Source organism: Tasmannia lanceolata, unplaced genomic scaffold, assembly GCF_043159265.1.
Source record: "Tasmannia lanceolata isolate RefF3 unplaced genomic scaffold, GAP_Taslan_0.1 ptg000019l, whole genome shotgun sequence".
Lineage (NCBI taxonomy): Eukaryota > Viridiplantae > Streptophyta > Magnoliopsida > Canellales > Winteraceae > Tasmannia > Tasmannia lanceolata.
In genome coordinates this window covers 2,293,048-2,363,135 of record NW_027518696.1, presented here as the reverse complement: position 1 = coordinate 2,363,135, position 70,088 = coordinate 2,293,048, and the positions used below count along the sequence as shown (strand labels likewise).

General features: G+C 37.8%; 6 protein-coding genes across 11 annotated transcripts in view; 5 read left to right on the top strand and 1 right to left on the bottom strand.

The window, feature by feature from the left end:
• The window catches only part of LOC143853104 (Galactose oxidase/kelch repeat superfamily protein), a 14,018-nt gene extending 5,639 nt beyond the window's left edge, over window positions 1-8,379 (top strand). Inside the window, exons 9-17 of the mRNA XM_077362829.1 lie at window positions 161-300; window positions 513-639; window positions 792-906; window positions 2,100-2,188; window positions 2,690-2,773; window positions 2,909-3,292; window positions 6,913-7,416; window positions 7,523-7,582; window positions 7,968-8,379. Of these exons, the coding sequence (XP_077218944.1) occupies window positions 161-300; window positions 513-639; window positions 792-906; window positions 2,100-2,188; window positions 2,690-2,773; window positions 2,909-3,292; window positions 6,913-7,416; window positions 7,523-7,582; window positions 7,968-8,048 (1,584 nt within the window). The 3' untranslated portion in view covers window positions 8,049-8,379. The remainder of the gene's footprint in view (window positions 1-160; window positions 301-512; window positions 640-791; window positions 907-2,099; window positions 2,189-2,689; window positions 2,774-2,908; window positions 3,293-6,912; window positions 7,417-7,522; window positions 7,583-7,967) is intronic.
• A 1,960-nt stretch (window positions 8,380-10,339) lies between these two features.
• On the top strand, window positions 10,340-15,746 carry LOC143853039 (H/ACA ribonucleoprotein complex subunit 3-like protein). 2 transcript variants are annotated; one of them, XM_077362741.1, is made up of 4 exons: window positions 10,340-10,422; window positions 11,655-11,724; window positions 13,030-13,072; window positions 15,344-15,746. In XM_077362741.1, exons 2-4 carry the CDS (start codon window positions 11,671-11,673, stop codon window positions 15,439-15,441), a joined length of 195 nt encoding a protein of 64 aa, XP_077218856.1. In that variant the 5' UTR covers window positions 10,340-10,422; window positions 11,655-11,670; the 3' UTR covers window positions 15,442-15,746. The 2 variants fall into 2 exon arrangements, with proteins under 2 accessions (XP_077218856.1, XP_077218857.1); XM_077362742.1 differs by having other exon boundaries at window positions 10,356-10,422; window positions 11,660-11,724.
• A 1,485-nt stretch (window positions 15,747-17,231) lies between these two features.
• Window positions 17,232-21,646, top strand: LOC143852786 (RING/U-box superfamily protein). Its single transcript, XM_077362387.1, has 5 exons — window positions 17,232-17,665; window positions 18,007-18,168; window positions 19,674-19,731; window positions 20,535-20,788; window positions 21,192-21,646. Exons 1-5 carry the CDS (start codon window positions 17,304-17,306, stop codon window positions 21,259-21,261), a joined length of 906 nt encoding a protein of 301 aa, XP_077218502.1. The 5' UTR covers window positions 17,232-17,303; the 3' UTR covers window positions 21,262-21,646.
• Window positions 21,647-28,367: 6,721 nt separating this feature from the next.
• REV3 (recovery protein 3) lies at window positions 28,368-57,593 on the top strand. Of its 3 annotated transcripts, none has more exons than XM_077361572.1 (23): window positions 28,368-28,530; window positions 28,658-28,740; window positions 30,309-30,366; window positions 31,648-31,697; window positions 31,800-31,912; window positions 33,655-33,697; window positions 35,492-35,560; window positions 37,751-37,879; window positions 38,007-38,181; window positions 38,274-38,365; window positions 38,464-38,898; window positions 39,807-41,214; window positions 43,322-43,582; window positions 43,664-44,145; window positions 44,364-44,509; window positions 46,277-46,871; window positions 48,515-48,661; window positions 51,916-52,191; window positions 53,638-53,745; window positions 55,484-55,689; window positions 55,782-56,085; window positions 56,219-56,884; window positions 57,253-57,593. In XM_077361572.1, the coding sequence occupies exons 1-23, from the start codon at window positions 28,416-28,418 to the stop codon at window positions 57,424-57,426; spliced, it is 6,135 nt and encodes a 2,044-aa protein (XP_077217687.1). In that variant the 5' UTR covers window positions 28,368-28,415; the 3' UTR covers window positions 57,427-57,593. The 3 variants fall into 3 exon arrangements, with proteins under 3 accessions (XP_077217687.1, XP_077217686.1, XP_077217688.1); XM_077361571.1 differs by having other exon boundaries at window positions 37,751-37,889; window positions 38,011-38,181; XM_077361573.1 differs by lacking the exons at window positions 28,368-28,530; window positions 28,658-28,740; window positions 30,309-30,366; ... (1 more) ...; window positions 31,800-31,912; window positions 33,655-33,697 and having other exon boundaries at window positions 37,751-37,889.
• Window positions 57,594-59,335: 1,742 nt separating this feature from the next.
• LOC143853109 (zinc metalloproteinase aureolysin) lies at window positions 59,336-60,454 on the top strand. The gene is made up of 2 exons (XM_077362834.1): window positions 59,336-59,491; window positions 60,075-60,454. Exons 1-2 carry the CDS (start codon window positions 59,433-59,435, stop codon window positions 60,262-60,264), a joined length of 249 nt encoding a protein of 82 aa, XP_077218949.1. The 5' UTR covers window positions 59,336-59,432; the 3' UTR covers window positions 60,265-60,454.
• A 422-nt stretch (window positions 60,455-60,876) lies between these two features.
• LOC143853071 (putative serine/threonine-protein kinase At1g01540) lies at window positions 60,877-67,005 on the bottom strand. Of its 3 annotated transcripts, none has more exons than XM_077362792.1 (8): window positions 66,223-67,001; window positions 65,831-66,020; window positions 65,495-65,697; window positions 62,838-62,964; window positions 62,595-62,666; window positions 62,281-62,467; window positions 62,002-62,134; window positions 60,877-61,463 (listed from the first exon to the last, which is right to left on the bottom strand). In XM_077362792.1, the coding sequence occupies exons 1-8, from the start codon at window positions 66,283-66,285 to the stop codon at window positions 61,212-61,214; spliced, it is 1,227 nt and encodes a 408-aa protein (XP_077218907.1). In that variant the 5' UTR covers window positions 66,286-67,001; the 3' UTR covers window positions 60,877-61,211. The 3 variants fall into 3 exon arrangements, with proteins under 3 accessions (XP_077218907.1, XP_077218908.1, XP_077218909.1); XM_077362793.1 differs by having other exon boundaries at window positions 65,831-65,956; window positions 66,223-67,000; XM_077362794.1 differs by having other exon boundaries at window positions 61,255-61,463; window positions 62,006-62,134; window positions 66,223-67,005.
• Window positions 67,006-70,088: the final 3,083 nt, after the last annotated feature.

Here is a 70,088-nt window from a genome sequence, read left to right as displayed (position 1 = left end):
TCTCAGATTTTAACTTGCAATTGCTTGTTTTTTTTTTCTTTTGTTTTGCTTATCTTTATTTCCTTTTCTTTTTTCTGAAAATCAATAGAACTGTGCACCAAGGGAATGAATCTACAGTATGTCAGTGGAAATATAATCGATTTGAATCATTTGTATTCAGGTTGCACGCAGTGGTCACACTGTGACCAGAGCAGGTCCTGCATTGATTCTTTTTGGAGGTGAAGATTATAAAGGGAGGAAGCTAAATGATCTTCATATGTTCGATCTGAAATCTCTAACATGGCTTCCTCTGCATTGCACGTGAGTAAAGTCTTGGGATGCATAATTTACTATATAAAATTTATCCGAACACTATAACATGTATCTGAAGAACTTCTATTTACTTAATTCTAGAGCTTAGGGTTATGGGCATGATTTGAATTCTAGAATTAGGGTTCACTTACGCAATCGTGGAACTTTGATTTTTCTAATTTGATAAACTGCATTCTGGTTCTGTCGATATGCATGGACAGTGGAACAGGGCCATCTCCAAGATCCAATCATGTATCTACTTTATATGATGATAGAATTCTTCTCGTTTTTGGAGGGGCGTCAAAGTCTAGGATTCTGAATGATCTATATTCACTTGACTTTGAAACAGTATGTGTTATTTAAGGCCTTCCAGGTTTTTATGTTTTTATTTCATGAAGTTGTTCTCACACATTTCCATTTGTTTGACTTGAATGAAACAAAGTTATAAACTAGCATCTTGGCTAGCTACAGATATCTGATACGTGGATTTTTCTTGTCAGATGGTATGGTCAAGGATTAAGATCCGAGGGTTTCATCCTACACCTAGAGCAGGTTGCTGTGGAGTTTTATGTGGATCTAAATGGTATATTACAGGGGGTGGAAGCAGGAAAAAACGTATGTACAAATCCTTGCACAGCATAAGCTCTGCAAATTCATCAGCGGCTTTTCTTACCATCATTATAATTCTTAGGAGATTGCCTTCATTATTTTATTGCAAAATGAAGGGTTTGCATTTCTGGCATGAGGAATATTGAGCGTTTTTGGTATGCTAGTTTATTCAGTAGTTTGATAACTATTATAGGTCTTGGGCTCTTCAATAATCTTTTAACCTATTCCTTAGAAGCTAAGCTAGATATTGCTTCTTTTACCTTGCTAATTATTCATGTAAGATTTCCCTGACTCTTATTGTCATCCTTGTTACTTAACCAACTAGACCAGAATGAATCATTATATTGTGCCTTGCTGAATTTCTAAGAGCATAGTTCCAAAACTCACCCACGTCATCGTAGACTCTCCCAAGTCGACTCCCTTTTGCCTTGGCCGTGTTTTGCCCTGGCCGCGTTCCGCGTTTTGCCTTACGAAGTCAATAAAAACTCCTTTGACTCTCCCAAGGTATGACCACGTCAACCGAGTACTCAGCCGCGTCGTGCCGAGTTGACTAGGATTTTCTCCGGCCGCGTTTTGAAATACTCAGACTATAATTAATCATGCAATTAGAAGACTGAAACTGAGTATATGATGACCTTTGATGGAAATATTGATTTTAAAACTGAGTTGTTGGTGTTGTCCCATGATTTTCAGTGTATTTTCTTTTCAATTGAATAGATTTCTGTGCAAGATCATTTGGGTTGAGGGAGATGACGGATAATGTTATTAGACGGGCCAATAGAGCTTTTGGCGTGGATCTATTTGCGGATATCTTTTATGTTCCTGAGTTAGTGTTAAATGTGAAACCTAGCCTTACTGGGGATAACTTCAATTCAACTCAACCCAACTAAGCCTTTGTCCCAAACTAGTTGCGGCCGGCATTGAGGATAACTTGACTACTGAAATTTGTTCATAGTAGGATTCTGGTGATGGATTTCTATTGCTTGATTGCATTCTTGTTGTGCATTCCAGCGCTTGATTTTAATGCATTTTCTTCTCAACTGATATAAAATGTGTGCTATATATGGCTCCTGGAACAAATGTGATTTATACCGTTTTGTGAGAGCTAGCTAAATGATTGAACTACATATAGCACCTTCGAATGCCTGAGCATTCTTGTTTCACCATTTATCTTTCTGAGACTAGTCTTATATTTTCAGGCCATGGAGAAACCTTGGTCTTTGATGTTCTAAAAGTTGAGTGGACTGTAGCTGTGACGGCACGCCCTTCTTCTATTACTACCAACAAGGTAAGCTACGCCAATTTTTCTTTTCATCCCAGTCACCATGTCTATAAAATAAGCAACTTTACTTGCATTTTCTTGGGTTATTTGTGAAGCATGATGTTCATGGAAATGATCATGGGGCTACACCTTTTCTAAATCTGCACTTTTTGCTACATGCTAATTCTTTTAGAAGTGACTGTTAATTTTTCTTTTCATCTCAGTCACCATGGCTATAAATTAAGCAACTTTACTTGCATTTTCTTGGCTTATTTGTGAAGCATGATGTTCACGGAAATGATCATGGGGCTACGCCTTTTCTAAATTTACACATTTTTGACATGCGAATTCTTTTAGAAGTCACCTTTCCCACACTTGTGAAATTCACGAATAAATTTAAATTCAGTTCCAAATCATGGGGTGAGTTTTGCATGGTAATTGGGCGGCATTTCATTATGTGATAAGTATGTAGTAAATTCGTGTTTATTTCTTGAGAGCGTTATTACCAAAGAAATTGTTGTTATACAGGGCTTTAGCCTAGTGCTCATGCAACACAAAGACAGGGTTTTTCTTGTTGCATTTGGAGGAAGTAAGAAAGAGCCCTCAAATCAGGTTGAACAAAAACATGTTTCTTGTTTCTTCTTATAGAATCTTGTTATCCTTGTACACAAGTTTTTTACCATTATTTTAATAGTTTTTTTTAATAGTTATTATTTTAATAGGTTTTATTTAGATGGTTTGTTTCAGGTTGAAGTATTGGTCATGGCAAACAATCAGCAATCTATGGGCCGTCAAATTGTACCTGATAAAGATCCATTGATATTCAAAAATAAATCCACAAGTGCCCGGGAACTTGCTTCTCATCTTAATAATGGTGTTTTCCCATTTCCCATTGATTCCGGTGCCAGACATAATATAGCATCTGCAGTGGAGCGCCATGGCTCGGGTAGAAAATCTCTTTCAGAGTCCTCTTCTGTCAACCCAAATTCTGTCTCTGGTAATGTGTCTCTCCGCAAGCAGTTTCACCATGAGGAAGGATGCAATTCAGCACATAAAATGCAAAAAATTCTTGAAGATGACAAGTATAAGGAGGCTGATGATTTCTCTGTAGCAAATAATGCTTCCTCACAGGTAAATCATGGGAACATTGTCACATTAACATTGAAAACTAATTTTGAGTGTTCATGCCCTTTATTTGGATGTCTGTGAACCATTATAGCCTCTTTCTGGTAGCCAACTCATGCTTTCCTTACAACTATAAGGGCCCGCTTGGATGCAGAGAAGATTTTGATTTGGATTTCTCACATTTGCAGCCCATTTTGCGTTGTGATTTGGATCCGGATAAAATCCTTGGATTTCCAAATCAGCGACTGACAGTGAAAAAAGTCAGATTTCCAAATTTGCTGTGGAAATAAGTAATTGGAAATCCACAGATCTGGCAGTTTCCTTCACCCTCTTTGCTTCTCAACCTCTCCCCTTTAGTAGGAACCCAAATTGTGCTTCATTTTCCAAGCATAAAAGTTATCAATCATTTATGAGGATAAAATTCAATCATCTATTGCATATTCAAGGACTAGTCTAGAAATCTAGATCACAATACATGACAAGCCAATAATTCACAAAACAAGTGTGATACTCTTAATTAATGGTGTAGTTCCATAATGAGCCAAGCAAATAGAGCTCAACAAATCTAGGATCATATCATCGCAAGTTCAAAGTCACAAGTCACTGAACAAAGAAAAAGGATAATAAAGTCTTAGGTCTCTCAAGAATCTAGGTCTTCGTCATCAATCTCCTCATCCCAGTCCTCCTCGTCCGGGTATTGAATAAGTTCATCGTCGTTTCCATCTCCACCAATGCGTTCATCATACTCCTCTACTATGGTGAGTAACATGTATTGCATCCATAGTTTTACCTGCACAGTGTGCAGATTTAAATTAGAAGGTAAGATCTTATGTTAAGAAATTCATAACTTAAGATTAGAAATTTAAAAATGTATTCACATTAGGAGCACCATCATGTCTCTTCTTAGGCTATGAAGCAAAACCAAAAGTGCTACCAATTAACAGTAGCCACTGTGACATTTTGCTGATTAGTAAGCTGAACTGAGAATAGACGATGGCAGTACGTCGTGAACTATATCTTCATCATCAGGCCACAAGGATTTATTTAGAAGGGAGAAGAATATCTTCTCTCTCCAGTCAACGCATCATTAGAAATGATATAATCCTCCCTCCCAGATCAGATATCTGTTTTGCCTTCTCCCCATACTTCTTTAATATTAAATTTTTTTCCCATGACGCAGACTAGAGCATTTTAACTTTTTTTGCGTTAGCTGGTTCTACTTCTTTGTATGCACCTTTCATTAACACAAATAGTAAACTCATAAATATTATTAAAAATATTATACTCCTAAGTCTTCACTCTTCATTTTGAAAATATAAAATTACAGTGCAACAACAAAATTAAAATATGTCCGCATCAAGTTTACCCAAGTTCCTCCTTTTGAAGTGCTATATGTAATCATAGGAGCTATATCACGAAGTTGTCAACTTCATTATGAGTCTCAAAGTGGTCACTAATAAGTTATAACTTATAGCAAGTATTCATATTGCATATTATCTCTAAATTTCAATTGTTATACCAAATAAAATACAATTAAGTAGTTTGGAACCATGAAGATACCAAATTATGCAATAACTAAATACTTGAAGAGAACTCCCTCATCTCAATTGCCATTTGATTGCAAAAACTCCTTTGCTTATCAAAGAGATAACATCAACAAGCTAGAATACTGGACAGCAAACATTGGGTCTCCTGTTGAATCGAACGTTAAACTTCTATTAGATCAAGTTTCTCTTCTCCTGATCCTCTCACATCCCTAAGGATATCAGGCATCACCCAAGTGATTTAGAGTTTAGAATCTATGGCTGGCATGCTTAATCACGATGTTCTTTTATATTTTCATTCTCCTGCTTTGATCATTGGCGTATTCTGATGCAAATTGGGTTGGTGTTCAAAAGATCGACACTCTAATACTGTGTGTATTGCATCTTTTCTCGGAGCTAATTGATTTGTTGCAGCACGAAGAAAAGCAACCTCTGTTGCAGCACTAAAGCCAAAGGTTGTTCTATGGCCTTTGCAGCCATTAAGATTATATGTGGTCAACCATTCTTTAACATGATCCTGGAATTTATCTTCGTCAGCCGCCTGTTTTAGACATGATAATGGTAGTCAAGGAAGCACGGGTACTCTCCCCGAGCTCCCGCACCCGCACCCGACACGTATGGGGTGCGGGTACGTCCGGGTACGCCCCGGGTACGTCCGGGGTACGTACCCCCATTTTTTGTAAAAAAAAAACCTAGTTTTAAGGGTCGGGTGCGTGTCGGGTGCGCACCACGCGTACCCGACACGTCCTGCTTCTTCCTGCTGCTTGTCTTTCCTCTCCTGTACTTCTCTTTACTCTGTATTTACATGTAAACCATTTAAGTAAATGTCTTTTACTATTTTATTGTCCATTTACTTAAGATTTACATGGAAATAACGGAATACCCCCATTTTGGATTTATTAAAAATAGTTTCAACACCCAAATCTAAAAGGAAAAAAAGTCAACTCTCCAGTTCTAGTACAAAATTCAAAGAAAAAGGGTCGGGTCAAAATTTTAACTTTCTTAACTTCCAAACGGTGGGGTATTTTTCAAATTTTAAAAATTCATAAAATCTATTTTGTCCAAACATTATTAAATCCCAAAAGTCCGGTAAAAAAAATCTCATAATTTGTTCTCTAAAAATTATTCATCTTGTCAGGCACTGGTCAACACACTGGTCAACACACTGGTGACAGACTTTTTTTCTAATGAATGATGTATTGATGCCTCTTATGAAATGAAGAGTAATATTAGAATTTTCCATTTTGGTGATGTTATTGTTATTTGATTCCTCTACAATTATTATTTTTTAATTTTTATAAATATATACTAAAATATTAAAATATATTATTATATTCGGCGTACCCGAACGTACCCGCACCCGGTTTTTTTGGCAAATCACGTACCCACGTACCCGTGTCGTGTCGTACCCGTACCCGTGCTTCATAGATGGTAGTGAAGACATCAATCCCTGCTAATCCTGTTGTCCATGGTTGCCTCGAAAAATATTGAGGCTGCTTACCACTTTATTCAGGACAAAATTACCGTTGTGGCAATTAAACTTTCCCATGAGCATTGTAAACATCATTTTGCAAATGGTTTTAATAAAGCCCTCTAAAAGAGGTTTATTAATGGTTTGGTAGAGCAAGTTAGGAGTTTGTGACCTATAATTCCTACTTGAGGAGTAGTATTTAAGGGATGAAAAAATAGTTTTTTATACTTTTTTTCTTTATTATTCATTATTGCTGTCCACTTCTCCTTGTTATAAGTGATTCTTTTGCATAAGGTATTTTTGTAATTTGATTTTATAAAATGTTATATGGTACCCATAGAATCTCAACCCTCACACAGTCATTAGTATTAGGCTCTTTTCAAACTTAAATTTAAAAAAAAAAAGAGGCTCCCTTCAAACATTGCATCAAATCCCTATATCATGCATGCACAATCCTGCTACCCTCACTTCTAACTACTATCAAATATCAATCTTCCTTGTGGTTTTTATGAGGACATATAAGGCTTTAATTTACTATTATTTAACAGAATGGCTTCTTTGGGTTCTTATATATTCTTCCTTCTCACTCATTAATTCATTCAATGGAACAGAGAAGCAAATCACTAGATGCTGGAGTTCAAACTGAGATTCCTGCTCTTTGGGGTAATTCAGAAGAGACCCCATTCGTATTTGACTCAGAAAACTCCAGAAACAGCCAACGTCAAGTGAGTGGAAGCCTTCTTTCTGACACTGATGATATTATAATTCCTGAAACCGATGGTAAATTAGTTCCTTCAAACATATATCAATCGTACGAAACCAAAATATCGGCCTTGCTAAGAAAGAACAGTATGCTAGAAGGACAACTATCAGCCGCATTGGCTAGTAGAGAAAGTGCGGAGAAGAGTTTATCTTCTGCCGTTAAGAGTCGACAAGACATGGATAGAAAGCTTGCTGATACAGTGAAGGAGATGGAACTTCTGAAAGAGAAGCTGGCAGCTGCAGAGATTGCACAAGAGGAGGCAAATAGTCTGTCAAATATTGTACACTCTGACAATGTAAGACTTGAGCATGACGTGGCATTCCTCAAAGCAGTTCTAGATGACACTCAGAAGGTGTAGTATAGGATAAAAATTTTATGTAGCATTTTGCAGTTCTGATTTCATGTCAGTTGAACTTCTCTTACTAAATAGCTTAATTATGCGGCGATTTGTAATTTAGGAATTGCATTCGACCAGAGGAGTGCTTGCTGGAGAAAGGGCAAGAGCATTCCAGCTCCAGGTATGGCTGTTGGTTTTAGTTCCAAGTGCTTAATATAGTGATTAGCGTTCATATTGTTTAGGGGAAATGATATTCTTAACCCCCCCCCTGCTCTCCTCTTTAAACGGATAAAATCCCCCCCTTTAACGGTTTCTGTGAGAATTGTTCACTGCTTGAGGATAAATTCACACCCTTTAACTTTTTTCTTTGCCTTTAAAACTTAACGGATACCGTTAGAGAGAGAGAGAGAGAGAGAGAGAGAGAGAGAGAGAGAGAGGAGAGGAGAGGGGGGTATCATTCCCCTTGTTTAGTGCTTTTTTTTAAATGCATGTCTATGGAGCCAAACATGCTTGTTTCCATGTAATTATTGCATTTTTTTACTAATTGGACGCACATTAAGTTGCAGGTGGAAGTCTTTCATCTCAAACAAAGATTGCAGTCCCTGGAGAACAGGGCTCCAACCCCAAGGAAACCATTCCATGTGTGATTCTAGAGTTGATCGTTTTGTTAACCAGAAAACCAATCAACTTGCAGAAATGGTCATTTTGTTTATAGTATCACAATATGCTGAGCTGGATGCACTTCTAGTTGGTGTGTTTGAGGTCATTGAAGGAATAATCAAATGAAAAAGATGTCTTTTTGCTGCCAGATGAATGTCCTGTATATATATATATATATATACACGGTATGGCTGACATGCGGTTTACTCAGTTGTAGCAATGTTTGCATTTTTGTCAACTAAATTGGTGTACCAATTCCATGTGCTCAACACTTGCTCATGAAAGTATAATAAGCATTTTGAAATTGAAATTTAGATCCTTGAAAATTCCGCAAGATACATTTAGTAATTGTCATTAATCATTTTGATATTCACTATTCACATATGCATGGCATGTGTGATGTTTTTGATGTGCAGGCTCCCACATGTATTGAGTATAACAGAACATTAATCAGTTACATGGATCTAATATTTCATTTCAAGACTTACTTACAGCCTTATATTGATATACTATTTAATTTTGAGCTTTTGATAACAGCTATCGAATCATTTTTCCAAGGCATATGTAAATGAAGAATAGGTTGTTTGTTTTTCTATTGATGTATGTGCATGTTCATGTGGGTTGTGGAGCCTTTTGGGCACGGTCCAAACTTGCCTATGAAGTTCAAGAGTCGAAAAAAGACTCTTGAATTTTACAAAGTATCTCATAACACTAGTGCAGTGCAGGGCCATGTTTGGACAACAAGTTGAGAGGCAATAAGATAGGAGTTGTAGGATGGTGGGATGAATCCCTGAATCCATGTGCAGTTGGGTTTGGGGAATGAATGAACTTTGGCTCTGTAGTTGTCTGAAAGGTGAGTGGGGAACAGTGTTGAAGAAGGGTTCTCATCTCCTTCCAACACTCGGGGCTGTTTGGATACGTGGATTTTTGAACCCAGGTTTTAGTTTGAAAGCAGTGTAAAATTCTGGATTTTACAATAGATGTAGGTTGCAGATGTGGGGGAAGTTGGTTGCAGATGAAGGGTTTAAGTAAGAAATCCAGGTTTCAGAAATCTCTCCCCCGTCCCAAGATTTCTATAACCTGGAAACACGGGAGGATCTCCTACTCTCTCGCTCAATGGAAAGAAGGGCAAGAAATCAGAAAACGAAGGATGGTCTCCTCTCATCTCCCATCTAGGATTTTGAGGAAATCCAAGATTCTAAAATCCGTGTACCCAAACGGCCCCTCATTCTTTGGTCTTCAAAGTCATCTTGTAAGCCCCTATTTCAGCTTCATTTCAGCTTCATCTGTATGGATCAGGTACCTCAGTGGCAGATTTACTCCAACCAATGCCTGCCTTGGGAAGCTAAGACATGTACACGAGTATGTAGTCACCCTCTCAACATTGCTATCTTCTAATTCATCTCTTTCAGCTGGCTTCCTAGCATCAATATGAAGATTCATGGATGGTGGCCATTTTCGGTCTTCCTTGTGTAAGAAATTGGACCTCATTAACTCTATTAAACAGTGATCATCAAATTCATCGAACCATTAAACAAAACTTTTTTGAGTTTTGAAGCCAATCTTTACAAAATATGTTTTTTATGACGTAGGGTATCCCCACGCCAATATTTAGGGCAAGACTATTCCCTATAGACTCGTGTCAATGGGAGCATACTCATGACTTTAAGCCAGAGAGCCACACCCGTACGGGTTATCCCTAAAATATTGCCAGCTAGGATCATCCTATGAAAATTATTTTTTGGGCACAACCTATTTACGTTGTGGCCTGTCAAAAGGATGGTTTGGATCATCCTATGGTGTGGGGCGTGCAGCACTTTTTAAAAAATACTGGACTATATACGGCCAGACACCATATAAATTCTCAATTAAGTTTCATATGGTGTATCCGCGGTATTGTTCAGTATTTTTCAAAAAAAAAATTGCATGGCCCCACTCCATTGAATGATCTAAACTGTTTATTTGTTGAGCCACAACGTAAACAAGTTGTACCCCAATAATCACATATGATCCTTATATAGATCGGTGGGTTAGGATCAAACTATGGAAATGATTTGGGGGGCACAACCTATTTAAGTTGTGGCCCAGCAAATGAACGGCTTGGATCATCCTATTGAGTGGGCCGGCTTGAAAAATACCGGTCTATGCCGCCACACGCCATATAGAAACTCTGATTTATATTTGAGAACAATTTTATCTTCTAAAAACGGGGATAAGTTGAATTCCGTTTTTTGTTTGCATTCGCGCTATCCTCGTTATTCGAAGATAAGGCACGTCTATATAATCTTCACACCTCTGTTTTTTATCTCAAGTGCATAGTTCTCATACTTTCATTCTCCCTTGAAACCCTCGTTTCGAACTGTAATTTCTTTTCCTTTTTTCCTCTCCCGATTTTGTGATTAATTTTAGTTTTTAGGGTTTGCTGAACCTTCGGTGTTATTTATATATTCCTGTGAGCTTTTACTGATTATTTTTTATGGGAATTAATTTCTTTGTCTTTGTGGATCCAGGGTTTTGATTTAGGGTTGTTTATTGATTTTGTTTCTGATACTAAACCAACAGCTTATTCCTGTTTCTACTTTTTCTCTTGATGCTCGTCTTTTAAGCATTCAATCTATGTAATGTGTACTGGATTTTAGGGTTTTGGTTTAGGGTTGTTTATTGATTTTGTTTCTGATACTAAACCAAGGCCTTATTCCTGTTTCTACTTTTTCTCTTGATAGTCATCTTTTAAGCATTCAATCTATGTAATGTGGACCAGATTTTCTTGTATAGTCTGTTTAGGAGTATTCAATGCAATTTGATAGTCTTGAGTTTGGGTTATTTTTCTAGTTCTTTTTTTTTGCATATGAAATCAACACTGTGACCGTGATTTTATTGCTGTTGTTGCTATTCTTCTGATTTGAGGAGTTTTGTCAGGTTGGATATTTGCTCTATAAGATCAGGGAATTCCAGAATGGATGATTTCTTTCTTTAGTTAGCTGTAGTGTAGTGATAAGGGCTACATAATCATGACTGATGTCTTGTGCTTCCCAATTTATATCTGTGTCATTTTTTCGTATGTTTTGCCAAGTGTGTTTGCTCAATTTATTGTGAATTTTGTAGTCTATGAAATTTCATTGGAAATTATGTCCTTTCCTAATTCGAACAAGACTGGATTGCAGTATCGAAGAATGTTTAATCAAGTTGTTGTGAAAGCGTGGTTGACTTTATTTTATATATCTATTAGTTTACAAAACAAGAACCCTGCTTAATTTATTATATTTTCTAAGCTTTGTGTCCTAATTGTTGTATAACTAAGATGTGTTTGGGCTCTAGTTTTATGGACATGTATGTAGAATACCCGCGAGTCAAGAAATGAACAATCCTTGTACAAAATAAGAACCCTCATATTTTTCTTAACCTTCATTTCACAATTTTAGTATACCTGAGCATGCATTTAGGCTCTAGTTGTATAGACATGATTATGGAAGACACATGAGTGAAGAAATGAATAATAAACATTTCTTTTTTTGTATTATCGTTGTGGCAATTACTTTTTCTTATTCCATCACTGTGCTTGACGTTGCTTTTATCATAATTGATTTTGACAGAACAGTTCGCTTGACAATGTATCTTCAGTTTTACATTAATGAAAATGGTGACAAAGTTTACACGACCAAGGTACATTTCATTTTCTAAGAAATTCTACGTGATGTTATTTTTTTACTTTATCTTAAATCCTACTTTGTTATGCAAAGCTGGGGAGTTGTACCCCTTCTTGGCTGTTGAGCTTGGTCCCTCCTTTGGCTTTAATTAGCATGTCCGAACTTAATGTGAAATGCATATTCCGTGAAGATATGATCCTGTGGCATGTGCCATTACCACTAAAAAAAAATGTGACATGTACCATTGCAATTTTGCAGTGATCCTTAGCTCGTACTCTTGTAGTCTTGTTTACCTATTAATAAGGTTATCCGTTTAAAAAAATTGCAGTGATTTGTCAGTAGCTTTATTGAAAACATGATCATGTGACTTTTTGAATCCCAGCTTACCTATGGAAATATTTGATTGTTGGAATGGTATAGACTGAAGAAACTCAAAAATATTGGCAGGTTTACTTATTTAATGTTTTCTTTATTTATGATTCAACTTAGATTGAAAAGTTGGGGAGTTGCACCCTGCTTGACTGTTGAGGTTGGTTCCTCCATTGGCTTTATTTAGCATGTGTTGGGATCGGTATCTCAACTTTAAATGTGTGTTCCATGAAGATATGATTATGTAGCATATGCCATTCCAATTTTACAGTAATTAATTATGGGGGGAGCATCCTTCACGAAAATAAGAAAAATATGAATCATGAAAGAAATATGTGAGAGAAATGCATTTAATATGTTATTATTTTTATTTTAGTTGTTTTATCTTATTATTCTTGTAAGTTGTATTTATATAAGTTCTGTGTACTTTTTTGTGAGTTTTTAAATTTGGAATTTCTTAATTTCAAATTTCTATGAACTTGTATCATTCAAAATGAAAAAAAAAAAATCTATGAGCTTGTATACGTAAGTATATGCATTTATAATTTTTCATAATTTTTATTTAAATTAGAGGCATGCATAGATGATTTATATGTGTTCTTTAAATACTTTATTTTTTTAGCAGAGTTTCTTACTTACTTTTATTTTTATTACTATATTTTTTTTCTTCAAATGTGTCATCAAAATATCCATCATTTTGGTGTTAATCAATGCATTAATTCAATTGAAGTTTTTATGGATAGAAAAATGCTCATCTATGGGTATAATCTAATTGGAGTTATTTTACAATCTGTTCATTGATTAGCATACTGGTAAATAATTTTTGAGTAAGTATTTCTTCTTACATAAAGTTTAGTGTTGATTCAATCTTATGCTTAATCCATAATGCTTTTTTCCAATAATTATCTATATTATATAGTCCCCAACCAATGATTGATTTTCCTGCTTGCAGAAAGAATCACCTCTCGGGGCAGCAACACAATCTGCTCACCCAGGTAACTTGAACACAAGTCCAAGTTCATTTCTGTTTACAGTATTTTATGGTTTACTGATCATTGTTACTGTTGGTTATTATCTCCTTGAATTTTCATTGAACACTAAATGATCACCACGGCCTCTGGTGACAAGAAGCATCATCATTGGTGCTATATAGTGGCGGCCTGGATGATGCCATCATTGCCCTGCATGGAGCCAATGGTTCACCAAAGGGTTCTGACGATATCACTCCCCAGGCAACCCAATTGATTTTTTCTCAATCACGGGTTGTTTATGTTCATCTCTTTACCATTGTATTATGAAATCTGCAAGACAAATTGAGCCAAAATATCTTATGCTTAGAACATTTGCTCCACGACAAAACTTTTCTGTATGCTTTTATTAAAGAGAAAAAGCATTTAAATTGCTTGGACATTTATTAGTATCTGCATTTACACGCGGTATCCTCACCCGCTATCATTATTTTAAAGTAATTTTTCATGTGTACCAGATCACGTGGTATTATCACCCCCTATCATTATTTATTTTTTGGGTTTCTAATAGACCTTCACTTCCTTCTCCTCTAGTTGGTTACATCTATTTTCTTTCTCTCAAGCTTTAATTAGATGCCTTTTACTGTTTTCACACCATTTTATGTTATGCCATATTGCCATGTCCAAGAATTGCAAATAAAATAACAAGACTTGTCACACTTTGGGCATGACTCTTGGCTCCATGTCTATGCAACACTGCCTTTGGGTTCAACTTTTCTTTCTCAGTGAATCGTTTTTTATCACAGTAAATCCTCCTTGACTGGAATCATTTTTTGCAGAGTTGTCTTGACTCGGCCAGTTGACTCTGCTGATCGAGTTGACTTAATTGGTTTTCTGTTCAGTCAAATTGCAGTCAAGGAGTTGTGAACAGTAGTAAGGGGTCTAGAGGTGCTCAAGATGTAGATATGTCAACTTCACCTGCAAATTACAATGCAGAGAATGCAACCAGTTTTGGACCAAAAACATCCAACAATAGCGTACATAAAATAGGGCTAGAGAAGTAGTTTGGTTTTTAGGGATGATACGGGCAGGGACGGCAGGCCGATGGATGACCATCAAACTAATCTGAAAAAAGATTGCAAATGGATTATAGAAGATTCCTCTTACAGAGATTGTTGAGGGGGCGGAGTCTAGGGATGACGAACAAGTGGTTTTTGGAGGGTTATAAGTGGTCAGGTTGATTCCTTCACTAAAGGAATAACATTTAGAGTGGGGGTGAGCAAAATATCAGGTTCTGGGAAGACCACTGATGTAATCAGATGCCTCTTAGGGTTTCCCATTATGGGTTGTTCCGAGTGGCCAGAGATAGACGTGTGACAGTGGTTGATTCACATGTTGGGGGAGGGGGAATTACCTGCACGCCATCTTTTGATCTGAGCTTGGATCACATGATTAGACTTTTAGCGAGCCTGATGCCACTGCTAGAAAGCACTTGCTTTAGGAGGGGGGAGGGGTTGGCAGGAGGGTTTGGAAGCAGTGTTCAAACCGGTTTTCTTTGGGCATCCCTTTCTATTTCAGGTTGGTTTACTATTGTGAGATCATTGCACCCACGTACAGGTTACGATTGTTTCCAGGTGCTTTCAGAGTCATTATGTTCTGTTGGACTGCTGGCCTTGACAAAATCTTTGAACTGGGAACTGGATCACCGATGGGGATCACTCACATGAAGAAACGAAGGCTACGAGGTTTCTCTTCAATACATTCTCAAATGGGGCCCACGACCACATGAAGGCACGAGAAAGGGTCGGCTTTGTCATTTGGACCTGTTTGGCCCTGGTGAAACAGTGGTAGCTGACAAAAGACCTTTTTTGGGGTTTTCCAGTCACATGGGGTGAATTGAGTAGTTTGGTCTAGTTTCTATATTGGTTAAGGCCCCGTTCTCTTTCTAGCTTTTCTTTTCTTTTCTTGTTTTCTTTTTCCATGACCAGGTCGTCCTTTTGATTTTCTTTCACAAGGTTTTTAATAAAAGTAATTGCTATGGTTCAACATAAAAAAAATAGAGAGGAAAAAACAATGAACATACAGAAAACATTTTTTCCACATCGGGAGGATATGCATTTTTTGGTTGGTGGAGTGATTTGACCAACGTAGCAAATATCACATGGATCCACTCTCATTTTTTAATTGGTCTAATGCACCAATTGGGAGCTGCTGAGTTCCCTAAATTGCTATTCTGTTTTGACAAGAATTTATAATCAGATGCTCACTCTTTATTATCCTCTTTTTTTCTTGCCACAGCACGCTTCTCCCCCGACGACAAGTTCTCAAGGCACAGAGTTCTTCTGAAGAAACGGTTTGGTTTACTGCCAACACAGAAACCACCTCCCAAGTACTGAGGAACTGTTATGCTTCAAGCTGCTTTTCCTTGTGTACTTGAAACTGTTCTGCCTCTCTATGAAAACATGAGCCAGAATCACTCTATCACTAAAGCGGCGGTTTGTTTAATGATGGATTGTTAGAATTTTAATATTAGCATATATGGATCATTTAATGTCTTAGTTTGATTATTGAAGTTTCAGTCTAATATATGGAATATGGATAGAAATGGAATGTATTAGCAGTAACATAAATGTTCCACATTCAAATGGCCACATCATAGGGACTGAACGGAATGCAGATTTTTTGGTGATTTGGGCGCTTACATATGTGCAAGCCCTTGCGCGTCTGAGGTTTTGTGTGATTGACAATATCATTGTCTTTTATGTTATCAGATCAATGATATGGTACCAAATTTGGGTAGATTTTTTCAAAATTCAGAAACCAAGTATTGAGGAACAGGACAGTGTTGTAAAACAAATAGACTAATTATCAGAACATGGGAAAAGATATACGTTATTTGGTTCATCAGATAAATCTCTTCTGATTTGAGGTCCCAAACTTTCTTAGAAACCTGCTTCTTTAGATGAGACCAAGTTCATTGCCCCGAAATCAGCCTTTCACTTCATCTGAAGGAGACAAGAGAAGTAAAATTTAGGCCGTATTCGTTTTGGATTTTGAGAATTGATTTTAATTCCAATTGATTATTGTACTCACAATTGCATGTAATTTTGAGCTGAATATTGAGTTTGGCTTAAAATCAATTCTCAAAATCCAAATCAAGCATGGCCTTATCTTGCGTCTGCTGCATGAATTCAAGGAGTTTTTATTTTTGAGTAATTTTCCCCTAATTTTTTTAGGTTAGGTTACATTTTCCAAATCAAAATGTTATAATCATCTTATATTGTCATCAGGCCGCATTACTAATCAGCCCTAAATAAACAACAAGTGGGCAGTACTTTTTTTTTTTTTTTTTTGGTGACGTAGGGTGTCCCCACCCCCTTTGGAAGTAGGACTATTCCCTACGGATGAGCGCAATAGCCCGTAAACCACGCGCATCGGGTAAGCCCGGGTGAGCGCAATAGCCCCGTAAACCACGCACATCGGGTAAGCCCGGGTGGGATTCGATCACACGTCTCCAGAGAGCAAACATGAGACTTATGCCGAAGAGCCACACCCGTCCGGGCTCAGTGGTCAGTACTTGCCCCTTACTAATAGGGCCCTCTCATTAGCCTTATCAGTAAAAAGGTGCTATAAAGGGTAATTTTACACCGGTTTTGAGTAACAGGTATAATTTCATGTCCGTAAATTTTTCAAAATAACCCAAAATAGGTGTAAAATTACCTTTTTATAGCACCTTAATTAGGGCACTCGTTAGCAAAACCCATTAGTAAATGATGCTCGCTGGGAGTTAAGGTCAAGGGAGGGAGCTTCAGAGCATGGTTTTAAATTTCGACTGAAATTTCGGATTTCGGTGGGGACCGAAACCGAAATTTTCCAAAATTTCATTTTTCACCATTTACCAAATTTCGGTCAAAAATTCCGATTAAATGCCATTATTTATTAAAAAAAAGTGTCAAAATTTCGGTCCGAAATTTCAGTTTTCGGTGGGCTGCGAAACGGTTACCGAAACCGAAATTTTAAACCATGCTTCAGAGACCTGTCTGTGTTTTTATAAACGGTCAGCTTATGGACCAATCAGACCGGATAGGATCATCTGATCATCATAAATTTTAGCCCTGGCCCACTTGAATTAGTAGGGGCCCACGGTTTATAGTTCCACCCAAAAGTCCACTATAGTATAGTCCACAAAAATATAGACTGCGACAAAGCACAGCGTTCTCTCATTTTCTAGGTTTTGCGTTTTTTTACGAGAAGAAATATGGCATTCTCGCCTTCTAAATCTAGGGTTTCTTCCTCTTTAACGCCAAAAAAGCCTAATTCGATGCGAATCAAAGCAGCGATTCGACATAAATCATGCCCGATCTGCCTCGGACCCATTGAAGAGAGCAAAGCGGCAGTGATCAGAATCTGTTTGCATACATACTGCATCGATTGCATCCGAAAATGGAGCGAATTGAAGAGAAATTGCCCTCTTTGCAATGCAAAGTTCAACAGCTGGTTCTGTAATATTAGGGTTTCGACTGGTAAGTACGATGAAGAGCGATTACCGTCCCCAAAAGAGATGAAGAATGTTGGATTTGTTCACGCAAGAAGAGAACGTGGTCGTTTGGCACCTCAAAGGTGAGTTTTTTAGGGTTTCTTTTCGAACTTATTAAGGGTTAAAACTTAAAATCCCAGATGAGAAGATGAAAAATGAAAAAAATGTATATTGTCTAGTTTAAAGGTAAGCTTTTTTTTTATTGAGACTTGGATCAGCATTTTTTTCGTGCCATAATCGATTCTTTATAAAAAGGTGTTTTCTGAAAGGATTACCTGTCTATCATATTCATTGAGAGTCCATGTTAAAAAGTCCAGACATAAAAATCTTGCTCATTACAGATAATGAATAGCACCTGAACTTTCAATTTGAAATGGAATGTTCTTATTTTTATGACATCAAGTAGCTTATGTACTTTGGTTAGGTTGCTGAGCAGGTCTAGGGACCAAGTGTGTACTTTTATTCAACATTCTAGGCCGTTGCCGTGGCGCCGCTCATTTGGTCCCTCAAGATTTTCGCCTTCTCCTGAAGGTCTGAGTCATCATGCTCAAGTTATTGCTGAAAGAGTTCTTCAATGGCGTGCTAGGTATCACACTCACTGTTCATCTCCATAACCGCATCCTTAATGATATTCTTGTCAGAAGTCATCCTGTTTAACTCTGATGTTATCCTGTTTAACTCTGATGTTATACAACTTTCCATTATTAGTTTATTACTTATTGCTTCTTTTTTGCCTAAGACTGAATGTATCTATTTCAATCAGTAGGCCTCCAGAGTTGAACTCTCATTGCTAGTGGTTAGTCCAACAATACCATTTGTAGGTTTCTTTTGTTTCGAGTGTTGTCATAATCTCTCCATACATTAAAGTGGATTTGATCTCAAAAGACTTGTTGGAATATGATTTTATTTATTAAGCTTTATACGTTATTCATTTGTGCTCCTTTGTGTTCTTGAGTCATCTCCATTTTCAATAGAAATGCTACAATCGAAAATCGATCTGACTATATGTTTCCAGCTAAATGACCATGTCTTTAGTGGCGGAGGAGCTATCCTAAGTGCCATCTAGGAATTCACTGGCTTGGGTATTTATTGGGATAAGTTCAATATTTGATGTTCTTCTGGGATGTTATCATGGAACATCATTAATTAAATTTTCGAAAAGCATTTTAATTTTCGAAATCCATTTTACGTTGAAAGAAAAGGAACCTTCAGTAATAGATATTTTCTAACCACTAGTGAAGACCTTGGTAAAAATGACAAATATCATGTTAATACGTGGATCTGATATCTGTACCCTTACAGGACGAAGATCCCTTTTAATGACTTGTCAAGTGATCTCTAGCAACTGACAGAACTGACTAACTTGTTTATTATTAAGTACTTGCTTAATTTGTAAGTTATATGGGTTAATGAAATATTGACAGGGTCAACATTGGTTCACGCCAGTTGACTCCATATCCTTGAGTACGAGTGTTGGAATCCAACACGGCAACACGGATACCAAGTTTCAGATTTGGAAGCTCTGAAGGAAAAGGGATATGTGGATTCAATAGTATATTTTAATCAATTTTAAAAGTTAAAATTATAAATAATAATAGGGTTATAATATCCAAGGACTCAATTCCACTTGAACATGATCTGTCTAATTATGTGTTTTGACCTCATCAGTTATTGAGGAACAATCTCCATTCATTAGTCGGGGCCAATCTAATTATGTGTTTAGACAGTCCCCTCTGCAAGTGCAGGGTCTGACATATGAAGACAAGGTCTCCAAGTCCTTTGACAAAGCTCATGCTTTTGCCTTATTTGAGTCTTTGATTCCCATAGGTCTAAAAAATGCCACATTTTCCATATGTGTTTGCGCGCGCTTGAATATTTTACATTATAAATGATTTGTTCATCAATACTTATTTTCTGGGAATATCCTTCGAAAAGTTTAAAAAGAAAATAAAAGACGAACTGTCAAAATCTTCTATTGCTTCTTTTTTTAAAGTGTGACTATCAAATTTGTATGGTTTTCATTTGCTGGCACTTTTGATCCATTGGATGAGCAGTTTCATCATTTTGACATTTATTTCGCTGTTTTTGCAGCATATATAAACAACGCTTACAAGCTGTCCCTCTTCCTTTTAGGGATGGTCCACATCTGGTACGTGGAGTTTTTTCTTGTTAATGTACAGTGTCTTATAAATAACGCCGTTCCCTTTCAGCTTTCTAGCTGTGGAATTTTGAAAAGCATGGGTTCAATAAATGAGGGAAAGGATATCGCCAAATTTCACTGTTGTATACAGAAATTTGAGAACACCATCAATTTGCAACTATAATACTAACTTGATTTTGAAAAGTGGCCTAGCGGTTGTTCAATTTCTTGTTTCTAAACGATTGTCAACATTTCACCATCCCAGTGCCCCACCTGCCCAAATATATTTAATGAATTTCAGGCATTGGACTTGATGTAGTCTCAACTGGTGAATTTTGACATAAAGAACATTCTCGACGTAGTTTTGAGTAGTGAATATTGACAAAAAGAATATTCTGCTATTTTTGGTGAGAGGACTATTTTCAAAGTCCCGATATACAATCTGCATCATTTTCTAAAAGTATGTATTCTGGTTGGGTATCAAATGACCGTGGGCAAAGTTTTTCAACACATCTAATGGATAAAATGATAATTGATAAGGTAAAAACAAAGTTATGTGAGCATTTTCAGAAACAAAAAAACAAAAAACAAAATTATGAGTCATTTATAGCTGATGATGGATGCTTGGTCTTTCGTTGTACTACTATACCTTTTGAGTTTTCCCTGGTGATATTGCTTCTGGTCCTTCTTGGGCTCTACTTAAATACTTTTGTTACTATCGTATGCTAAATTGCATTATTAAGTTATCAACTATTAATATCTCCAAAAGTTGGATCAATAATGAGTTGTATGTCCATTTTGTTTCCACTCAGAATGTATTAGGAAATAATGACGTAAAGCAAAGCATACTGAGGCGTATAGAACCGTGGATACGGAGGGAGTTACAAGCTGTTCTTGCGGACTCAGATCCATCAGTTATTGTGCATCTAGCCTCATCTCTCTGGATCTTATGCCTTGAAGAAAAGCTTAAACTCCCACCGAAGAGTTTTTGTGGGCATGATAAATATTTCCGACAGTTAAGACCTTTCCTGCATGACCAGGCAGATATGTTTTGGCATGAGCTCAGGTACTTTCTGCTTTAATACGTGGCACTCCTTTTTCAAATTTTATTTGATATAGTAATTCAGCTTGTTTGATTCTCGATGCATTTATGTTCTTGACAATCTCTTCCAGAATAGCTGTGCTCCTGTAAAGGGTGGGATTTTCTCACTCTATATAAAATGCTACCCATTTTGAGATATCCTTGCAAAGCTAAGTACAACTGATTGCAGATCTGGTTTGGGATTTTCTCACTCTAAACAAAATTTGCAAATGATATCTCAGAATAGGTGGCATTTGCTTATTTGGGTCTGAACCTAACTTTTTAGGGTGCTTTGCCCTTGCTGGCGTGTTGTCTGGTTCTGAACTGTAAAATAGCTGTTTTATCGCATTCTTTTTACATTGTTGTTATTAAAAAATATCATTTTCAGGTGTTTTGCGGCGTGCTCCTTTACTATGGAAACTTATGACATGTTGGTTGAATATAAACCAATTGGATGAGTGTTGGATTGGAGGGACTCAAAATTGGATACGCTCATTACCATCACTTCAAGTTAACCGGGTAAGTGTTGGATTGAAGGAGACTCTATAATTGTGATGGGTTGGCTTAACAAGATGTCTCCTACAACATGGAGATTCAAGTCTCTAAGAGGTTCTTTGTATTGCCTTCATCAAGGCTCTGTCCCTTTCGACTTGAAATGGGCATAAAACAAATTTAATGCTCATTTTTAAGGGGAAAAATGGGTGTAAAATTTGTATCATGCCCATTTTCAACTTGATAGGTTTGTAAATTTGTGGTGAATGATTTTTTTAGAGAATACGATGTAGGGGCAATTTGTATCATGCCCATTTTCAACCAGGTCTGCCATGGATATCATCATGGGTTTGTTCTCCACATGGATAGAATGTTAGAGAAATGGAGGGTACTGTTGTTGATAGAAAACAGAAACTTGTCTCCCCTCACCCTCGGTGACCTACCTGGAGAGCTAACTGCCAAGAAGCAACAACTACTTTTTTCCTTCTTCACCGCTAACTATTCGTTCAGAGTCGGCAAGAGCAATCAGAGTTTATGAAAGCATTCCCATAGGATAGGAGCATTCGTTAGCTAATTCATCTTAGCTCTTTTGATTCTTTTTGAAGGGAATGAGATTTTCAGTCCCTTCTCAAACAAGGATGCTCCAATAACGAGGCGGGATATGAAGCCCTGATAATGGGATTGACAATGGCTATTGATATGGTCTTTTCACTTTCCTTAAGACAAGATTCGCCCCCACTAGTAGTGTGCAAAGGGGATCCGCGAATTGTCTCCAAGATACAATGAAGCCTAGTAGGGAAGCCCTACTAACATTTGATGACGTCTCGCACTAGTGGAATCAAACCCGAAATGCCCTTCCGAAAATTCAAGCCGTAGAGAATTTTCCAGATACTGTTTCTGCAGAAGAACAGTATCTAGAATAATAAAACAAAAGAAAACAGTATGTAGAAATACTTGGGGAATTTGTAAGAATGTAGAAGATAGTTTAAATCTGTCAGAATAGCAGAAGAAAATTGGTAATTCGATTCTCTGATGAAATTACCAAATTCTGCACATCTGGAAGGACACATTTCCAGAATGATTGAAATTTGACCGTTAAATCGCACCAATTTGATATTGAACGGTCCTGATCGATCTTAGAGGTGACTGTTGGTTTGAGTAAAATCTCTCTCCGACCCCGTCATCGTTAGATCAATTATTTATGGTGCGGATCGCACCCCCTTGGCTCTTGACCCTTAGGGAAAGGGACACAACCTATTTGATCACACTCCTTGACAGTTGGAGTTCTGGACCTGTTGGGCCGACCGTTAGCCCCGAACCGAAGCCCAACCAAAGTGCGCCTAATAAAGCCCCACTATGCGCCCTATAGCTCATTGCCCACGCCGCCCGCGCGCGTGTGCGAACGGTGTGTTGAACCGTCCTGTGGGTCCAACCATGGGTTCAACCCAATGTGCAACCAAACAAGTAGCGGAAAAGCGTAGTGCTTTATAAGCTCTTCTCTTTCCATTCTCTCATTCGGTACGGGACAATCTTTTCAACTACACTTCTACATCCATTTGTAAAAGCAAATTTTTTCAAGAAAATATTTTCTTTTTCCCAAACGTTTTTGATAAAATATTTTTCAGAACACTAAAACATGCAAAATACATGATTTTGAAAATCCAAAATCACTAACATAGAAATCCTTCAATAAGCTATTCCTAGGATTGGCTACGCCCCTTGGGTATGTTTTACCGAACGGAGCTGCTTCCCAGTGATAAAATAAACCCAACTCACTATGCCCACGAAGATAAAATGAATCCAGCTTACTATCCCCATGAAGATAAAATGAATCCAGCTTACTATCCCCCATGAAGATAAAATGAATCAAAATAAGGGGACTTCATAGTCTTAGTTTGGAGTAGGATATCGATACCTCGATGGTCTCGTGGGGGCCGGATATCAATCGGCCCCTAGTCACCAATAAAGAAAAGAACGAAAAAAAAATACAATTTTGAGAAGGAAAATGGTAAATTTGCCCTCCTTTTCTTCCCCGAGCCACCCCTTGCAGTGTAAAAAGAGTGTAATACTCTCTTTCAACATACTTGTACACATCAGAGAAAATACCGCTCCTGGACACGTTAGAGAAATTATGATTGTATTGAGAATTCTTGTGTAACACCCAAACTTTATTCGCTACCACTTTTAATTTACAATTGTTCCAAAACATTATCCAACACAAATAGAAAACACTTTTTAAAACTGGATATCATTAACATACAAATATTCCAGACCAAAATAGTTATCTTTCCAATTGCCAACTATGGAAATGAAAACCAATTATTATTCCATGTTGTAAATAGTTATCTTTCCAATTGCCAACTATGGAAATGACAATTATATTCTCCATAACTTAAGAACCAATTATTATTCGATGTTGTAAATGACATTATCTGTTTTTACTTTCGACAGCATACTCCACTGTAAAAATGGGTGAATGTATCACTCCCTATAAAACTAAAATTGATTCTTGTTTGCAATTACGACTAATTTTTAGTTAATCTTATCTGAAAAATGCACTAAAAGCATGGATTTTTTATAATCTTAGTACTCCAAAAAAAGTAAAAGGCTAATTTCTTGGCGTCAAGTGACACAGGAGGTGAAACTAATTCCTAAATTTTATATGCAAGCATACTATATGCATATAAATTAGAAGGGGTATCAAAAGAGCCTCTTGCCTTAATGTTAATGTACGACCCACACCATAGGATGATCCAAGCCATCCATTTGATCGGCCACACCGTAAATAGATTGTGCCCCAAAATCATTTCCAAAAGATAATTGCGACCCTCGATCTATAGAGGTTTCCATAATATGCAATTTCTCTTCAGATCGGTGGGCTAGGATCATCCTATGGAAAATGATATTTTGGGGCGCAACTTATTTACTGTTGTGGCCCATCAAATGGACAGTTTGGATCACCCGATGGTGGGCAGTACAATTCATTTTGAAAAATATGGGTGGGGCCTACCTTGATCAGAGGAATGCTAGCATCAGATAGAGCAGGGCCGAAAGAACCCAAGCCTGGAACACCAACTTTTTTTTTTCAGTTACCTTTGGCAAGGAGGAGACAGGAAAGTAGGGGTGCAACTTGGGTTGGGCTCAACCCAAACCCAACGGGTTCAACCCCATTTTGGCTCGGGTTGGGTTGGGTTAGGGTTGGGAAAAGCCAACCCGATTTAAATTCGGGTGAGTTAGGGTTGAGGCCTTGGCAACCCGGCCCGACCCAAACCCAACCTCCGTCCTCTAAGTTTGTCACTGTTTTCTCAGGATTATGTTTTTCTTTCTTGTATTTTTCTGTTTGGCCGTAGATGAACCTGATCCCAACTTGACTCAACCAGAACCCAACCCGACCCGATTTGAAGGCGGGTTGGGTTAGGGTTGCCCATCCTCAACCCGAGCTCGGGTTGGGTAGGGTTAGGGTTGAGGGAATGCTAGCTCAGGTTGGGTTAGGGTTGCCTCAACCCCGACCCAACTTGACCCAAGTTGCACCCCTACAGGAAAGCACGTGCGATGCGTTCTTTTACTTCGTGGGGACTATACGTGGTTGGATATATTTAGGAGTGAAGGAAACCGTAAGGGCGGCCAAATGTTGAGAAACACCATGATCGGATGATCTGAGCCCTCAATCTGTCTAGCTTGGTTTAGGGTGTCACCAAGAAAAGATAAAGGGTATTGATGTTCACAGCCATGTTTTGTTAGTCACACTAACTCATCTTGTCTTTTATTGTCTAAACAACCCCTTGGATGTTATTATTGTTCCCCAAAAACTCCCACGCATCCTCAAGTCCCTCTTCGTTTGGTTGCACAAAAGCTCGGCAGCCGTCGGAATTTGGTTTGGATTTAGCATGCTATTCCACGTTTGGTTGCAAAAATGCATTGGACTCCCATTGATTCCCTTGGATTTCTCTCATGTAATGATTGCTCGTCTCTTTCTTGTCCCCTTATTCCAAAGCAAATAATTATGGTTGAACTTTCTAAGGAATGATGCTCTCTCTATCTCTCTCTTGCCTCTCTCTCCTCTCCATATATTAGTAATGACACCCCCTACTTTTTCTCCTACTCTCCCATTACTTGCCGCGCAACCAAACACTACAACCAATTTTCTGAGGTAATTCTAGGCAAATCAAAATTCTTGTCTCTTCCCTTTGACTTCCTATTCCACTACTCTCCGAGCCAGTCCAAGCAACCAAATGTGAGGAAATCAGGAGTGTCATTCACGCGAGAGAGCAGGCTTATTCATTTATAGACTCCATATATTCAAGGAATCTTTTTATGTTCTGATCTAGATGATCTTAGATGAAACAGAGTAACTGGACTCCATGTATTATGAATGGGCTACTAAAGGGGCTTCATTGATATTCCCTAATTTGGAAGATATCCATTTTAGATGAGTAAAGCCAATAGGATGAATCAAAAGAGTTCTGCACCGTGAACTTTGTACCTCGCACATCACTTAGCTGGCCCCCGGAAAGTCACATAGGAGGGAAATGGGAATCAAATCATTGAATTTTTGTTAGATCAAAAGTTTCTTATTCATACCTTACTGGATTCCAGTGGATTAGGTTAACATATTGTTGACACTCTATTTTGCTATGCTTAGCTCATGTAAGCCCGGGATGGTAAACCCGATGATGAATCCCCTTGGCAGTAGGAGTAAGACTTTTATACACTTGGAGGACGATACCGATTTTCAGATATATTCTGGTGACCAAATTTATGAGTTATTTTTCGTATTAAAACCACACCACAATTTAAATAATATATTGTCTATTTATCAGACAATATATCGGTATTTTAAAATTCCAAACTTTGCCATTGCCATTGCCCACGTCTCACAAAGTAGCCCAGCCTTTGGCTCGACCCAACATCGTATTACCACAAGTGGAACCGAGAGTATGACTTGACAAATCCCCACATGCCATGTCATGGCATGTGAGGGGTAGTTGCCATTTTCATTTAGGCTCTGTTCACTTGTTTTCCCGAGAAATGAAAAGAAAATGTTTCACGAGAGTCTGACGTGGCATTAGGAAAAGAAATCCAGGGAATCTGTGCAGGAAAAGGTTTCCCTTGACTGTTTCTGGACTGTTCACTTGCGCAGGAAAAGGTTTTCAGGGAAACTGCTTGCCCTTCTTTTTGCACTAGTTTTCCAGGGAAACGAAATCCGTGTGTTTTTGGTGGGAAATGAAATCCCTAATTGCTTGTTTGGTTGCTTGTTTTGGGGGATTGTAGGAGTTTCAAATGCATGAGATCTCCTAGAGATCTCCCTAAAGCATGTTTGGTTGTCATTTACACCTTTGACCACTAGACAACTTCTAGACATCATTATTGGTTTTTATCCTAGGTGGTGCCTACGTGGTGGAGATGTCCCCCCCCCCCCCCCCCATAATCTTCTCCCCTTTTTTCACCAAAATTGAGAAATTTGTTGGGGGAATTAGTAAAAATTCTTGTCTTATTCTTTCTCTCTCTTTTTCTCTCTTACTTTTCTCTCTCTTCCACTTATATTTTGATAATGACATCCTACATCTTCCGCTAATTTCTCGACTAGCCAAACACTACTTGCAAATCTCCCTCCTAATATTCTCCCCATGTTTCATTCTCTTCCATTCTTGTCTAATTCTCTTTGACTTATTTTTCTCCTATTCTCCCAGAGGGGAGGAAAATGGGCTTTTCCATGCCATTTTTGGACTTATTGCAGAAATTCCACATGTGTAAGTCTATTTTCACTGGAAAGCAAGTGAACACCAGAATTCTATCTTGTCAAGGAAAAAATGGGCTGTTTTCCAGGGATTTGCTCTCCAGGGAATGCAAGTGAACAGAGCCTTAAGGCTCCGTTCACTTATTTTCCCGCTGCAGGAGAGGAAAAGAAAGGAAAGGTATTTGACGTGACAAAATGGAAAAGAAAGGAAAAAAAACGGTGATTTTCCCTTGCTTTCTCGCTGTTCACTTGCCCAGAAAGTGAGGGAAAATATGCAGGAAAGAAGAATTACCCCATTTTTGCAAAAAAACATAAGATCTAACCCATTTAAGCAGTAGATCTAACCCGTTATTTAGGTACTCTATTTTTTAGAAATGAATATTTTGAGAAAAAGGATGGATCTGTTTGAAACTCACAGAGCCCAACAAACCTCATTTTTGCTGGATTTTGTGATTTTCAAAACGCTCAATTTTTTGAAGAAAAAAAAAACCCAAAACAAACACAGCCCCATTTCTGCCATATTGGGTTCGACCCTTCCAACAGATCCAACCCATTTTCGAGTTTCAAAAAAATGGAGTTTCAAAAAATGGGTTCGATCCTTCCAACAGATCCAACCAATTTTCGACGGAAAAAATGGAGTTTCAAAACACCATTGTTTGCCGAGAGAGAGAGAGAGAGAGAGAGAGAGAGAGAGAGAGAGAGAGAGAGAGAGAGAGAGAGAGAGAGAGAGAGAGAGAGAGAGGGTTTAAAACAAATAACGAAAATAGAAGACAGAGAGGGAGAGAGGGAGGGAGGGAGGGAGGGGGAGACGAGATCTTACCTGGAATCGTTCGCCGGAGGGAAGATTTAACGGCCGGATTTGGATGGGATGAGAGGCACTCGTGCAGAAAAAGGAGGAAATGAAAAACCCTTGCCCGGCTAATTTTCTCGCTCGAGAAAGGAAAATGATTTTCCTATGGTTTATGCGAGAAAGTTTCGAGAATCTGCGAGAAAATTCCTTTTCCACGTATTAAAAAGTTATTTCCACATCTGTAAATAAACTTTCCCGAGAAAACTACTAAACAGTGAGAAAACCAAATTCCCGAGAAAATTTCTCTTATTCTCTTTTTTTTTTTTCATTTCTCAGGGAGGCAAGTGAACAGAGCCTAAAGAAGCCAAAATAAGGGAAAGATTTCTAATGTGTTAAAAGAAGCTATTTGCTCGGTTCCACTCTTTGTCTTCAAATCCGTTACCACATCAATTATTTTTTAAAGAAAACTTACCGTACTGGAGAAGCTTCATTGGCACGTGACTTCCCCATCCCCAGCTCTCTCTATATATACAGATGTAACCCCATATAGGCGCGAAATATAGAACTGGAAAGACTCAAATTGCTATATCGGAATGGCCTCACACTCACAATCCGATTCAAACGTCTTCGATGTCCGAATCGTTTCTATCGATTACTACATGTCGCCTCCAATTCCTGACCTAGATATCTGTTACAGCACATTCCATGGTACATTTTTTTTTTGTTAGGGTAACACAGTCAGTGAATTTTAGCCTTTAGGGTTCTGTATTTATCTGTCTTGCTTGAAATCTTTCTCATAATTCTCTTCCTATTTCTGAATTGGGAATTTTTGAAGGTCGGGAGGTTGTGGAAGTTCCGGTTATTAGGGTTTACGGTTCTACTTTAGGTGGTCAGAAAACCTGCTTGCACGTTCATAGGGTATGTTTTCTGCCCTTTTTTTTTTTTTTTTTTCTTTTCAAGTGTTTTGATGATGACTTGTTTAGCATGGAAACGTATTTCTATACTTAATATCTCTGCAGAATTTGAATAGTTTACTGTATTTTATTAGAGGTGAAATATCTCCATTTCTGATTGCATTAGAAAAATAGAGGAATTAGATGACATTCTACCCTATTTTTCCAAAGAAATAGTACAGGTCGGGACTACTTTTGAGTAATCCATACTATTCATTTACTGGTATCCCACCGTAGACAAGCCATACCCCAAAATTCTTCTCAATTGGGCAATCCTAACCATTTCAATTTCTATACAATTTCACAAAAGTACTTGGTTTAGAGTAGGATGTGGGAGGGGAATGAGATTCTAGTTGGATCATTGGTCCCTAAAGCCGTATTCATCTAGCAAGATATTTTAACAAATCATCACGAGATGAAGGCCCTCTTTGTTTTTGGATTTTGAGATCTGATTGTGAGTCCAAAACTGATTATTAGACTCAAAATTAAGGCTTTTTTTTACTCCAAAACTGATTATTAGACTCAAAATTACACTCTCATCTGAATTGCTGGTGACAGAAATGTGTATGCCAGTGATTGCTTTACTAGGCTAAATGATAAGGTGGATTGGAATTCGCAGGAGCTTTTTTGATAGAGAGATCGGAACTTTTTTGATAGAGATCGACAGAGTAGCACTGACTAGGCTTACATTAAGAAAAACAAAAAATGACAAAAAGACTGGATTTCTAAGTCGGCAGCTCCTTGTTCCGCCTAGTTCTTGTTCTTACCTCTCCCTCTAGGATCGCTTGGGATTACCATGCACCACACAAGGTTATTGCATTTGGGTAGACCTTTTGCATAGCCAAAATCATGACCGTGGACCACCTTCTTCGTCGACACTGCCTTATCCTCAATCACTGCACTTTATATATAGCAGATTTAGAATTGGCGAACCATAACTTCATTCATTGCCGTGTTGCTTGAGAGGCTTAAAGTACTGAACATCTTTGTTATTGACTGGATGAAAAGATTATAGTTTTGAGGACATTTCAAAGATGGTGTTGGTGGTTTTGGTTCAACAATATATCATTCACTAATGATGTGAGTTTTCCAAGCTTGCTTCCTGATATGATCATAATTCACCAATGATATGAGTTTTTCAGGCTCCTGATTCTTCTTAGAGCCAAGAGTGGTGCTGATTGATCTCCTTGCTTGATGACATGATCTTCGTTCTTTAGGAATGAGAACAACTGATCTTCCTCTTCGGTAGAAAGCACTTGCTTGTTACTTCTATTCTTGTTATCTTTGTAGTCTATTATAATGGTAATTTTTATGTCTTTTATCTTGCAAATTACTATCTACCTTTTCATTGCAGACACAGTCATTTGCTACAGTCAACCTATATTCTACAAAAATCCCGGTTTCCTGCCATAGCTATTCTCTGTTGCTTGCGTTACATGGAATGTTATACGAGAACATTGTATTTACATATCATGGAGGTGTTGTCAACTCCTGAAGATTGCTGGCCTAACTTCTCCCTATTGGATCTTGTAGGCTTTACCCTACTTATATGTTCCATGTCACGATGTCTCTCTTCAAACTCCCCAAGAAGGTATTGTACTAGCTTATAGTAGACTGCATACAGTTTTTTCCCTTAATTTTTGAATCATTCTAAATAGGCGTTCTATTTTAAATTTCAGTGCTTTCCTTGAATGCCGTATATATGTTTTTTTTTTGCTTTTTTGTGTGATTATTCTAATCTATCTCTAAGTTTGTAATAAATGTTTCTAATTTGTTGAATGAAAGAGATTTCTATTATTTTCTTTGAATGTCGTATGATCTATTTAAAGAACATGTAGCTATATAAAAATGACCGAGTTGGTCCTAAGAATAGGAAAACAAAGTAGGGTTGCTTATAATGATGGAACATCCACAATTGGAAACTCTATACTAGATACTAGTAACTAAAGCAGGTCTAGCAATGTTCTCAAAGATAAGGTGTCAACCTAGACATTACCAAGGTTTTAAATCTCGGTTTCGGTTTCGGTTTCGGTCATCACCGAAACCGAAACGTTTCGGTTTCGGAACGAAATTTCGGACGAAATCTTGTAAAAATTTCACCGAAATTTCGGTGAAATTTTGGAAATTTCCGAAACGTTTCACCGAAATTTCCGAAATTTCACCGAAATTTTGTACTTCACTGAAATGTTTCACCGAAATTTCCGAAACGTTTCACCGAAATTTCCGAAACTTCACCGAAATTTCCGAAATTTCACCGAAATTTTACCGAAACGAAACGTTTCGGCCGAAATTTCCGAAACGTTTCGGCGAAATTTGGTACTTTTCCGACTCACAGTGAATTTCGTTTCGGTTTCCACCGAAACCGAAATATTTCGGCCGAAATTTAAAACCATGGACATTACCCTCATTCACGGTAAGATCTCTTCCATTAAGAGAATCACATTAAGAATACTTTACCTTGGAATACATCTATTGAATCGCATTAAGGGAATCCCCTTCTAAGATCAGAAGACCCAGAAAAGCTTATGCCAGCAATTTGATACCGCACTTAAAGGCTCGATAGAATCTATAATTCCCACTAGTTCCAGGTAGGCAAGTCTCATTGCCCCATAAATACCCCTTAACGCTTAACAGTCAACAATCGCTATCTAGGATTTTCAAGACTACGACCATGCTGTTCCTTTTTTATTCGGATACCCTAGGTTGTGTGGTATCTGCTGTTGCTGATAAAAGTTATTTTCGTCCTTTTTGACTTGATATACGGCTAGTGTTAGGAAAATCTTTTTGGGGTTGGCCCCAGGTCTCAATCCAGTTTCTGTTTTGATGGAGGTTTTTTTTTCTGTGAAAATTAAATTTGTTTTCTTTAATGTAGGTCATGCATACTCACAACTTATATTTCACGCTTTGGAGAATGCTTTGAAGGTATGCTTATCTGTTCAGGTTCTGACGCGTGGTGATGTTTGCTGGTATTTGAAGCCTTTTCCATTATACATCACAGACATACCATTTCTTTAACTTTTACAGCTTAAAAGTTATGCTGGATCGAAAAGGCAGCATGTCCATGGTTGCAGCCTTGTTCGAGCGAGGAAATTTTATGGCTATCATTCTTCGGAGGAGCTATTTGTCAAGATTTACTTGTATCCTCCTCGATCAATCACTTAAATTCTTAGCGACAATTTTGCATTGTACATTTGTGCTATTGCCAAATTTTATTTTTCTTTTGCTTAAATAGATATTTATAACTCAGAAAGTGCCTGCAACTAATTGGATCATATATATATATATATAGTAGAAGAGAAAAGAAGAGAATTTTTTGAAAATTCTATGAGAATTACACATCACTTTTTTTGACTTTTTTTGACAAATGCACCCATTCAACCCACATATTTTCAATCCTAGCCCCTCCTTTATGCTTTTTAACAAAGGCACCCATTAAAGCTACATAATTTCAATCTTACCCCCCTCCTTTATGGTTTTTTAATAAAAAAATCTATAGGGTGATCTTAACCATCCGATTTAAGAGGAATTATGGAAACCTCTATAGATTGGAGGGCTAGGATCAGCCTATGGAAATGATTTTTGGGGCACAACCTATTTATGTTGTGTTCCATCACATGGACGGTTTGGATCAACCTATGACGTGGTCCGTATAGTTCTTTGTCGGCCCGTGCATCGCACGGGGATTTTTACTAGTATATATATATATATATATATATATATATGAGGAAATTTTTTCTAGTCGGCCGACTAGAGAACCTTCTCTAGTCCGCCGACCAAAACACAGTGGGCCCATGTTGTTTTGATGATCCAAAGCATTCATTTGATGGGCCCTGACATAGATAGGATGTGCCTAAAAAATCATCTCCATAGGATCATCCTAACCCTTCGATTTATGGAGGTTAAAATGGACGCTTATAAACTCTCACAAATCTGTCCATTTTTAACCTCCACAAATCAAAGGGTTAGGATGATCCTATGCAGCTGATTTTTTGGGCACACCCTATCTATGCTAGGGCCTATCAAATGAATGTTTTGGATTATCCAAATAATGTGGGACCACTGTGTTTTTTGGTCGGGGGACTAGAGAAGGTTCTCTAGTCGGCTGACTAGAAAAACTTTCCTCATATATATATATATATGAGGAAACTGTTGGTGAGCTCACCAAACTTATGGTGAGCTAGCTTGCCCAATCACATGGGGGCCCACTTTGTTAGGATGATCCAAACCATTCATTTGAAAGTCTCTTACATAGATGGGGGGTGTACCAAAAATCAGCTCCATAGGATCATCCTAACCCCTCCATTTGTGGAGGACAAAAATGGACAGACACAGCTGATTTTTGGTACACACCCTATCTATGATAAGGCCTTGCAAATGAATGGTTTGGATCACTCCCCAAAATGTGAGACCCATGTGATTGGGCAAGCTAGCTCACCATAAGTTTGGTGAGCTTAAGCTCACCAACAGTTTCCTCTATATATATATATATATATATATATATATATATATATATATGAGGAAAGTGTTTCTAGTCCGGCCGACTAGAGATCATTCTCTAGTCCGCCACCCAAAAACACATGGGTCCCACATATTTGGTGGTGATCTAAAGCATTCATTTGATAGGCCTCATCATATATATATATATATATATTGATAGTCATGTGCATCAACTATTATGATTCAGTAATATTTTAAGAATCAATGAGTATATTCACAACTTTCCCTTTGTTTGCTAGAATGGGCCTTGTTCATTTAACATCGGCATTTAGACTTGTTTAAGGATAGTATATTAGCAGCTTGTTTCTGTTTCTTCATTTTATCTTTTGCTTTTCATGTTACCCTAGAAGCAAAGGTTGAAATTCCTTGATGGAAATAAAAGATATTATCCTCATGAAGTTGCTCGTGCTGCTACTCTTCTTCTGGTAACATAAAATCTGCCCAAGTGTTCTTTTGGATCCTTGTTGTTGTAGTTCCTGTTTGCCTGTATCCTACTTTGTTGATGCTCTTCTTTCGTGTAACTGAGCCTTCATGCAATAGTTAGTTTACCTAGCTGCATGCTCATGCCATCCTCTTGAAATTCATCGTCCAGGCCACAATGCGTAGAAATATAATTTTTATGATGGTAGACTTGAACTTTGAATTGATTTTTGAGCTATGGTCCTATGGATATGTAAATTGTTGTTTGGCATCTGCTGAGTGTAGTTTTACATGTCCTCTACTCTTGTTTGATGCATTTTAATATCAGATCTTTTTCTTTTTTTCTTTTTACATTTTTGGAAGAAGAGGCTATTACATTAGTCGGTTCAGGGGCACAAACCTGACGGCAACGGGATTGGATCCTGTCACCTCCCTCACAGGGAAGGGCACCACCACTCAAAGGCTGAGGGTATTGGCATCATGAGATCCATTTAAGGACCTAAATTTCTGAGCCCGATTTGTGTTTTCTGCATTTTTGGTTTGGCATATTCTTGGGTGCAGTTATTTTCTTTGGCTTTACTCTGTTTTGTTTATGCCCTTCTTGCATAAGTGGCTGCTTTGACACGGCATTGCTAACCTGGTTACACTGTCATGGCACCAGAATATGCCATCTAGGTTCTGATGCATGAACAAATATAATATTATAATGAAACTAGACTTAATCTGCAAATACGTTGAGTTATAAAGGGATAAAATGGCTAATTATTATTTATTCATCCTGAGGATTGGCACCAAAATGTGTTGCATTTGTACTTCAACTTCACATGCATATATGATGAGGTCACAAACTTTAGAATTTACTTTCCAACTGTCCTTTGGAGTTGTACTTATTCATCATTATGATGAGGTCAAAAAATTTAGAATTTAATTTCTAGCTGTTCTTCTCTGGAGTTGTACTTATCTCAATCTTGTTGGCAGTACGCCATTGATATCAATCTGCTTGGTAGAGGATGGGCAGTGTCCTTAAGAAATCCTTCGACTTCTAGTATCAATTCTAAATATCTTAAGTAACAAAACTGTGGGGCTGTTGGTCAATTATTTTGTCTTGATTTTGATACCCTGTCTTAGTTCTTGATCTATCTAGGGTGTCCCTATTCGGAAATCATCTTAGTTCTGGGGTCAATTCTAAGTTTAGTAGGTAAAAAAAGGCTGGCGATCAATTATTTTGTTGAGATTTTGATGTGATACCTTGTCACAGTTCTTGATAGATCTAGGTTTTGCCCTCCCAATTTACTGAAATTGTTGATGTGGTTTGTAGTTGATCCTTGGATTAGAAAATTATGGGCCTGCAAATATTTCTTAATGCCTACAGGTTTATTAGTTTGACGTGTCGACATCTGTTGATGATGATCCCACCCTTTACTTATCTGAAACAAGCATGGCCTTTCTTCTAGTTCTAGCTGTGTTTCAACGCTTTCCTGAATAATGTGCAATGTTCAACCGAGGCTTCCTTTTTTTATTTTGGATGGATTTTCTCGGAAATGTCTACTAATTCTCAAAGGATGATGCCCATCTTATCTTCTTGCTTGTGAATGCAACTTACGCTAGCTTATAGATAACAGAAGAGTTGCTTAGTGGATACAAACAAATATTTATTGTTTAGTGGATTTGAACAAATGCTTATTTTTTGTTTCTTTTACCCACCAATAATTTATTTATTGTTTGTCAGTGTTTTGGGTTATTTAAATGGTCTGAATCTTTCAGATTTCTATTTGGAGGCTGACCTAGTAGTTCTGCAGGGCGGTGCAGTGCTAAATAGGAGTTTCCAGCCTCATGAATCACATATTCCTTATCTTCTCCAATTTATGGTAAGGAATTACTTTCACTTGAAATCTGATTGAGATTTTATAAACGATACAATAGCCAAGTAGGGTATTTCTTGCCTGTCAATAGAGCCACTTCGTGTCATCTGTTTGATCCCCAAGGTGATGGGTGCATTTTATTTGACTTAATTGTTCAAGTTACTCATAAGCATGCTTTTGTTGGTTTTTTTTTTTTTTTTTGGGTTTCAATCTGCCTGGTCATTTTTGGTGAATATATTTAATTCTATGGCATGCGAACGTTATGTTTTTGTTGGCTCCCTCCACTACAAGTGGAATTCCTTTCGTTAACGTGGTCATTTTTATGTGATTTGCCTTTCGAAATATTTCAACTTAGATAAGTTATTATTTTGCTCTTAATTTTGTGAGGAACTTCCGCTATAGATTGTTTATTCTTTATAGTTGGCTGATGTCTCCTTTGTCTACAATTGTTTCAACACAATATTTTATCATGCCAAACAAGGTTTTAAATTTCGGTTTCGATTGCCATGGAAATGGAAAATTTGTGAAAATTGTGTAAAATCATGGAAATTTATGCAAATGATAGAATTTAAAGATGAAACTTCGGGAAATGCTTGAATAAGCACAATCACACACTTGGAAACCATCACATAAGAAAGACAACCATCCATAATGGTTTAAAAACATCGAACTCCTAGTGACATGCACTGTCACACATGTATGATAATTAGTATATACAAAATTCGCATGTAATTCATATAAATATAGTTATGTAATAAGAACAGCATGGGCTACTCAAGCCTATCATGTGCCTTTTCTAACTCTAGCTTGTGAGACATACCACTTGAATTTATTCTCTTAATCGAATCAGCCACACCATCTAAAATTTACCTTCCTTTCTCAAAGCCAATCACTTGCCTTTTCCATTGGAAAAAAATACACAAAGCCTATCCGGTTAGGTGCAACCAAACAGGGCATGAGTTCCTTAACCCTTAATGAAAGAACCTTTGATATAGTTTCCTAGACCTTGGTGATCAATGCAAAGTGATCATCTTCGATCAATCTCCTGACCTTGGGTTTGTTGCATTTTTTTTCCAGAAAAAAAAGAATGCCTAATTTGGCACGGAAGAAGAGAAATATGAAATATAGAAGGAAATCTCTCTCTCTCTCTCTATACACACACACACGTGTGTGTGTGCCTCTCTCTCTCTCTCTATATATATATATATATATGAGGAAAAGGATTGTACACTCGACCGTACCTAAAGTTAGGTACGGTAGAGTGCCAAATCACATGGGTCCCCCATTTTTGGTGGGCATCTAAACCATTCATTTGCAAGGCCCCATCATAGATAGGGTGCATACCAAAAATCAGCACCATTGAATCATCCTAACCCCTCCAAAACTGGAGGCCAAAATGGGCAGATTTGTGGACAAACACTGTCTGTCCATTTTGGCCTCCACAAATGGATGGGTTAGGATGATCCTATGGAGCTGATTTTTGGTATGCACCCTATCTATGATGGGGCCTTGCAAATGAATGGTTTAGATGCTCACCAAAAATGTGGGACCCATGTGATTTGGCACTCTACCGTACCTAACTTTAGGTACGGTCGAGCGTACAATCTTATTCCTCATATATATATATATATGTATATTTATATAAGGATAGATAGATGTGGATATGACTGGCATTTATCCTGATAGAGATGCTCTCATAATGATCATTTGGACCCTTTGATGCTCTTTAGTCTTTTCAACTGTGCTTTTGCTAGATTTTTCTGCAATTTCTTTAGCTTGCTTATTTCCCTAGTAGTGGTAACTGGTGGTTATATTGACATGGATCATATGCAAAGTTTGCCTTGTGCTAGATCTATATGATTTTGAACACTTAAGTTATCAAAATTTTCTTTATGTTCATACTGAGATTGACCTTTATTATCGTTAGTGTACAGTGTTTATTGTTTTGTTTTTTCCTTTCTACTATTCACTTTACTAATAAATCCTTACTCTCGGAGTATTTCTTTTACTTTAAATGAATCTGAGCAAAGTCAGTAGACACATGCTTCTCTTTAAATTGAAAATCTGACTGCAACTTGTATTGAATGGGCCTTCTATGTCTATCCAGAGTGAAGTTGTAATAAATGCTGACATGTGTAGTACTGCTTTTACTTCCCTGGAATCTGAACAGACATGTGCTTCTTTTTTAATTGTCAGGTTGACTACAATTTGTATGGAATGGGCCTTCTACATTTATCCAAAGTGAAGTTCCGCCACCCATTACCAGATGATTTTGTCCCTCGATCTGCCCGTTATAGCGATCAATGTAGACAAGACTTGGAGAAGGTTACTTCTGGTACTGTTAGTTTTCTTGTTAATTTTTCCTAGCCTAAATAAATGGTATCCATTATCAGTCTCTGTTAATGATATGTTATATTTTTTGAAAGTTGATGTTCTTGCAACTTTTCCATAGGCAGATCCTGGTAGGGAAACATGTCATGACCAAGCAATTTGGCTTTCTTCGACAATTCCAAGTGGGTGGATATGGCCACTTCCTGCTTGTGAGCTTGATGCTTCATTAGGTCAGGGCCTTCACCTCATTAAACGTCAAAGTACATGTGAACTAGAGGGAGATGCGACCGTGGATGGTGTGTATTGGCTTAGTAACTGTGCAGCACTAATTCCTTCTTACATCTTAACGTGGTCAAACTTATATTGTCTGTTATGGGTTGACTTGCAGAAATTCTAAATCAGCATTCTAAAATGTACACATCTCTTTCTCAGACTGGATCAGAGGTGCAAATGGTCCAGTCACTTGTACCAATTTGGGAGGTCTGTTGTCATTTTATTGATTTGATTGTTTCCTTTCTTATATGTGGGCAATGTTTCTGTGACAATCCATTTAAGTTGATTGACCGTTCTTTATTTAGGAAGAGTCTGATAGGACGGGAATGCATGAGATGGTGAAATCTCCTGACCCAAGTAAGCCACTACCTGAAAATGTGTTGAAAACTTTCTCAGATGGGCTTGAATTTGAGGCTGCACTCTTGGCCTTGTGTATGGAAGCCCAAAAGTCATTATCCTCTAAAGTTAGTCCACCCGAGGAAGATAAAAAATTTGTCCAGTCTGTAAGATCCATAACTGATGTTGGAAATTTGCTTGCACATCGGGAACCTGTTAACTTCAACAGTTCAGGTGGAGAATGTTTTAAGTTTCATAAAGAAAATAGGATTGTATCTGTATTATCCCAAGGATCACTGTGTGAAGAGGAGGAGGATGCGATATCTTCCGAGCAGAGGCATAAATACCATGGACCGACTGATGTGATATTATCTGCTGAAATGACTGAAACCATAGATCGAAAGGTAGAATTCGTACTTTTATGTGACTATCTCGCCTTATATAAATTCCTGTTTCTCTTTTGGCATATACCAGAAAAGTAACTCTGCTTCAGATTTTCATGAGTCGATATATGTCTTTCACCTATCTTTCCTGTTGTTTTTTTAGTCAAGTTTTCCTTTATTTATTTTTATATTTTTGTGGCTTGGCTGCTTGGGCTCCTTGTGTAGTCAAGCGAACTCAGTTTGCTCCTTTGGTTGAGTTTCTCCTGAACCTGACTACGATGACACTCTTTTCTACTCTGATTATCTTTCTGTACCAATTAAGTATGCTTTTGCCTTTTCTATTTACTCTTGTAATTAATTTTATGTACCATGTTAAGCGTAAGTGTAGAACATGGATATTTCATTATATAGTGATGACTTTTACAATTTTGGTATTAACCTACAAATGTTGTCTTCTTGTAAAGTAGTCGGTGACAAGATTGTTTATGCATTTCAGTATTTCACTTGTTGGCACTTTTGATTTTTGAGAGTAAGTTCTTTGATTGTATATTTATCAATTGAAGGCAATCTTTCCCTTTTCACTGTAGTGCTTGATTAACTGGGTTTTGGGCTTACCATGTTAAGCACGTACTTGTTCTAGTCACATAGATTTGTGTGTATGTATGTGCACGTATATTCCTCATTCTTTTGTAATTTTTAATTTTATGAGTAATTTCCTGATTACATTAACTATTTTGAATGTTAATTATGGTATTAATCCAGTAATTCTCACATTGTAAGCTAGTTGGTGACTATATGATTTAGTCATTTCATTTGGGTTATGTGAAGCTGCCAGGCTTTTGTTTGAGGCGCCTTTTGTTCTGTTTTGGAAGCTCTTCACTGAAATTTTCTCTGTACTTATTATGCCATTTTATGTTATGGTTTTGCAGGTTGTAGATATTGAGACCCTTGGGCTTCTAAGATGGTTTGCCTCTTCTCAAGCTGTAGAGGAGTTAAGCACTGATGATGAACTGGTTCATGATGCTATTTTGAGTCCTTTGCTGCCTGCAACAACGATTGAGAAAGTTTTGGAGAAAGCTCATTTGGATTATGAGAATGAATCACAGCAAGAATGTCAAGACATTCTTGATTCTGTTGATGGTATCGTGAAGTTCGAAACTTCCAAGGAAAAAGCTGTCTATTCTGCTACTCAGAAGCATTTGGGCAGAATTTCATCAGAGAATGTGATCCCTCAAGCGGATGGCGCATTTGATGATCAATTCACAACTCCTCAGATAGGTAATGCACCTAAAATGGAGATGAGCAACGAAGATGAGAACTCTTCTCCGCATCCGGTCCCGGAAAATACTAGTGCTGGCATTAACATTGACCACAAAAAGAAGCAAGTGTTATGGGGCTCCTTGCCGCTTTCCACAAAACAAAATGTGCAAGAAGATTCAGAGTCTGCCTGTCTCAGTTTGAGTGAAGTACTTGCTGATAAATTGATAAGTGATGATGTGGGCAAACGTTATGATGATTCTGCGATCAATGCAGATAAAGGGTTCTCTGGTTTAAAGGAAGGAAAGTCACTTACTGGATGCTCTGTAAGGGACTTGATGAGGAGAAAGCGTGTTTACCGTGCTGAGCCATCTGAATGTGGAAGTGGTAAAGTTAAGAAGGTAGTTTCTGGGAAGGAACTGAACAAGGAAACATTTTTTGGTCCAGAGTGCCTTGAGTGTCACCTGCCTCAGTGTTCTAAGGATGTCCTAATGCCCGGTGAAACTCCCCATGCCGAATCCTTTCATCCTGACTTTCAGGCAGTAGTTCAAGAGGGAAGCACATGGGGTGAAACTTGTAGATCGGGGGCATGTTCTAAGGGCTCTAGACGTCGATCCACTACCTCTTGTAATTTTCCGAGGTATGCAGCCTTACCCCTTTCGTCCTTATCTGATGGCTCATTGGAGGTGAATGCATTTTCAAATGAACATTTTGAGTTTAACGAAGGACCAAATGATATTGCTATGGATATTGCTCCTGAAAATGGTTTCGAATATTATGCAAAGAAAAATACTCCATTTGATTCAAATGCACTGGCAATTGAGAAGTGTGTCAGTGGAGAACAGGACATGCAGATTGGTTCATTTGAACCTGAAGGTACATTATGCACAGCTGTAAAGACAGACAAAAATCCTGTGGAATATATTGAGATGACCTTTCAAAGGAAACCCCCTGGTGTAATCTGCACAGATAGATCCTCTAAAGATACTTCTTTGGCACTAACTGTGCATAATCATGATTTTCCTTTGAATGCGGGAAATTCTGAGGGAACATTGGCTGGATGCTCTTATTTGCCATATTGTATGTATCTCCCTTTTATTTTTAGGTTTCCTTTTTCTGTCTAATGCATCAAAGTTATTTATATCTTTGCATATAGAGGTTGCCACATCACTCTGTATGCCTTTTACCAGTGTCATGTAAAGTCAATGTTTGCTTATCCATCTTATAATGCCATAATTGATAGTGTGGTTCCATGCTTTGTTATATTTTGGCATCATATGAAGCTGGGGGCATGAAAAGCATTTCTTGTGTGGGTGGGTTTTGAGTAGACAAGCTGCAGCCATTTTATTATTGAGCACTTTGATGACTTGGATAAAGTAAGATGCAGTTTTAATATCTGGCTATTGTTAGACACTCGCTGCATTAGCCAAACTCATGCAGCATAGATTTGAAAGAAAAATTAAATCGATTAAGTTTAGCTTTGGAACTGGTGACAGGTTGCCTTTTTTTTTTTGTTTTTTGAATGACAACGATTTTATTAGTAAAAAAGATTGAGGTGGTCCGATACAAGCCAAACAAGAAACAGGAAGAGAACGGCAAACTCTGGTTCGCCGTGGAGGCTGAACCATATTCTCGATGAGATTCGGCATCTGGTTCTCCGTATCCATCCCCAGCTTGTTCACCGGAGAAGAACGGCAAACTCTTTGGCGGATGCACTGGCTAAAGATGGGGTATATGCTACGGAAACAATTGTAAATTATTGTAATTCGTTGGATCAGATGTAGGCTATATGTGCCGTATTACTGATTTGGACTCTGTACTGGGACATCTTGTCCCCATTTTTTATCAATAAAATTTTGTTAATTTTCAAACAAAAAGAAACAGGAAGAGAGAAACAAAAAATGTCAAGGCAGAAGAAAATCAAACAGCTCCATCGCTATTCTGTCCACACTAGCTCTAGCAAGCCTATCTCCCTCACTATTTGCTGACCTCCAAAGAAGATGGATAATGAATCAATGATGGAATGCCCCCTTAAACTTGTTCAAAAATCTCTTCCATCACATTCGTGCAGCCTAATGTTCCTGACCTTATCCAACATATTACATTAAGCCAGTCCCCTCCATGATCTTGTTAGAGAGTTTGCTTTCAAGATCTGTCTTGTTAAGTCAAATGACGTCCCAAGATCTCCTTAGAGAGTTTGTTTTCAATGCTTTTGAATTCTGGAAGGACACTGACCCATTGGATTAACAAGGAGAAGACTTGCTGGCTCAATCATTAATAATTCTTGGCTACCCCTTTGTAGATGTATTATTTCCTTCCCATCCAGATAACCCTTGCTAGCAATATTGATTGTTGTCTTATTATCACAGAACATCTTCACTGGCTTTCAAACTCTAAATTGAGAGATGTGAGGAAAATCAACTTAGTTGGCCCTACTCCCGGAAGAAGATATGTCCGTGCTGAAGGTAATTGAGAAATGTGAAGAAAGCCAACTTAGTTGCTCTACTCCTGGATGCAGATACATGTTGTAGGTATCGAATATGTAGGCTGGATTCTCCATCCGATTGAAAATTTTCTCTACTGTGTAGTGTTTTCTTTCTCTCATCAATCCTTTTAAGCTTCCACCCTGTTACACATAATTGGGTGTGTGTTAATTTACCTATAAGGAAGCAAGGTGTTGGTTTCTGTTCTTGCTGAATGTGTTTCTTGTTTTTTCTTTCTTTTTCTTTTTTTAAATTTCTTTACATTGCTCATTGTGGCTTCTTTATTTATCTCTTGATGCACACATAAGGTAGATATATTATTGAAATGTGTTGTTTTAGGTTTATTTTTTCAGTAGTTCTCACTACTCAGGAATCTCTCCTCTTTTAATGAAAAAAATATTCTAATGATTTCCCATGTGCCTGTCTTATTTTCATGGGTTTATTTATTTGAATTCACTGCACTTGTAAGCTTCTTCCTTCACTGATATGTTATGCTTTTGTTCTGGCTCTGGGTAAACAAGCTGAGGCTCTTTTGTATTCTATGTTCTACAGATCATTGGCCCTGTGTTTTTTTATTATTACTAAATACAAATCTTTATCTTTATCTTATTTATTTAAAAATAAAAGTGTATGTTTTTTAATTATATTCCCTATTTTGAGGTTTTTTATGTTGCTAATACATTTTATTTTACTTTTTTTTTCAGTGGAAGGGGGTGTTGTGGATGACCTTCTCCCATTTTTCATGAGCAACTCCCATGAAGGCCATGAAGTTTGTAACAAATCTTACACAAATAATGAAATTCCAAATTCTCTTCAAGAAAGTGTACTGGGTGTTCCAATTCACCATCAAAATGATGGTTCTTTTTTATACTTACTGACTCCTGCGTTTTCACCACCAAGTTCGGACCGTGTTCGTCATTGGCTTTTGCAACTAGCACATCAAAATACAACGAATGTTGCTACAGGTATGCATGGTGTATGAGAAATTTCTGTTATTTGTAATGTATTTACTTTTATAATTTGATTTTTGACTCATATAATATTAGGTGCCTCGAGAGAGAAGCTCCATGCTGTTTTTATGGAGTCTTCTTCTCCAAAGAGTAATGATGTTATGGGAGGTACAACGAAGGATGATAAGGTTTCCACTTCTGGAAAAAGGTTATCTGATCTCCAAGATATACATGCCATTTCTTCGAATAAACTAATAAATCCCCAAGCTTTTCTAAGGGGTGGCTCTGATGGGACTTTGCCTGAATCTAATTTTTTACCTTCTCCAAATGCTGTTGGTCAAGACAAAAGTGGAGCCCAGCAGATTGAGTTTACTCAGACTCATACTAACAGGGTGAAAACTGAACCCCAAAAGAAAGGAATTCATGTGAAAGACAAAAAATGCACTGAAAAGTGGCAAGATTTATCTCAGATTTCAGGACCAGATCCAGTATTGAAGCTAAGCCCTCCCAGCCAAACTGGTTTTCGTGATCCTGCGAGTGTGGGTGCTGCCCAACATCTAACGTTGCTGAGTATAGAGGTATGAGAATAATCTGGTTCATTTTTTAAACCCTATTGTCTTTTCATCGATTAATGTGCCACTTGTGGTTGTCCTTCATTTAGTGACTTCTAAAATTATTCACTGGAGTATTTCATGTAATTAAGATTAAATTTGCAATTTGCATTTACTCTGCTTTCCTGTTTTCTAGATTAATATGTTTATGAATTCTATGTAACTCATGCAGCTTTGGGTAACAGGTTCTGGCGGAGTCACGAGGAGATCTCCGACCTGACCCTAGGTTTGATGCCATCAACGTTATAGCTCTTGCAATTCAGGAGGATGTCAATCCAGTTCTTGAAATTCTTGTGATTTTGCGGATTAATGATAGTGAATCACAACACAGGTCTGCTGGATCTTTACATTTTCATCCGTATTGAACTCTACTGTTTTTTATGTTATACTTCGTATTGTTTCTGCAATTTGACTTTTGCTTTCATTCTTGTTAACATACCAACTTCTCCAAAAGCTTAAGCTGTTGGAGAAAGCCGTTATTTATCTTTATACTTTAACACTCCCCTGCACGTGTGGCCCACTTGGCAAACACGTGGCACATGTGGTCCCACTTTGGGCTAATCATTGCATGTGGATTTTTGCTATCCGGGAGATTTGAATTCGAGACCTTTGGCTCTGATACCGTGTTAACTTACCAACTTCTCCAAAAGCTTAAGCTGTTGGAGAAAGGCGTTATTTGTCTTCTATACTTTAACAATTCCCAATGGTTTCCTGATTAGATTATTACGTGAAGGTTGTGCTTCCTTTCATATATATTCATATATTGACTTACAGTCGAATACATGCAGTTTTTCTGAGCATGATATATATATATATATATATATATATATATATATATATATATATATATAGGAAAAGTGATGCTACTCGGGTTAAATACAGTGGGGGCCTACATTGTTTGGGTGATCCAAACCATTCATTTGAAAGCCCCTTACCTAGATAGGGAGTCCACAAAAAATCAGATCCATAGGAACCCATCTAACAGTGGAGGGAAAAATGGGAAAAACTGGACAGACACAGTTTGTGTGTCCACAAATCTGCCCATTTTTCCCTCCACTGATGGGTTAGGATCATCCTATGGGTCTGATTTTTTGTGGACACCCTATCTAGGTAAGGGGCTTTCAAATGAATGGTTTGGATCACCCAAACAATGTGGGCCCCCACTGTATTTAACCCGACCGAGTAGATAAGCTTAGCTACAAGACCGAGTAGCAACACTTTTCCATATATATACAAGAAAAAAGAAAAAAACAAGACACCATGGATCCGAGCTCCTCCCCTCAGCCCATGAGGTAGCATGCGACAAATATTCTTCATTGATGAGTGGGATACTAAATCGGCTCTTATAATCCTAATGCTGGTTAGAAGTGCCCTTATTTCTCCCCCATTTGAATTGGATTCACCAATTGGCCAAGAAAGAAAACAGCACCATACCATACCATTCTCATCCCTAAAGACACCACCCACTCTGGCTGACCCTGGTTGCTTGGGAACAACCATCAAAATTAAGTTTGATATGGTTCCCCAGTGATTTCCACCTAGACGCCACCCTTTCCTTTTTATGAATCCAGCCCAAAGGCTGTTGTCCCACTTCCTGGTCAAATCCCGATATTTATAACCTCTGAATTCAGTCCTTGCTTGGGCCCACCTGGTAATCGACCATTACACACCTATGCTACTTAGGATTGTAATTGATGGCCTCTCACCCTAAGTATTTTTAAGACAATTTTACTAACCAATTAGTCTTTTGCTATATCTCCTATAGTTTATGCTTTACTTCTGTGAAGAAGAACTTCTAACGTCATTACTGGCATCTAACTAACCTTCCATTGATGCTTTAATCCCTTTGGAGGCAATGGCTTTCATCCCCCCAGGAGATTGTAAGTGCTGAAATTTTATTCTCAGCTAATGCATCTGTCTCCCTTTGCATGTTCATCATCCGTATCTCCCCTCATATCTTTTTAATTTTGTGTATTCTCTTTATGCATGTTCTCTCCAATCATCTTCATAAACCAACTTGCTAGACTTCATAAACAATGATGTACTTCATATGGAAGAAAATTTTCACTGTATCTTCTCACGATCTAATTTTCTCCAGAAATCTTGATGGAGTATCTGGCTGCAAGGTGGTTACAGCATCTGGAGAAGAACAAATGTTTGACCATTTTGTGAATATTATTTGCTCATTTGATCCAGATATTTTCATGGGTTGGGAAATTCAGGGTGGTTCCCTTGGGTTTTTAGCAGAAAGGGCCTCGCATCTTGGTATAAGATTACTAAAGATCATATCTCGGACACCAACTTCTGAACCCAAAGTTGCAGTTAGTGATTCTGAAAATCCTGAAACAAAAATTCCAGATAATCGACTTCCAGAATCTGCAATGGCTAATTCTGTTGTTCTTGACGATGTGATAATTGAGGATGAATGGGGCCGCACTCATGCCAGTGGTGTTCATGTTGGTGGAAGAATTGTTCTTAATATTTGGCGACTCATGCGATCTGAAATTAAGCTTAATATGTACAGTGTTGAAGCCGTCTCTGAAGCAATTTTAAGGCGAAAACTTCCATCAATTCCCTGCAGAATATTGAGACAATGGTTTTCCAGTGGTGCTGGACAAGCAAGATTTCGATGTATTGAACATGTTGTGGAGAGGGCAAAGCTCAATCTTGAGATAATGAATCAACTTGATATGGTCTGTTGGTTGGACCTTTTTTCATGTAATTTTTATTTAGCTCTCTTGTTTGGCATCTGTGTGATTATTCTGTGTTCCTCATAAATGTTAAGTTTTAATACTTAGTTGCGTACTAGAGATAGATCAAGGCTTTGCAGTTTGCACTGTTGCACAATGAAAAACAGGAAGCATGTTCACTAGTGATTTTACTGTTGCCAGAGTTGTGAAATATTTGGTTTCAGAGTTTTTCTCAACTATATATATATATATATATATATATATATATATATATATATATATATATATATATATGCTTTTAGTCAAGTATGCCCTAAGCATGACAACCACCACCATTTGAGAATTCTCGTGAAGAATTTTGCCCATACTTTCACCATGAAAATTGACAGTATCATCCGTGTATTTCAATTGAGAGGTTGGATGGATAGTTGGATAGATTTATGCACTAGGAACCCTTGGATGGAAACCCTTTCTTTTGGTTTCTCTCTTCTTTCTTTCCTTTGTTTCTTCTTCCTCCTCTCTTTCCCTCCCTCACCTAGCTTTCTCTTACCCCATTGTCATCTCTGTCCTCTCAAAGCCCTGATAGAATTCCTCTGGATTCTGACCTCTATCGGTCTCCGATGCTTCTCAATGTGGCCCAGAACTTCGTCTATGAATGATCCATCACTGAGCTGGAACGCTTTCTTTTGGTTTCTCTCTTCTTTCTTTCCTTTGTTTCTTCTTCCTCCTCTCTTTCCCTCTCTCACCTTTCTCTTACCCCATTCGTCATCTCAGTCCTCTCATAGCTCTGATAGAATTCCGCTGGATTCTGACCTCTGTCGGTCTCCGATGCTTCTCAATGCGGCCCAGGACTTCGTCTTTGAATGATCCATCACCGAACTGGAACAACCGTTCGTCGAAGGAGACGATTCTGCTGGCAGACGTGATTTCGAACACCGACTAGCCACCATGGAGCCGCCGCCTGAAGGAAATCCTACTAGAGATGAAATCATCATGGAGCCGCCTGAAGGGAACCCTTCTCGGCTACTAGAGACTTGGGTGTGTATGTGTGCACAAAAATACATTGTCAACACTCCTCCCTTTCAGTTATGGAAAATGGTGATAGTATATAGAAGAACATATGAGAGGAATAGGATCAATCAGAATACTTTTCACCCCTTCTGAAATTGTAGTTACTGATAACCTCATGAAATTACATGCATTCATTTAAATAGACCAGAATAATACATACTAAAATGATTAATATTCCCCTTAAGAATGAGTACTAGCAAAAAAAGTATTATTTTTTAAAGATACTAAAATGATTAATGTTCCCCTTAAGAATGAGTACTAGCAAAAAAGAGTATTATCTTTAAATGCATGCTCGTATGCCCCTATTAGCCATACATACATATCTAGAGACATATAGATGTGGTTATGTAGATGTATGGATATGTTTGTATTGTTGGAAGCTATAATGGATTGTACCCTGTGTTTTAACATTCAAAAGTGTTCTTGGCGGACTACTTCATTATTAATTCTGTCTAAAATTTGGTTACCGCCTTTGCATAAGCATGATAAGCCTAGCATATGGTATTAGAAATTCAATAGTTCAACTGTAGAAGTTTGTGCCTTTATTTCATGCCTTACTTATTTTAATTTTGCAGGTCAATCGAACATCTGAACTTGCTCGTGTGTTTGGCATTGACTTCTTTTCGGTTCTCTCTCGCGGTTCGCAATATCGTGTTGAATCTATGTTTTTGAGATTGGCTCACACACAAAATTATATCGCCATTTCTCCAGGGAACCAGCAGGTTTCCTGCTTATCTCATTTTTCTGTTTATTTCTCTTATGCCCATATGTATGTTTTCTATTGTTGGGTCATAGACTCATGTTTATGTTTAATGCTTTATACTTTGGCTAATCAATTTTTGACATGTTATTTCCAATTGTTTTTCTTTTTTTTTGAAAGGTTACTTTTATTGATAACGAAAAACGCCGTACAATGGGGACAAGATGTTCCCAAAAATACAAAACACCCAGAGAATTGACCCTAACAGCCAGATTCAGGCGTAAAGATTAATCTCAAGTCTGATAAATAGACGCCCTCTTTTACCAACTCGTCCGCAACGGAGTTGGCCGTCCTCCTATGATGCCGAAGGGAGGGGTTGATGATTCTGATAAGATCCCGAATTTCATCAAGAATTGTACGTATTCGTCAAGGACCACCCCCTACACCTCTCGCCCAGCCAACGACATTAGATGAGTCCCCTTCGATTATCAACGGTCCGAGTCTATTTTTCGAGTACCATTGTAGGCCCGCCAATAGAGATTTTGCCTCGGCCTCATTCGCGTCATAATGGTTTGCCCCTCACAATTGCTAAGAATCCCACCAATACCCGCCCTACCCGGGTTTCCAAGGGAGCTGCCATCGAAATTCAGCTTCAACCATCCCTCAGACGGTGGCTCCCATCGCGGAGTGATCTGAGTTATCCTCTTCTTCTCACGCGATACCGTTCCGTACTGTCTCAGGATAGTTCCGGCAGAGTAAGGAATCACTCCCTTTCTACGAGCCCATACAATGATTGAAAGTTTTACATCTAAAAGGATGTAGTGCCAGGATTTTTCCAGTCCACGGAAAATTCTCGAATTGCGTTTGGCCCAAATGTGCAACAAAATCGCAAAAGGTACCGCCGACCACAAGAATTTACCGAGGCAACCGTTGAAGATGCCACTAATGAACGATAACCGGAAATATTCGATTTTCCATCACCCATTTAACGCCAAAGATCCTGAATATACCGCACCATATTCTGTGGGCGAAAGGACAATGCAGAAATAAATGGTCAATATTCTCTTCATGAAGGTAGCACAAGACACATCTGTTGGCAAGGTGAAAGCCACGTCGCTTGGGCGAAAGGACATTGTTATTTCCAATTGTTATTGATGTGTTTATTGTGAGCTCCATGTATCACTTAATAGAACATAATCGCTGTTGAAGTGAAGGAAGAAAAGTAATAGATTTTTGGAGTGGAATGAGTCACACTCGCAATCATGGAGTTTTACTATATTATTAACTTTATCTATGTTTAAATTAATGCCATTAAGAAATTGAGTATGGTACGATTTAATACCTAATTACTACTATAGCCACTTATACATGGTACATGTAACCACTAACACTCTCGTCAAGATGGGGAATATATATCAATCATTCCCAACTTGCACGTTATGAATAGATGATGATTTCTTGGTAAGGCTTAGGTGGACATATTTGCTAGCTGATCTCTATCATACTTGAATACTTGTGCCAATCAAAAAAAAAAAAAAAACTTGAATACTTGTGTAAGCCCAACATATCATGTTCAAGATGATTATCAATACTCGTACTCAAATACTTGGATACTTCATGGTTTTTACTTATTAGTGTCACATATTTGTAGTTATAATTTTGAACATAGTCTTATGCATGCTATTTTAAATTTACTGTTACTTCCATGTTCTAAGTTGAATCTAGCTTGGTTTTATGATATTTTATCCTCTGTCTTGTATCATGTATGATACATCCGTATCCGTATTTGTGTCCTAGAATTTGTGAATGTCGATTTGTATGCCCGTTCTTTCTCAATATGGTCCTCAAAACTGGAATCTGATTGCTGAGGAGCTTGAAGGAAATTCAAGTAATCGGATTACCCAAAAAAATCTAAAAGATCAGGCATTTAGAAAAACAATGCCCTGAATAAAAGTGTACTATTTAATATGTCATTGCAGGACAGCTTGAAGCATGACGAAAGATGTTCAAATAAGAGAATCCTCATTTGAAAAGTTCTCGTGAGAGTTTTAATCCTGTTGCTGATGTTCTCCAAATCCCGCTGGGAGAAAATGACTTAGATTTTCCTTTCTTATTTAGGTGGCACTGTTTGCTACTAAATCTCTCATAGGCCATAGCAAACCAAGCCTGACAATTATCAGAGGTTTTAAGATTTTGAGCCCTTCAATGGAGCAGCTGAAGTGAATGGTGTTTTCAATGGTGCCTCCCTAGCAGAACTCTTATGAAAATGGTGTTTTCAATGACATATAAAATTGTGGTCAAATCCTTCTAAGCAAATGTGGTCAAATGACCAAAATACCCTACATTGGCAATTAGGCTATTTTCAACACCAGCTGTTCTGAGTAAAAGACATGGTGAAAAGGACGATCTGCTGGTTGAAGACCCTTTAATATATTGGAACATGGTGGAAGTCTGTGAGTGGTTGATATTCAGGCTAGTTTTTAAAAACTTGAAATTGGACAAGAATTTGAGGGGTTTTTAAACAGTGATTCACAACACCTTCTGGCCAACAAATTTTCAGGATCAGATAATAATCCCCACCTTCATAATATTGGAGGATGTATTTTTGTTTCCCTAGTGAAGTTTAGCCACTTTCACATCCATTCCATACGTTCTTTACATGCTTCTTCTCACTTCTTCATTTCCTATACAGCACTTTCTTAGTAGAACTATTTGCTTACACCATAACTTCTAGTTATTTTAGTTTGAAGCTTAGCTCTCCCTATGAGCTAGTAGGATATTCACTAGCACGAAGGGCTCTATTTGTCTTGATACACATGATAGAAAACGTTGATTTACCCTAATTTCTGCAAAATTTTCAGGTTGGCTCACATTTGATGAAAATCTTGGATATTGTTTCTAACATTTTCTTTCTTTTACTGATTGAGATGGACGGATGGTCATTTTGTCTTTTTCCTTTTGACAAAGAATACATATTTATGAACCATGAACTACTGATTTAGTAAAGCAGGTAATAGTTTCAAAATACTAGCTGCTTGTGCTTCTATTTCACTATTTCTCTGCTTTACTGAGTTGCAAGTTGTCCGTTGTATGTTTAAGTCTCAAAAGTATCCACTCCTTTATATTGTGAATAGATTCTGTCACACACACACACACACACACACACACACACACAGATATATTTCATCTTGACAGTCTGCATTACTTCTATTGTAAATTTGATTCAGTAATTGATGTTTGGAAGTACTAAGTTTTGAGTCAACATTTCCTCACCAGGTATTTGCACAACCAGCAATGGAGTGTCTACCCCTTGTGATGGAGCCAGAATCTGGATTTTTTGCTGATCCAGTTGTTGTTTTAGATTTTCAGTCCCTTTATCCATCAATGATAATTGCATACAACCTCTGCTTTTGTACATGCCTCGGGAAAGTCCTGCCATCAAAAGAAAATACGCTTGGTGTCTCTCAATTTTCACTCGATCCACAGCTTTTGATTGATATAAAAGATCAAATACTGCTTACACCTAATGGTGTTATGTATGTGCCTTCCAAGGTATTCCTTTCTGTCGGGTTTTTCTTTTTTTGTTTTGTCATTTCCACTTTCAGTTGGTTATTATCTTCACATGATTAGATCAGCTGAAGGTTGGGAAGTACTGAATACTGTCGTCAGTGTTGATGATTAAGTAATCATAGCCAATTTACTATCTCTTCCTTTGTGTTTTGTTTATAGTACATGTTAATAGTCTTGATAAAGAATAAATTGTTATAAAAATAATAATGGGAGGAAATCAAATCTGCCGAGCCCAACTAGTTTGGGACAAAGGCTTAGTTGAGTTGAGTTGAGGAAGTCAAATCTATTGTGGATGCTTTCTGTACACCTTATAATAGCTTTTCAAGGATGATCATAGAAAACCCCTATCTTGTATGTTGGTGGCTAACTTGTTCTTTATTATGGAAGCCTTTTGGAGAGATTATGGTGTGGTTTTAAAATGCTGCATGTTGCTGTAAGGAATTACTTTTCCTCCATTATTTTTGGAAATGTATATTTTTCCATATGCCAAGGTGAGGTTAAAAGCTGGATAATGGGAAGGGGCTCACACATTTTCTATATATTCATTTATATTAGTTAACTAATACTGCTCATTGATTTATGCGACCGAGTCTATCATCAAATAGTCTTAATTGACTTGGATTTCCTCCAGGCAAATTTTTTGTGAGCCAAGATTTTAATCAGTGATAATCGAGGACACTATATTGCATATAATGATATCTTGGCCATTGTTGGACCTTGTAGTGACAGGACTTTTTATGAGACAAGTTAACTAATACTGCTCTTTGACTCATGTGTCTCAATTCTCATTGACTCAACTGAGTCTGTCATTGAATAGTCTTAATTGACTTGGATTTCCTCTAGGCGAAATTTTTTCTGAGCCAAGATTTCAAACATTGATAGTCGAGGAGACTATATTGCATATAGTGGCATCTTGGCTATTGTTGGACCTTGTAGTGGCAGAACTTTTTATGACACAAGAGAACATTGTTTTTCAGGTCAGTAAACTGGTTTTGGGATTGCATACTTATTCTAGGTTGGCTATTTAGGTTCGTGTTCTTTTTCTTTGAGCTTAGTTTTTTTGTACCACATGTCAATTGTACGGATTTTTCTTGAACAGAGCCGAAGGCACATAAATTGGTTTTATTCTTTCAATTTCATGGAACATATTGTTAGCTTATAGTAGTTAAATTTGCATCTTAGGACAAAAAATTGTTGCATTAGTGCTACCTTGATTACAAAATTTTAGAACTCGTAGTTTTTTTTTTAATTATTATACGCTAAGTAGTGTACTTTTGGAAGTGTTGTCTTGATCTGTTTCTCTTTTGGGTGTATTCAATGTTTCAAATCTTTGTATTTTTGTGTTCATAGTATTGATAATTGATGTGTCACATCCCATCTTACATTTTATTTCATATTGATTGATTTTGGTTCCTTCGTATAATGTAGGTACGTAAAGGTGTGCTACCCCGTTTGTTGGAGGAAATACTTTCGACTAGAATCATGGTGAAGCAAGCAATGAAGAAGCTAATGCCTTCACAACGAGTTTTGCATAGGGTGAATTTTACACGCTCATTTAACTGAAATTAGTTTCACAAGATATTTGTAGAAGCCTGCCACACACACACACACATCTATGGAATGATATTTCCACCCTTTTCATCATTTCCGTTGAGTGGTTGCATTATAACCGGGTTGAGCAAGTCATATTTGACGTAGGTATTTTATCTCAACTTAACTCAACTAAGCCTTTGTCCCAAACTAGTTGGGGTCAGCAAATGAATCCTTTAGAAAATTTTCATGACTGACGTAGGTATTTTATAAATTCTTAAAATCGAAAGGTTTTGCATAAAAAAGTTGCTCCATCACGAACCGTTCTTCTACCACCAGCACTCATAATTCCACTTCCCAGTGCGCCAACTGCTTCCACTTCACCTTTGCTACCACCGCTGTTGCTGTTGCCCCTGGTTCCTTCATCTCCTCCACGTCTGCTCCTATCGCCACCTCCGCTCCCGATTCTATCTCCTCACCTTTGCCAACTCCTACTCTTCCACTGATATTCTCACCACCACTGCCACCACCCATCATGCCTTCACCCCAACCACTGCCTCTACCCGTTGTTCCTACTCCACAACCATTGCCGTCGATACATCTGTCAATCTGCCTGCTTCACCACCTCTACAACCGCTACAAAAATTCTGAATCACAAACTTACCATCAATCCAACACTGATGAACTGCTTGTCTTTGAAATTCTTGCTAAAACCAAATATACCTTCATAGTACAAATAGCATAAACTTGATTAATTAGTTTAAATAAGAATGGAGTTCTTGATTGTATCTGATGTCAGATTCTAACATGTGAAACTTATATTTTTTTCATGTTTACTTTCATATCGCTACTATTTTGGTTTCTTCACATTTAGTATTTTATTAAGAAATTAAACTTATATTCCTTCATGTAAGTACTAAGGTGTTCTAGGAGTATGTAATAAGAAACTTACATTTTTTTTTTCATGTTCGCATTTGGTATTTTATTAAGAAATGAGCATTTTTAGGAATAATGCAAACCTTTCTTTCTTGAATTGTATGGATCGTGGACACTTGAATGTGTGTATGATGTCTATATCACTGCATGTGCATATTATATAATTTATGGAAGGTAGGTTTGAGAAGGATCTTTGGACCATACAACAATAGAACTCGAAGTGGGTTATGGATAGCATTCTTCTTACTGGACAAACAACATTTGTGAGTTCTGTATGGCATAGGAAGCTCAGATTTACATACTTGACCTTCAAGAGTTGTAGAGCCATTTTATTTTATTAGAAATTGTTCGTTCCTGTGGCAATATCTCATCTAAAGCCTTTGTTTTCTTTGTTCCATCTAAATTCGGTGAAGCGATGGTTAAAGACCAAGGATAAATTCTTATTTTCCATTGTTTCACTTTAATTGCTGCATACTCCAACTTTTCATTGATTTATGATTTATCTATAGAATTTGGCATCCTGACTCACATAAAAGGCCTAGAGAACTACATATTCTCTATTATTTAAGACCATCTAATGTTTCAATGTACCATTCAAAAAAAATAAAATCTATTGTTTCAATGTATTGGGGATGCCATTGACATACTACAATGTATTTGATGGATTTTCAACCTTTTTTTAATACTTTCCTATTTTTATTTATTAAGGCATCTAAAAGAATTTGTATTTGTCCCATTTTAGTTCTTTCTTCCTTGATATACAGCATTAATCGTATATATTTGACTGATGCATATTTTCTTTTTTCAGATATTTAATGCAAGACAGCTTGCTCTGAAGCTGATAGCGAATGTTACTTATGGCTATACAGCTGCCGGCTTTAGTGGTCGCATGCCTTGTGCAGAACTTGCAGACAGCATTGTCCAATGTGGCCGCAGAACGCTCGAAAAGGCAATTTCTGTTGTAAACACTCACGATAAATGGAATGCTAGAGTTATTTATGGGGATACAGATAGGTATTTATTCACTCGCATGTTTTATTCATTTTTTTCCTGGTAGTCCCTGGAGGAACCCCAAAGTTCAAACTTTTTTTAAATGACTTGTGCAGCATGTTCGTCCTCCTTAAAGGACGCACAGTGGAAGAGTCATTCAGAATTGGACAGGAGATTGTATCTGCCGTAACTGCAATGAATCCAAATCCAGTGACGTTGAAAATGGAGAAAGTGTATCACCCATGTTTTCTCCTTACAAAGAAACGTTATGTTGGTTATAGCTATGAGAATCCTAACCAAGACAAACCTACGTTTGATGCCAAAGGTATTGAGACAGTACGCAGAGATACTTGTGAGGCCGTTGCAAAGACATTAGAGCAGTCAATAAGACTATTTTTTGAACGACAGGACATTTCTAAGGCAAGAATAATAGTATTTTTTTAGTACCATAATATTTTTGAATTGATCTTCTCCATGTGGTGATGGATCACATCCTTTCTCATTTAGTTCACATTCAGTACTAATGTGTGGAGTTGGCATTGTTTATATGCAGGTGAAAGAGTATTTGCAGCGTCAGTGGACACGGATTTTGTGTGGCAGGGTATCTCTTCAGGATTTTGTGTTCTCAAAGGAGGTACGCTTGGGTACATACAGGGCTTCTTCACTTCCACCGGCAGCACTTGTTGCCACTAAAGCAATGAGAGCTGATCCTAGGGCAGAACCACGCTATGGAGACCGGATACCTTATGTCGTAGTACATGGGGAACCTGGGGCACGCCTTGTTGATATGGTTGTAGATCCATTGGACCTTTTAGAGATCAATTCTCCTTACAGATTAAATGATTTATATTACATCAACAAGCAGATAATACCTGCTCTGCAACGTTTGTTTGGACTTCTTGGTGCTGATTTGAATCAATGGTTTTCCGAAATGCCTCGTCCGGTTAGACCAACTTTAGCCAAACGCCATTTTCAAGCATCAAATCCAGGGTCTGCATTTCAGATTGATGATTATAAGCACGGGATCTCTAGGAGAGCACAGGCCAACAGAACTAGAATAGATTACTATTATCTCTCAAAGCACTGTACCCTTTGCGGCGAGTTGGTCCAAGCATCAACCTATTTATGTGACAAGTGCTCCAAGAATGGACCCGCTGTCGCAGCTGCTGTGGTCGGCAAAACATCAAAGTTGGAGAGAGACATCGAAGACCTAACTGCTGTATGTTATTTTATTTCCTCTATCCTTAATTTTAGATTCTATGGCTTAATGTTCTTTTTGAATGAGTGATATTTCCTCTAGGAGTCTACTATTTGTAGTTCTATGTAGAGGTTGCTCTATGTTATGTTCACTTTGTTAGTTTGATCGACTCACACCTGATCATTCCTTATAACATATTATCTAAACCTATGTACCATACAGCTGCTTTTAAAGTGCAACTGTTTTACTTGTCTAAAGTTCAACAAGTCAGACGATTAAATTTGTCTAATGATTTTCTATGAAAAATACTCTTTTTGGCTTCATAGGCTTAAACTGTTGATAGATAAGTTGATCTTATAGCACTGATTGCTTGGAGTTTTACTTGTCAGATATGCAGGCACTGTGGGGGTGGCGATTGGATTTTAGAAAGTGGTGTGAAATGTACATCACTAGCATGCTCAGTATTTTATCAGAGGAGAAAAGTCCAGAAAGAGTTTCAAGCCCTCTCCTCTGTTGCCACAGAGTTAGGATTTTACCCTCGGTGTATGCCTGAGTGGTTCTAAATGTGGTATAATTCTAACTTGGTATTTCTTTCTTCTCAATGTTAGAATGTACTATTATCTCATTCTTTCAAAAAAAATAAAAAAATGTACCATTATCTCATGTATATAATTCTGTACACTATAATGTATATACATTTATAATTACTTAATGCTGATTTGTTCAAGCAGTGCTTTGTTAAATCAGGCATGTTGGCAGGGCCGATGTAATTTCGGATGTGATCACGACCGTCCAGAAATCCCATCTGGGCTTCACATGGATTATATTTTGTGATTATCATTGATGTTAGATTCACTTGCCCATGTTTCATGATGGATTATGTTGAACGATTTGGCCCACTGTCTGGGATTCAACTTGGTCCTCCCACTGTTTTAGACACATTAACATCTGGACCGAGGACGGATTTGAGCCATCCTAGTTGCCAAATCAAAACTTTTTTTTGCCATTGAATTGTGGATCATTATCTACCTTTTTCATCGCTGGTCAGTGATTGAGATTAAAGCTCCAATGTGGGGCCTATTATTTGACTGGTCTGGATCAATTTTAAAGAAAAAGTATTATATATGATAGAAGGCATCTCATTGTACTGTAATGAGGTCTTATGAGGAAGTACTACGTTGTGGTACATTCATTTTTATAATAAATATTTCTTGCCTCCTAATTTAGTGGAAATCTCCATTGGAAGACTAGAACTTTGGGAAGGAAAGAAATTGAGGGCATGGATCATCAGAAGGATTCACAGATGAATGGTTTGGATCATTGAAACATCATTGAAGGGAGAAGTTTCTTCATAACCTGCAGCATTTGAATTTGATGAAGAATCTAATATTATACTTTACCCTATCAACCACCTCTCTCACTTTGATGTTGGATCTAATGTTCTACGATCTTTGACTTGCATGCAGTCTCAGATGCTTCATTACAGAAACTTGTCGTGGACATTCCTTGCTTAAAAGTTTTTGCATCAAGAATTCTGTAAGTAGAAAGAGCAAAAGAATGGAGGCCATTGTTAAAAACTACAACACCACCACCAACAAATCAGACCCACTTTGTAAAGGCTTTTTGTAGCACCAAATCAATTAAATTAGATTTTCGCATTGACGTATAAGAAAGGAAGAAAAATAATTTTGGAAGAAAAATCCACTCTTTCTAATCTCTCACCTCTTTGAGACTTCAATTATAGAGTTGGGTAGAGTAGAAACTCAGAGGGCAGTGATAAATCGACCCCCATATCTCTCTCTAAGCATTCCCCTATATGAGGGTCGATTTAAGATATAATGGGGTTGATTTATCACTGTGACACTGCCCAAAGATAAAACCTAATTAGAAATAGTTTTACAAAAAAAATAAAAATTGGACTTATTTCACCATTAGAATAGTGGAAATTTTATAATTTATGTGAGGTTCTTTAGGTATATAAAGACAATATCATTAGGGAAATGTTATCAGCGCTACTGTATTTTGATGAGGGCACTCCTCACTTTATCAAAAGTACGGTATGGCCCGCACCATAAATTGATCCAAACCGTCCATTAGATGGGCCACAACCTAAATAGGTTGTGCCCCAAAAGTTATTTTCGTAGGTTGATCCAAACCCTCTGATCTATAGAGGGTTAGGATCAACCCTCTAACATTCAGATCGGAGGGTTAAGATCAACGTATGGAAATGATTTTTGGGGCACAACCTATTTAGGCTGTGGCCCATCTAATGGACGGTTTGGATCATTTTATGGTGCAGGCCATTCCGTACTTCTAATAAAGTGAGGAGTGCCCTCATCAAAATACAGTAGTGCTGATAACATTTCCCTATCATTGGTGCAAGCGACTGGGACCACGTTGCTTTTGTCTCACAAGGATCTAAAGATCAACGGCTTTGGTCTCGATTATACATCCTAAGTCCCCCCGTGTGGGACCAAAATTTGTCATTAGGGTCTCTCTGTCTCTCTCTCCCTCCTTTTTCAGGCCAAAACGCTTCTCATCTGAGAGAAGCAAGAAGATTTTAGTGGAGATGGTTATTCCTTTTGCCCGGTTTGGCAGTAGCCCTTTCCATCTGTCCAAGCTGTTCAGGTGCCCTCACCATCACCCATCTCTTTCTCAATTTCATACTTTTTTCTTTTTTTGTCTGGTTAACTTCTTGGATGAAGGTGAAATAAGTTTTAAGCTATTCTCAATTCATTCGACCTTGTCTTTCAACCTCGGTTCAAAACTCATTGACGTCATTGTGGACTCCTCCAAATCAACTGCCTTTTACCTTGGCCGCATTCTTGTTTTGCCCAACAAAATCAATGGACACTTCCGAGTTATGACTGCATCAGCCGAGTACTCAACCGTGTTTGGCCGAGTCCACTAGGATTTGCTTTGGCCGCTTTTTGACCCCCATCCCCGTTTTGAAACAGTGTTTCAACTCAATCAGTTGTATTTATAATTTTTATTTCTTCGCAATCGTTTCCTTTGTTTCATTTACTCTTCTAAGGGCTAGTTTGGGTGTGCAATCTATTTGGATTGTGTTTGCGATTTGCAGTGTAATTATATTGTTGGAGATCTGCACCATGAATTGCACCCATAATAAAATTGAATAGATTGCACACCCAAACTAGCCTCAATTGCATTTCATCTTTTATCTGATAGCATCGGTTTTACTGCTTTACAGGCAGCTGGAGCAAGATATGGAGACTGTAATAAAGGTACTTCAACCAGGACCTTTAGGCATCATAGAGCACAAGTTCTCTGCTGCAGAGGTACGTGAAGCAAAGGCTACAGTTGTTAGAGCAGTTGAGAATTGGAAAAGGAATGTAGCATTGGAAAACGCTGGCCATTTTATGATTAAAGCAGGAAAATGAAAGATCATATTGATGTATTAGGATTACTTGTTACTTCCTTTCTGGATTATGGGATTCCAATAGTTTATGAGAGGCTTTTCTTCTATCTGTTAAATTATACATGCATCTTCTCCTATCAAATTCTGTTTTTATATGTATCTTGTGGACTTGTCTTATAAAGTTTGATTGAGAAAGGAAAATGGTTAGTGCACTCCATTGTCAAAAGGTGTTATGATTCTGAAACAGCGATCAAGAGCCAGTCAAAAAGGTTTTGAATAAAGTGAGGAGCACCGCTATCAAAGACAAGGAATGTGGTTATCATTTCCTTTGATTTATTGACCATCAATGATTGAATTCTTTATGCAAGTATGTACGCAGGTTGTTTTCCATAATTTTGACATTGGTTCCATCCCATTCATTTTTACAGAATAATGATTCATGAAGCATCTAGTTTCTCAATTTGTCGGTTTGACCTTTGACGTTCCATGTGTGCTGTTCACTTTTCAAAAATGACATTGACAAATTATACAACTTTTTAAAGTTAATAATGATTAAAAGGTCAAACAACTAGGAAGAAACAAATGCCTGTTTGGAGGACCAGTGGATTAGAGTCCATAGAACAACTTGCTCAACTATGAAAAACATACTTTTAATTGAACTTAATCCTATTACAAAATCCAAATGTCAAAAGCATGTGCAGAATGTCCATGATTCAAGCAGGATCCCCCTATTTCAGGGCTAAATATTCTTATTTTCAATCTAAGATTTCTCGACAACAACATTGCTATTATGTGTCGTTGAAAAAATCACCCTAATGTACATTTGGAATCACTAATAAAAAATAATGAGATCTTTTCTGTGCCCAATTGCAAGAAAAATGCTTGTGTTGATCAGCCGGATTGTATCGACGGAAATTTTATCATCGTCCAACAAGACGCAAACCAACACTAACAAAGATTGGTTTTTTGTCACCCTGTAGTAAATAGCTGGCTGCCGAGTTTAAATGTAGAAGTACCCTCCCCCATGACTGTTGTTAGTGTCCTCTCTTTGTCGATTATTCGATCAAGCTCTGACACAACGACATCCATCTTTGGTCGTCTTTTGCCAGTTAAGTTCAAGCACCGTATAGTCAGCCCAATCAAGTCTTTCATTCCCTCAGAAGTGTAACTGCCTCCAAGTCGTCGATCAACAAGATCATTTGAGCGCCCATGGGATTCCACCTTCACAAACATTAAAATTTAAGGTGGCAGTGAAAGGAGAATAGATATAAAAATTATTGCTGTATATAAATTTCTGAAGCAAATAAATGTAAAGCTAGAGGTTGCTTGTAGTGAAGCTAACCTAAATGAAGACAGCCAACTTGATAATCGGACAGCTTCTGTTATTTATTTTTGAGTATTATTATCTGTTTACCTATAACATGAGACTCATTCATCTGCGTTATTTTCAACTCAATATATGCGTGGAAAAATATTCTACTCCTTGAATGCCTTGTTCCTTTGGAATCTTTAGCAGTAAACAGTGTGGATCGAAACCTCTCAAATCCCATATTCAAGCTTGGGAAAGAGCATTGAAAGGATGAGGGACATGAAAATTAGATCAAGAACTGGCCCCATGTTGGTTTTCACTTAATTTCTCTTCTATAAGGTTTATGTGCGTGCCTCCACATTGCTTACAGGAGATGAATCTACTTTTTTGTTAGAAACTATATGATGTGAAACATTCAATGCAATTAAATAAAAAAGATTGTTGAATTACCCACTGTGTCAAGCTTTCACCAGATCCTGAGAAGCTAAAACGCGAAGCCTCCTGACCAGTTACAAGCTCTAGAAGAAACACCCCAAAGCTGTACACGTCGCTCACTTCAGATAGTATTTCTGAGTCTTCAATCCTGAACAAAAAGAACATATGGTCATACAAACTTCCAGGGAAGACATAATATAATTGTTTAATGATGCTATGAGCAATTAATCATTCCTTTAAATAATATAATGAGAGAGTAAATTTCTGGGGCACTAGAGGGGAGAGAAAGGATACTCGGGGTCCTGGAAAACATTGCTGCCAGCCATTCGAATGGAAGGACCTGCATCTTCGATTCTTTCTAGCAGTTTAAATATCCCTCCATCTGCAACTTTAGCAATGAAGTTTTCATCGACAAGGACATTATTAGTTTTGAAGTCTTTATGTACCAAGGTAGGTGTCAGACCATGCAAATGGCATAAACCTGCACATTTAGTGAGAAAATAAGTTTTATGCTTCCTCAACGACTTTATTTGAGGACCATTCTCTCATAACTCTTCTTCTCTCATTATAAGAATTAGGGAGGCCCGATCAGCTTTAGTTGGCATTACCTTTTGCTGCTCCGATGGCAATGGAAAGTCTTTGCTTGAATTCTAGATTTGTTTCTATGTCTTGCCCAGTATCTATTAAGCAAAAAATAAATAAAATGTTTTAGATGCATATCCATTCTCCACATGGGAATATTCGTTTAGAGTGTTTTTGGATGTCACCATTAAAAAAAAAATTGTTTTTGGATGTACACCCAAATGGCTATTTGGGTGTACATGCAAACAAGAACTTAGACTGAAACTTACCATACAAATGACTGCATATGCTGCCGTTTGGCAAATATTCAAAAACTAGCATTTGCAAACCATCTTCCTGGCAATACCCAAGAAGTGTAACCAGATGTCGATGCTGAATCTCTGATAGGTAATGCACCTGTTTGGCCACAGCAAAGTCTCATTTTGTGTACAAACAAATATGCATCTATCTGTATCTCACTTCTGATATTTTATGATTCAGAGCATGCCCATCAAATTAGATTTGACCAAGATCAGTTAGAACGTTTGTAGTTAGAATTGAAAGGAAGAAATTCTAAGCTATAAGCACACGATCGAGATATTCTACAAAGGGATCAAATCCCAAGTAAATTCGTGGTTTGGAAGTGCCACATCCTGACTAGCCATACCACTGACAAGTTGGCAAGTTGGCTCCCTAAAAGTATTGCATTAACTTGGCATCGCCCGTCACATCAGAATACCCAAAATCTTGTAAAAAATCTGATTAAGCGTCAAATTCTAGAGGGCTTTATGATAACACCAAGGGAGTTCCCTCAATCATCAGTCCAGCAACTCCTTAAGCCACGAGATGTAAAATAAGAAGGACGACATGCCAGACTGCCTCTGGTACGGTACAGTCAAACCAATGCCCCCCTCTCCTGGACTTTTAAAGCATTACAGACAATGACACCAAATCCACCCTGCCTAGAGCCACAAACCTCTAGTTTCCAAGAAGTGGAAATCCCTATAGATACAGAACTGGAACAATGATAAACCATTGAGAGTTCTATTGATATGTTCAATAAGCAGCAGGATTCCAAACCAGGGAAATTCTAAGTAGAAGATTCATCAAACTATACTCTTACAGCATGCAAAAGTGGTCACCCTTTCGCCACAGTACAAAGAACCAGATCTCTTGAAGATCTCTTGTCGAGATTACGACAGTTCCTTCCGCAAGAGAGGATCCACACAGTAGCCAACAAGGTTTAGGATCCATTGAGACTTGGATCTGTTATTGCACCCAGTGGGTTGCTAAATAGCCATTGATTGATAACAGAAATAGGAAGATCCTACACTTGTTGAATAACGCAAGTACTGTCATATTTTGTAATCTGTACCATAAAGAAAACATTTTCAGCAAATGATGCACCATTTCCCCTTGATCACACAACAAAAGTTAGGAGAAGGGACACAAGAGGCCATAAGCTGCTGACTTGTTGCAAGATCCGGCCATGAGATGGAAAAACATCGAAGCGCCCGGAACCATGGTGTCGCAACAGCAAAGCTCACAAAGAAAATTCGAAAATGCTCTAGAACTCTGTTGCGACTTCCTCTACAACCACACCTCTCACCACTTTCCAAATTCCAACTTATCATATCTACCTGCTACTCTCCACCCCAACAATAACTGGACTCCACCCTCATCCACTGACCAGTCTAAAAAGCTGTCCTTGCTTCCAATGTGATATTCTTAGTTTCTTCGAAAAGCTATACAAAGCACATCATAAATATGAGATAATTTTGTTAGCTGCTAACTGGTTTCTTGCCTGGGGAATATCCCGCGATTGTATCACATATGAGAATGTCTTGTCCCTTGATGAGTTCAATTGCATTTTACATTTTAAATTTGTGGAACTAAAACACTAATTATGCTGCTTCTATTGGATCAATCATCAATGTCAGCATTTTATCATACATGACATTATTAATAAAATATTATGTCAAAGTCATAATTTATTTGTAGTGGACCGTCTGTACTCTGTTTAGATGATTTGAGACCCTTGTATCAATTCTAGTGGTACAGCTAAGAGATCTGTTTCCAAAACAGACTTTCTGATCTGGTTTGCTAAGTTTATAGTCTTCGTTACCGAAAGTTTAGCGATGGAGGTCAAATGTATTATTATTATTTTTTCTTTTGGAATTATCCTGATGAACAGAAAAGTGACAATTCAGAACACTGGTAGGTAAGAAAGGCCATCGCCAAAACAATCTAAGCAAGAAGGGGAAAGAGAGACATAAGGTCAATCAAGACAAGATACTGGATTAAAATCCACGGGCAGAGATTGTACTCAGAATCCCATTTAAATTTTATTAAGTCCAACACCCCATTACATAAATATTATTGTTGATTGAGAATAGATAATGATAGTGCAATGAAAACATAGGATTAGAAGAAGGGAAATGATAAATGCGCCCCTTTTCATCGCTTGGGACACCCAAGTGCAGTGTACATGGCAATCAAATCTGTTGAAACCTTCTGACGTGAAGTACATCAGCCCCTGTGCAGTCATTGATACACTGCTGCTGGGTGTCCCTACTGATGAAAAGGGGCGCATTTATCATTTCCCTTAGAAGAAATGGCAGAGATCATTCTTAGCATCCCATTGCATTGATGGTTTAAAACTGTAAATTGTATATTAACATTCAAAAGTACTTGCTTTAGTGATTTCCTCTGGAGTAAAGATAAAATAAAACGTGAAATGTGAATTTGTCTTATTAGGAATTACTGTAGATACATTTCAGTGTTGTAATTGTTTCTTGACCAATTTTCAGCATTTACAAGTTCTGGAATTATACACGAAATGGAATTAGCACATCTGTAACTTCCACCTCAAAACTCCATAGCACTAAATGATGATATAGCCAGTTATTGATGATTGAAAGATGAACTAATGTGTTCTGCATATTACCTCTTCGACAAATTCCTGCCTAGGAGGACCTCTGCGTCTTTTGATTGCCACGACAGTCCCATCACGAAGCAAGCCCTTGTACACCAAACCAAAAGTGCCACCTCCAATACGATTGCTCTCACTGAAATTCTTGGTTGCTTGCTCCAACTCTTCTAGTGTATATTGCCTTACTCCTTGTGATTCAGATTGAGAGGGACCTGCCACTGAAAAGTATCCATGTCCGTTATTCCATTCAACTGTAATTTTCAAAAAAAAAAAATTGTGACAGAAATTATAGCATTACATCTACATATGTAGACCTGCAAAAATTCTACATGACATCTCCTAGTTCCCTACCTAATGCAGACGGATCCGAAGAACCCGTCTCAGAGTTTTTGTGCAATAACCTTTTCCGTTGCAACATGCAAAGCCATACAAACCCTATCACCATCACCAACAATCCAAGACCTCCTCCAATTATTGCTGCAAATGGTGTCGACATCAGGTAAGGACTCTGCTTCTGGTTCAACAAACCTAAACATTGAATCTGAAATGCAAACAAGTTGCTCATACCAACACAGCCACTAATTAGAGAATCACCCATATGACATAAGTAAAATAAATATAAGGAAATATATCCACTAGAGTAAAGCAAAAATAATCTGTAAAGCAACAATGTGTACAGACTGTACAGTTTCAAAATCAATCTGAAAGCAAATAGAGAAAGAGACTAATGAGAGTTTTCTCACATGGAACAGTGGGGCTGGATTGACTGTCAATCTCCAAGGAATACCACAGGTATAAATTGGCATAAGCAACCCACTTTACGATCCAAGTCGCTCTGGAACTGCTTTACATGGACAATGTTCAGAAATCCCTACTGGCAGAATCTAAAAAATCTAGTAAAAAGACCAGATCCAGTGTGGCTGAAAAATTAAAGGAAAAGGCCGAAAGCCAACATGATTCTCAGTTTCAGTTACTCCACTCTTCTGTTCACTCTTCAGAACCTCATTGATTGATAACAGAGACACTCATCAGTTAAAAACAAAGACACCCTCCTCATTCAACAAACAGGCAGTGACATCTCAATTTATACACAAAAGGAATCTCAAATCTTGGAAATGATAGATATAGTTCACTTCTGATTCTGAATTTCTTGTGTGATAGATCAAATCCTTGTCCATAATGGTACTACTGAATTCTCCAGTCAAAGAATAATCAATCAACTTCTTTGGGCTGGTGTTAGATGCCCCAACAGGACTAGCATTTCTAAAATCTTCTATCAGATGTAACTCAGAGAGAAATGACTATATATACACAGAGTTTTTATACAGTTTCCACGGTACATACTACATACAAGTATTTTAAAAAAAATACACTGGCTGTGCCCATAAAATCATCTCCATTGGATGATCGTAACCCTCCAATCTGTAGCTCTGATCTATGATTTTCTTTTAATATATATAGAAATGGACATCTAATTTACATAGCTATAGCTTGCTACAACCACTCCCGGAAATCTGTTTATTCAAAGTCCAAGCCAAAAGGTCACAACCCATGTGTGTTGTTTGCTGTTACCAACTGTAAATTATGAGGATTTTACTATCTGGATGTGGACAGGCAAGAAAGTGGCTTTAATTTTATTCGTACAGGAACATCATTATTGAAGGTATTAAAAAAAGAAGGTTTTTAATCTTTCAATTCCAATCTCTCTTCCCACAGCCACGTGATTTTGCTGTTAACTTTCCTCAGACTTGATATGGAAAGGAGTGTTTTTTTCCCATTTTTGTGAAAGAGATGAGGTTCTGCTCACCTGGGCCATGTTAGGCAGCAAAAAGCCAGATTTTCTGCATGTTCATCAGGAACCCAACTTGCATGCTTTCCATACATTGATGTAAATAGTTGACATGGTTTTCTTGCATAAGAAAATTTTGTTTTGTGTTTCTGCAAAATGGGTATGTGAGAATTACTCACTCATTAGTTCCGACCCCTCTTAAATGATCATGTCTGCTAGTTATATGAGTAGGAAGGTGGTGAGAAGTTTCTTCTTCATCTGGGTTTTTTGTTGCCTTCTCTATAGTCACATGTAGGTGTAGATTATATCTGCTCGGGAAATAATATTCCCACCCTCTTTTCCAGCATTTCCAACTGTTTTAACAAAATCAGGTGGAAATGCAATTCTTTCTACCTCCATTGGAAATGCTGAAAAGGGGGTGGAAATATCATTTCTCCCATTTATTTCTATCATTTAGATGAGTTTTTGGTTGGGCTGGAAAGGCAAACAAAAGGATTGGTGGAGGAGTTGTCATGTTGTGCTGTTTGGGAGCTGGATGGAAAAGGCCAAGTCAGCAAACCCTGCAACAGAGAAAGGCAGAGACAGAAAGAAAAATAAAAACAAGGAGTGTTGGAAACTGTGGTTTTTCCAACACTTGTTTTGTTTTGATCCTTTGTCCGAGGCTCTGGCCTGTCTGTTGCACATATTGAATGGAGCTTATTCTTAGTTTCTGTTTTTTCTTATTTTTTCTTCCATATTAGTACATCCTTTTAGTTACAGAGTGTACATCCTTTTAGTTACAGAGTATACATGTATAATGTTTCAAAGGAGAGCCTCTACCTCCATTGGAGGTACTGAGATGGTCCTTTCCTGTTTCCCATTGGAGAGAATGGGAGGACCCTTGAGAAGACAAGGGGTGGCCCCATGCCATGTCATGTGGGTCTCATTAGTTTTCCACCCTGCAAATTTACAGGGAAAAGTTGGTGACCATACAAATCAGTTTGGGTTGGATCTTTTCATCTGGTCGGCCATCATGAATCCAATCCAGATCAGATTGATTCAAAATGCATATTTCTAGGGATTGTTGAAGAAGATTCTAATCATTGATTCTTGCAGCCTTTGATCTGATGGATGACATTTCAGTTTCAACATGGAGCAGGTGGGACCATGCTTTCAATGTCCCTTTTTTTGAATGGTAAAGAATTGTATTAGAAAGAATAAAAAGGGGGAGATTAGCCCGGCAATGGCTATCGAGATGAACAAAACAAACCACGTCAAGGGAGGAGAAAATTGAACACCTCCACCTCCAATGCTACCCTGGAGGCTCCCTCCCTTGCTAAGCTATCCGCAACACTATTTACTGATCCAGAAAACAATGGATGATCTCTTTACGCTATCCATGATCTTAATCTTATCAGTCCATTGTGCGAACTGCTGAGAATTAGAAAGAGACACTTTCAACCACTTTCTCACGTTAGTGAATCCCCTTCCACTATAACTTTATCCATAGTGTTATGATCAAGATCAACCAACTTAATTCCTTGATGAAAAGCTCTAACCTCTGCTTCATTAGAGTCTGCAATTCTAACGGGGCATGAAAAGGCTTAGCATCTACTGCGGCCATGATATTGGGCAAAATATGAGGCATATTCTGCAATATTTCTGAATATTTGGTCATTAGAGGTGTGCCGATATCAATATAGATTCAGATATTGGCCAATAGATAGCGATATTTAAAACACGGTTGGGTCCCACGTGGCACTCACACTTTGGTCGATGGCCGGAACCCAGGTTGGACTCCCACTGAGTCCTAGTAAATAACGGGACTCATTCGGATATCGGAGTCCTAGTAAATGAATGGAACATAGAGATAATGGGTCTCACCTGCAGAGTAATTCGTCTATGTAAATTGATATCCGCACCGATTGCTTTTTGGACTTGGGCTTCTCTGTTGTAAACTTCTTCAGTTGGCTATGGGCTTTATAATACACAAGTTGTTGAATAGGGAAGTTTTGGACAAAGTGAGGAGTGCATATATCAAAAGGGAGGAATGCTTCCTCTTTGCAATATAATGAGGTTTGCACAAAGGCACCATGGGGCCTACGTTTAACTGATCTGAACCGTCCATCTATTGGCCTTGCATTGGATCTCCCGTGGCACCAATATCACCCCTATCCTTTGATTCTAATGTCCAATAAGGCCTACTTTTGGCATCATTAATTTTGGGTCAAATAATCGGATTAGGGGGTGGCAATCGGTTGTCATAATGCCAAACGAACTACTTTCGAGTCCAAGAATCAGTTTTGGACTCACAATCTGCTCTCAAATTCCAAAACAAACAATATAATTAATATTTGCAACTTTAACTTTAACTTTCTAGATAATAATAGATCTAGAACTTAAAACTTTTTCCTCGTCACTGAGCTGAGCTCTACCACATTATAATATAACCAGGCACCCCACTATGACGTAGTGGATCTCACTTTGGGTTGATAAAAACAGTCTATCTAGTAGGCCTTCTTTGATTTGAACCGCTTATAGCCCAAAAATCAAGTCAATCATCTATTTGTAACATCAAATGGTGAGTATTTTTTGGAAAGGGATATATTAGAGCCCTTTTATACTTAGGACAGCCCCCACTTGTGTATTTATGACTACCTTTTACACCAGAGGAGGCTGTCCCAAGTTTTTTTTTTTTTTTTTTTTTTGGATTTTGAGAACCGGTTGAGCCCAAAAGTGATTATTGGACTAAAAATATGCTTATTTTTCAGTCCCATAATCAGGTTTGGACTCACATTTTTTGGGTAGTGATATATTAGAGACTTTTATACTTAGGACAGC

Excerpts from the sequence above, each read along its gene's own strand:
- REV3 (XM_077361571.1), top strand. The coding sequence starts at position 28,416 with ATGGCCTCACACTCACAATCCGATTCAAACGTCTTCGATGTCCGAATC. Across the intron at positions 46,872-48,514 it reads TAATGAATCAACTTGATATG|GTCAATCGAACATCTGAACT; the intron begins GTCTGTTGGTTG and ends TTAATTTTGCAG. Across the intron at positions 48,662-51,915 it reads TTTCTCCAGGGAACCAGCAG|GTATTTGCACAACCAGCAAT; the intron begins GTTTCCTGCTTA and ends TTTCCTCACCAG.
- LOC143852786 (XM_077362387.1), top strand. The coding sequence starts at position 17,304 with ATGGCATTCTCGCCTTCTAAATCTAGGGTTTCTTCCTCTTTAACGCCA. Across the intron at positions 17,666-18,006 it reads GGTCGTTTGGCACCTCAAAG|GTTGCTGAGCAGGTCTAGGG; the intron begins GTGAGTTTTTTA and ends TACTTTGGTTAG. Across the intron at positions 20,789-21,191 it reads ATGTTTTGGCATGAGCTCAG|GTGTTTTGCGGCGTGCTCCT; the intron begins GTACTTTCTGCT and ends TATCATTTTCAG.
- LOC143853039 (XM_077362741.1), top strand. The coding sequence starts at position 11,671 with ATGTATCTTCAGTTTTACATTAATGAAAATGGTGACAAAGTTTACACG. Across the intron at positions 11,725-13,029 it reads ACAAAGTTTACACGACCAAG|AAAGAATCACCTCTCGGGGC; the intron begins GTACATTTCATT and ends TCCTGCTTGCAG. Across the intron at positions 13,073-15,343 it reads AACACAATCTGCTCACCCAG|CACGCTTCTCCCCCGACGAC; the intron begins GTAACTTGAACA and ends TTCTTGCCACAG.
- LOC143853109 (XM_077362834.1), top strand. The coding sequence starts at position 59,433 with ATGGTTATTCCTTTTGCCCGGTTTGGCAGTAGCCCTTTCCATCTGTCC. Across the intron at positions 59,492-60,074 it reads CATCTGTCCAAGCTGTTCAG|GCAGCTGGAGCAAGATATGG; the intron begins GTGCCCTCACCA and ends ACTGCTTTACAG.
- LOC143853071 (XM_077362792.1), bottom strand. The coding sequence starts at position 66,285 with ATGCCAATTTATACCTGTGGTATTCCTTGGAGATTGACAGTCAATCCA. Across the intron at positions 62,965-65,494 it reads GGCAGGAATTTGTCGAAGAG|GTGCATTACCTATCAGAGAT; the intron begins GTAATATGCAGA and ends GTGGCCAAACAG. Across the intron at positions 62,135-62,280 it reads AATGTTTTCCAGGACCCCGA|GATTGAAGACTCAGAAATAC; the intron begins GTATCCTTTCTC and ends CTTTTTGTTCAG.